The sequence below is a fragment of the Adiantum capillus-veneris genome, chromosome 1, assembly GCF_014529385.1.
Source record: "Adiantum capillus-veneris isolate H3 chromosome 1, ASM1452938v2, whole genome shotgun sequence".
In the NCBI taxonomy this organism is placed as follows: Eukaryota; Viridiplantae; Streptophyta; class Polypodiopsida; order Polypodiales; family Pteridaceae; genus Adiantum; species Adiantum capillus-veneris.
Window position 1 is genome coordinate 123,126,524 of NC_140931.1, and position 66,792 is coordinate 123,193,315.

At 42.3% G+C, this 66,792-nt stretch overlaps 1 protein-coding gene and 1 pseudogene across 3 annotated transcripts; one reads left to right on the plus strand and one right to left on the minus strand.

Annotated features, from left to right (window-relative positions):
* Positions 1 to 6,317: 6,317 nt before the first annotated feature.
* On the plus strand, positions 6,318 to 40,176 carry LOC147465476 (uncharacterized). Of its 3 annotated transcripts, none has more exons than XM_086511722.1 (7): positions 6,318 to 6,642; positions 6,931 to 7,041; positions 23,029 to 23,097; positions 23,722 to 23,810; positions 23,973 to 24,074; positions 39,545 to 39,616; positions 39,694 to 40,176. In XM_086511722.1, exons 1-7 carry the CDS (start codon positions 6,393 to 6,395, stop codon positions 39,793 to 39,795), a joined length of 795 nt encoding a protein of 264 aa, XP_086367848.1. In that variant the 5' UTR covers positions 6,318 to 6,392; the 3' UTR covers positions 39,796 to 40,176. The 3 variants fall into 3 exon arrangements, with proteins under 3 accessions (XP_086367848.1, XP_086367843.1, XP_086367853.1); XM_086511717.1 differs by having other exon boundaries at positions 39,698 to 40,176; XM_086511727.1 differs by lacking the exon at positions 23,029 to 23,097 and having other exon boundaries at positions 39,698 to 40,176.
* A 14,931-nt stretch (positions 40,177 to 55,107) lies between these two features.
* On the minus strand, positions 55,108 to 56,381 carry LOC147465477 (uncharacterized; annotated as a pseudogene).
* Positions 56,382 to 66,792: the final 10,411 nt, after the last annotated feature.

Here is a 66,792-nt window from a genome sequence, read left to right on the forward strand (position 1 = left end):
GAGGAGAAGAAAGGTTCAAGAAAAATAAAACCTTATCTTAAACGTTACAGTCAATGCACTCAAAGAAGGCTAAGCTATTGTCCATTGAATATAGTGCCTTCTGCTATGGGGACGCCGACCTCTAGATGCCCATTATCATGTGCAGTTAGGAAGCACGATATATGATGCGGGTTAGTTAACAAGGAGGCAAGAAGCAATAATTGTTGACGTAAACGGCTTACGAGAGAGAGAGAGATACCGATCAGAGGACATAGAACATAAAGTTACATTTGCGTGTTTTGTGTATGGCAGGGAGGATATATATTCACAACACTGCACGTTCCAATTGCACAAGCGCAACTGCAACTAGGCTCCAACTTGACAACACTGCAAGGTCCGTTATCTGCATCCAATTTCCCATGCGCATGCGTTTGCTTGGCGCAACACATAAAAGTTACGGGGGCAGGGCATAGCTTCCGTTTCTTATAATTTTTTGGAGAGGCTTCCGTTTCTCCACCATACTTTTGTATTGCACTATATACTTTGCACTTTCAGTCTGTGACGTTTCATTGGAAGACGATATGTTTAACTATTCACATTTCTTTTTTGTAGCTTGAATCAAATATCTGCCTGTAGATTGGACAATCAAAAAGCAATAGTATAACATTGTAGGTTAGTAAAGCACCTCATTTATTGTTACAATTAATTCATGCTTTATCTATTTGCTTGTTTTATAATTTTTCACATTACTTCCTTTGCTTCGATTTATTTGGATCTCGTTTTCAGAACTATACAATCGATGTAGATCAACATCTGCACATGTTAGTTACACACGCAACTCTTTACACACGGTTTCTAGCCAATGCATGTGATGTATTACAGTAGTGGATACACAAGTAGTGAATGCATGTGGTGTATTGCAATGGTGAATTGACCTTGTGCATCTTTACTTTAGCTCTAAATAAGTGATATCATACTACGTGTCTAAATAATTGATATCATACTATATATGTCCTCATTTCTCCCGTACTAAGTATCAGTATGAAGTTCTCAAGACCTATAAAATTACAGTCCAAGCATCAATAAGCTAGGGATCAAACTACAACAAACTTGAAACTAGCTTATCATCCATATACTAGGTCATAGTTTGAAATTACTACTTTGTATAAAGATTGGAGCATGCATGTGACATCTTTGCTCACAATCTAGAAATATGTCCCTCCTGCACAACGACATACCTCACATATATAGCGATAAACGAGGTCAACAAACAAATGAAATAGACACTCCTGCTGCTCTCACTTCTGTATTATCGTTGGGTGCTTTGCCATCGGAGCGGCAACAACAAGACTTAACAGCATTGCATCTACAATCCATTACTAGTTCAAGATACCAACCACGAATCAACAATATCCCCTCTCTATTCATGAGACCGATGAGTGATATTTGGACATAAAAGAGGCAGATATTATAATTATAGACAAGCTATCTATGTTTACTGGCCCAACGACTTTCAACGTTATCGTGAGACAAAATGTCAACGTAACAAGCAGTACATTGGCAGATCCCTTCAACAACAAATGTGCTCTCTTGCTCGGTGATCTTATCCAACTACCCCCAGTTTGTAGTCACGCATGGGAGCTTTGTAACACGTGCCATATCACAAGCTCGGTCCACTGGCTACTTGTGCAACTTTATACAAGATGTCATGCTTTGTAAGACAGGCAATGGACCGTGAATTTCTTCAATTCTTGACCATTATTTGTGAAAGAAAACTAACCGTAGATGAGATCAATTGTATTTTGGGTGCATGTATTATAGATGAATCAAACTGACATTACAAAAGTTGAATGAAGATGAACGTGGGTAGCATAAATGTCCTTCTGGCTCCTAGAACCTAAGTTCAATGAGCTGGATTCGATCGCAATTGGCATGCGTTGCATGATCACAGAAAACAGTGACTTGACAATTGGTGCGGCAAATTGTGCAACATGCATTATCGATGCCATAATACAAAACACAAAACGTGAATTTACATGTATCAATGTTCTCATTCATTATACCAGAAATAACTAGAAAAGAAGAAATGTAAAACACAAATAACTACAAAAGAAGAAAGGCAAAATACACTCGACATCTACCTTCAAAAATGCGAGCCGACATTTTGTGCTACCAAACCATTCGATGTTTTTTTTAAGAAATACTTTTCATTTTCAAGAATTTACATGCAACACATATACTAGAAAAAACATTCATTAGCAGACATAGTAGTACAACCTCGCTTGGATATAATCTCAACTATAACCATCCCTATAAACTTTAATAGTTGACACACTTAACTTTGTTTCCTCCCATAAACATTATAACATTTTTCAAATGTATATCCTTTTCATGCAGTGCTGCCCTTGCCAAATTAGTCATGGTCTTGTTCCCTTGGGTGCTAGATGCTAAATGTCAATTTGGATATGTCCTCTTATATTCTATAGATGTTATATAGCAAGGCCCACAAAGCAAAATTAGTTTAAAGAACCATCTACGTTACTCACTTTGTAGGAAAATTCGCTCTTTATTGGTATGCGAGATGCAAGTGATGGCGACGAGGTCGAGCTGAGAGTTATCGCGGGTTGAGAACTGCTAGCACAAAGGCGTTGAGACTCGAGAGAAGACTAATCTTATGCAGATTATCCATTAGGGTTTGCAGTCGACGACGTTTTGTACATCCAGAGCTCATTGTTGTGCATTGTGAACGCTCTGGGGACTCTAGTTCTCGGATCTCCCATCTACGGGGCAGTGCTTGAAAAAAACTTTTTTCTAAAAACTTGTCAAACCTGCATATGCGAAACAATAGAGGTAAATTGACAAAATTTGACACCAAATTACACTAATTTTTTCAAAATTTTGTAGGTTTTCTCACCTTCAAATATAAAATTTAGAGGAAAATTTCAAAATTTGTAAGTGAGATTACACTAAACCTAGGTTTTTTTCGAGCACTACTACGGGGTTCCTTGAAGCCACATATACGCCAGCTCGCTACTTGACACTAATCGTCCTTTTGGATTGCCAGATAATAATCGCCCAGATTGTAGGAAATTAATCACGCTCATAGTACGTAGTACATGCTACGATTTTTGTAAAAAATAGGACGAGGAGAACCAGGTGAGATTCTCCTCCTGAATCTCAGTTTTTTTTCTAGAACCTGCAGTGGGCAGTTGATCCGCTCTCTTTTTACACGAACCCGTAGAGCGCGTGCTTCCTCGTGCGAAGTTGCAGTCCCAGGTAGAGCATCAACCGGGGGAATGCCACATGGGGAGAGAGAGAGAGAGAGAGAGAGAGAGAGAGAGAGAGAGAGAGAGAGAGAGAGAGAGAGAGAGAGATTCTTTTGGCTCAACCTTGATGGTAGGCGGTCATTTGCATCCTGCGAGCATTGCGAAGGAGAAGGGTAAGATGCAACTATGCCTTGCAAGCCATAGTGGAGAGGAGAGAAATAGACTTGAAGTTGAGAGAGAGATAGTTTTCATTATCATCCTCGGAAGTCAAATATGACTTATGGGACCAAGAAAAAATACATGGCTCGACCTCTTAGTAGAGGAGTACATGGAGAATCACGATTAGTGTGGATACAACAAAATTGTGACATATGTCACTAAGGGGAGGGGCGGAGAAGAAGCAGGTGGCTTGGGAGTTTTTGAGCCCAAAATTCCTCAATGCTGGCCTTGCTACCTCAGTAGACTGCCCATTTGTCGGCTGCTCGTGCTTCTCAAACCTTTTGGAGTTCTTGTTTCTTAACTTTGAGTTGTAGGCGGGGGTCAAGGCTTCACTTATCCATATACTTTTGTGCCCTTGAGAAGTCGTGCTTGTTGTAGAAGTGTATGCGCGCCTCTTTAGTCTTGAAGACCAGGATGCCTTGGTTGGTGTGGTTGTTGTTGTAAACCTTCTCTATTGTGTTGGGATCGAACTCAGTTGGATGAATGGCTTGGTTGAGTTTGACTAGTGTCAAGGCATAGTTGTCGCTCTCTCCCAACCAAGTAGAGGGCAAGCCACCGATTCGGACAGAAAGTGCTAGTCCCTCCTGTCGACAACTTTCTTGCATGCACTCTTTTGCTTTGGAGGAGACGACGATGGTTGCTTCTTGAACTTCGGTGGCAAGGTTGGCCATGCTTGCGGTGAGGATATGCTCGACTTCCTTTGCTTTGGCAAGAAGGTGTTCGTTATCGGCTTGCTTTTGAGACTCCAAGGAGGAGAGGCATGTCTCAAGGACTGCAAGAAGAGCCTTAAGCTGAGCGTTTTCATCCTTGAGTTCTTGAATTTGAGAATGAAGGCGGTCCATCGGGTCAACTCGAGGGGTGGGCATGAAAAGACATGTCTGCTTGATCAGGGAGAGAGAGCATCGTAGCTTGGAGAATCTCGCTTCACAGGGAAGGGCCTCGAACGTCAAATGGGCTGATTCCGTTTAAGGAAGTTCCCCGTGGAAACCTACCCCTGTTAGGGTATGCTCACTCGAGACTGTCTTTCCTGTGGGAAGGGGTGCCCGTGTTTAGGGATGAAGGAGCATTTTACTGACTGTGGAAACGAGGTCTTTTTCACTTAGTGAAAGGGTTGAGCTAATGAGGAGCCAAGGCGGGCAGGGCCATCAAAAGTCGATGGGTTGCAGCAGCTGAGATGCAGAGTCGTTAGTTGGAGCAGAAGACGTACAATTGCTTAGCTGAGTATGACCTGGGAGAGGGGAAACGAGGGCGAAGCTAGGATGATGTAGGCTCTCTCGCAAGGCTGTCCCTTGCCCTAGGGAGGCCGGGGGGGAGAGAGAGAGAGAGAGAGAGAGAGAGAGAGAGAGGAGGCGGAGCTCTGCCTGCGTCTAGGCTAGGCCTCCTTCACTCTCGTCTTTGCAGTGTAGGCTCCATGTGCAAGAGATGGAGGCAAGCATGGAGGAGGCTACGGCACGCTGTCGATGTCTGTGTTTTGGTGGGGAGATTCAAGGAATGCCATCATCCTCTTCGGTCTCATACTCGAGCTGTAGGGGAGCTTTGCACCTTGACAACTTGTGCCTCGGGGTGGAGTGCAAGAAAGATTTCAACTTAGATTTCAGAACCAACAGGGGGTGGGGGCGATGAGCATGCAGGCGGGCAAGCTTGCCAATTGGATTTTCACTTTGTCTTTGGGGGTGGGGGAATATTCAACACAAACTATTGGGTTTATGAGATGTACATACAGTAGGGAGTAATTTGGAATAGTAGGCAAAATAGTCGCGCTCTCACTCACTGATGTAGTTATCGCGATTATTTACTCCAACCTTGCTTTAAGGGGGGGTTCCCACCGGCATGAACCTCGACAGTGCTACGTTTGATGGTTGTACAAGGAGGGTCTTGATCCTTTTGGTAGGGGTTCTCCATCCAGCACGAGTGCAGATTTTGTATTCGTAGGCAGAGGGCAAGAAAAGAGAAAATGAAACCTATGCAAATGCCTCCAATCCTAAAAAAGTTTTAAAACCATCTTCCTTTGGCGTTTGTACCCTGGTGGAGGAAATTTTTCACGGGGTGCTCATGTTCAACCAAAATAAAGTTGAGGATGGGTACGTGATGCACGTTGAGTTCAGTCCAGAGTTAACGATATAGAGCTTGGAGGCTTATTGTGCTCACTTGGTGGTGCTATGGAGCATCCCAGTCGGTTAAGGGTGGCCAACCCGTCATATGGACCATGGGAATAGCCCCTAAGGGCTTCATGTCACACGAGTTGCAACGCCTGCTACTACAAATGTCACATAGTGCGGAATCCCTCCCAGTATGTACCAACGATTTTGGAAAATAAAAAGAGATAGAGAATCAACACAGATTCTCTTGGAGTCTGCATGGGTCAAAGCGATCCCTTCACTAATACATTTGTGGCCTCTGGAGTCTGCATGGCTCAAACTGCTATCTCAAACGAGCTTTTCTTTTCTCTCTCTGCATAGAGCAGGTGGGCGGGGATATCGCCACTCAGGGTGTGTGTGTGTGTGTGTGTGTGTATGCACGCGCATGCGCAAGTCAAGAGCTAGCTTGGCCTACAGAGACCTCTCTCTCTCTCTCTCTCTCTCTCTCTCTCTCCCCGTCAGATTTGCAGGGCCAAGGGATGCGTCTGTGTTGGCCATGGACAGAGAGAGAGAAAGGAAGGAATTAGGGATTGGTGGAGGTCGGTACTAAGGATCGAGGAGACGGGCGTAGAGGAAGGTGGATGGGGGGGATTAGGGTGAGGGGACCATGGGAATGTGGAGGAAGATTCTATAGAATCTTCCAATAAATGAATTTCTTTTGGGACTTACCACATACTCACATTTTAAAATGAGACTTCAGCTTGCTGATGTCATTTCCACCCGGGATAAAAGACAGTGCCAGCGGCAGTTTTCGTTTCTCCCATCAGGCAAGCCCTGAAGCCCAAGGCCGATGACGAGCAGCAGTTTCTTCGTCAAAATCGCGAAGAGGTTCTCGAGTGCAAGAAAAGGAGACGCTACACCTGCGCAACACACTAGCACGAAGCAGGCCCACCATTCAGAGGAGGAGGTTGTTAGCATCTCTGATGGTACTCTCCGACTGGCTCGCTCTGTCCCTTCCGAGCTTGATTTCGAAACCATTCCCATCTCTGATGATGGGCCCTGCTTTCATTCTCATCTCTGTTCTGAAGGCTTAGAAGAAGGTAAAAGAGAGAGAGAGAGAGAGAGAGAGAGAGAGAGAGAGAGAGAGAGAGAGAGAGAGAGGTGTTTCTTCCTTTTTTTGTGTTCTACATGTGTACACATAGATGTTTGGTGCACGTTTGCACACATTGTGTCTTTTGAGGGTGGGATAGTCACGTCACAGAAGAAGCTTCCATGCATACAGAAATATATGCACAGGGATAGAATTTAGATATTGATTTTGCATGCATACGGAAATGTATGTGTAGGGATGGCTTTTAGCTATTGATTTTGCCATGTGTTTGGTGCAGGTTGGAAGTGCACTGCGGCTGAAAACAGCAGCAATTCCCTTCACAGTCGCTCCGCATCATTGAAAGACCTTGCTTGTATTTGTGGGCAAGATGCACAAGGGAGGCCAATCGGTATGCTCTCTTGCTTTTCTCAACGATTTTGCTGATAAATAGTGGCTGGACAGTCAAATAATAGGAAAGAAAATTCTTCAATTTTATGTTTATAATGAGAGATGCATGGGAGTGCCGCTTGATAACTTTGTGGATTGAATTAGAAGAATGTTATGTCAGACTGTCAAAACCGTGGTTGCCACGATTTGAGGACCTTCATGTGCATGTGCTTGTTGTAGCGTGCAATCTCTTCTCAATCCAAGATATACTCTTCTTTTAGATTAAGTGTTCGTAGAATATTCCGTCTTTAGTGCTCTAGTTTACCACCTGTTGACGCATGAGGAATAGCCTATTCTGACTTAATATTAAATCTCCTTTGCAATGTTCTAGTCAAAACAATTATAAAGATTCGTTTTTGATGGTCGAAAGGATATTGCCTTTGCAATGCTCTAATCATCCATCTAACGACGCATCTAAATTACTCATGCTGTATATTTTGTTTATGATACTCTGATCATTCAACGCATGACATATCCGAAGTATCTGTGCCAATCCCAATGATCCATGAAATTAATTGATAACTCTATGGATGCATCTAAATTACTCATAACGAATATTTTGTTTATGATACTCTAACCATTCAATGGATGACATATCCAAAGTACCTGTTCCAATCCAATGATCCATGAAATTAATTGATAACTTTAATTTGCAAGTTTGGTAATCTCCTGCTTTGAGAATCTACATCCGATAATCTTGCGCATCGGTGCTAGAAATATGAATGGGGTAGGGCATTGCAAACTTCTCCTTAAATCGGGCTGTGCCAGCAATCTTGTAGATCATTGATGTGGCTTGAGGCTGGTCGAATGCTCGCTTTCTCTTATAGATAAGGAGAAAGGTGGTGAAGCAGCAACAACAACAACAAGAAGACGGATGTTGAAAGACAAGCTTTGATAGGTGAGCGGCACTGCAACAATTGTGGATAAAAAGGCCATTATTGGTGGAAGTGTCCAAAGCGAGTTGGTGAGGCTTCTCCTTCTTCGGTTGTAGTACAGGCACAAGCCTTTGTCCATGTGGAGATGATACCTTCAACGACTTTGTTGGAGCAACTCTTGCGGCTTGAGTTGGATCCTTGATCGTGGTTCTTAACAACACATGCTTTGAAGAATCTGCCATACAAACTCTGGTGACATTGTGGTTTCATTTTCATTGGTGACAAATCGGTGTGTCTTGCTCGTAGTGTCACAAAGTGATGAAATTTAAGCGTTGAAGATGACATTTCTTGATTCTATCGAGTACTTGCAGTTCCTTCTCGATGAACTTGTGACATCCTCTCGAAGCATCCTCAATAGAATCTACCTATTCTAACCTTGGAGCGTTTCGAGAAACGACCTCCCAAAAAGGCGATGTCAAATTGCTCTATATATCAAGGGCTCGATGGGTGTCCTGATAGCCTTAAAAAACGTGTCAAACTTGACTACTTGACCCCATCCTTGAACTCCTTGGTCTTCTCTCTCTTTTTCACACTATTTGAATTGTCTGAAAGGAAGGGTGGCATCTTATATTTAAGGAAACGCAGAGACATGGTCGTCTACTCTGTTGTTGCATAGAGAAGCAACTAAGAAGTTGTCACAAGACAGGCACCACGTGCCAATAGAAAAGAACAGACTGAACAGACCTTTAGCACTTCAATAACAACTGAACTGAAAGAGAGAGAGACGACATGCGACACGGAGTGGCAAAATTCCACCCCAGAGAGTATTGGCTCCAAACCTTGGCGCCCCTTTCGGTATTTCTTTATATTGCATCAACACAATACAAGCCGGTACTCCACCTCTGCACCTTTGTACTGAAGCATGCCAGAGAATGAGCCCTAACCCCATATTTAAAGGCCCTAGGCCCCTAAAAGCAATTTACATGAAAAAAAGCCTTCAAAACTCAAAAGCTTATGGGTCAAAAGCAATGCCAAAAGCTGCCAGCGTAATTTACGGAAATCCGTACAGCCTGCCACGTCATCAGCCATCGTAATTTTCAAAACTTCCGTACAGCTGCCATGCCATCAACTTTGCGTGAGTGTATGTGAGTCCTGCTTTATTTTAATCCCTTTATGTCACCGGGGCCCCATCAGACGGGGTCCCCATAAGTTGGTAGGACTTCTTTTTCTTCTGCTACTAGTTCTTCTTAGGGTTTAGGTCCCTTGGCCGACATCTGCAAGTTGACTTCCTTGTTCAGGGCTTTGACACGTCAGCAGTTTGTGACATCTCCCCTTCTTGAAAGAGAGTAATCGTTACTCTCCGCGATTACAACATATCTGCAAAACAACTCAAGTTAGCTTTAAAATTTCCGAGGGTCATTCCGAGGAACAATCAGTTTGCTCTTTTTGTTAAGGATTTAGCTTCTCCTTTTGGCTCTTTTGATCAAGGAGTTGGCTTCTCCTTTCGTCCAGATTGGAACTCTTGATATTCCGGCGCAGTAAAACCAGCCATCACACCCAGACCGTACTGATCCTCCACGAATGTCTTGATGCACTAAAAACTTGAAACAATCTGGATCCTTCTCTTGCAAGTGATCTTAATGGCTTATGCCCTGTAAGACATGAGCGGTGAAGATGGGAGCGCACCCGATGCGCGATGAAGTAAGGGTGGGAGTGCCTAATAAGTCCGAATTAGAGGGCGAAGATACCTCAAATAAAATTCCATTAGCTCTCTCTCCTCTTTTGTAGGACCGGTATGCTTTCAGAAAAGCACACACGTGATGCTCTCATACCACTGTCACAAGATGGGCACCGCGTGCCAATAGAAAAGGACAGACTAAACAGACTTTTAGCACTTCAATAACAATTGAACTGAAAGAGAGACGACACGCGACACGGCGTGGCAGAATTCCACCCCAGAGAGTATTGGCCCCAAACCTTGGCGCCCCTTTCGGTATTTCTTTACATTGCATCAACACAGTACAAGCCGGTACTCCACCTCTGCACCTTTGTACTGAAGCATGCCAGAGAATGAGCCCTAACCCCATATTTAAAGGCCCTAGGCCCTTAAATCCAATTTACATGAAAAAAAGCCAAAAGCTTCTAGTCCAAAAGCAATGCCAAAAGCTGCCAGCGTAATTTACGGAAATCCGTACAGCCTGCCACGTCATTAGCCATCGTAATTTTTAAAACTTCCGTACAGTTGCCACGTCATCAGCTTTGTGTGAGTGTGTGTGAGTCTTGCTTTATTTTAATCCCTTTAGGTCACTGGGGCCCCATCGGACGGGGTCCCCATAAGTTGGTAGGACTTCTTCTGCTTCTGCTACTTGTTCTTCTTAGGGTTTAGGCCCCTCGGCCGACATCTGCAAGTTGACTTTCTTCTCTAGGGCTTTGACACGTCAGTAGTTTGTGACAGAAGTGGGTAAAGTTTTAAGAGAATTTTCACTTCCCATGGTTAAGGGAAGAATATGAAGAAGATGTCATCACTGCTCGGCATCATCGAAGAATGAATAAGGAAGACACTTTGGATGACTATTGCGAGAGGTTTGGGGATACCTTTCTGCCAATGTCCTCGTTTTGGAAGATCATTTTGAAGGACTAGATTTAGCGGTTTTGTCGTGGACTGCCAAAAGAGATTTGATAATATTGACTGCAGAAACAGTTGATTCCATTCAGAGACTTATGGGGCATGCCGAGGAAGGTTTTGCTATGCATGCGGGCTCATTGACCTTTCCTACGGACAAGCCAGTGTCCATCTCAATGGGGCAAGCGTCTTTGAATGAAAAGAAAGAACCAAGGAACCAACTTATATTTCATTAGAGAGTTTCGAAGAATTAAGGAAATTAACTGATAATTCATCAGTTGATTCAATCGATAGTTCATTAGAGAGTTTCCTATGAATTGATAATTCATCGGAGAGTTCCGATGTTAGGTGCAGCGGAATGATTGTTTGTGCTTTGCTCAAGATGAGTGCTCCGAACTGTGCTCAAGGTTCCTTTTAGTTCTTATGGAAGGGAGAGCCTTCCGTTCTTAATGGGAAGTGCTATGATCACAAACAAAGTGAATGGACACTGTGCGTGCAAGTGTATGAGATTGAGAGAAAGAGAGAAGAGAGATACGACACCGGAGACGTTGTAAAACCCTCCTCCGAAGGCCCCACTCTCGTCGGCAAGAGTGGTCTACTTTTGATTGCACAAAGTGGTACAATGTGGATGCAATGGACTGATGCAACTTGGGACTATGCCGATGACGACGACGGTGACGACGACGACGACTTTAGGGCTGAAATCTGTGGTCTTCTATCTTGCTGAATTTCGGGACTGTTTTAGTGGTTGAAAATGACTGTTTTGGCTGCGTTTTTATGGGCTGATAATGGGGTGTATCTGCAACCAAGTAAGGCTGAATTGTCTGCTTCTAATGTCTGCTGAAAATGCTGCACATCTGTTGTCGCTAAGGCTGAAAACCAAAAACGCTGAGGCTGATGTGTAGCGTTAGTAAAACGCTAGGCCAAATCTGGGACTGATGCTGAAATCCAAAAACGCTATGGCTGAGGTTAGGTTGGCGATCATGGGGGATCTGCAAACGCTAGGGAACTGAGAATGCTGATGGTGATGCTACAAAAACGCCAGGCTGAATGTAGGTGAGGATGGGGGAACCAAAAACGCCAAGGGGTTGCTGAGGTACTGCGGGTTCTGCTGAGAAGTTGCTTGTTGAGCGGGGAGCTCTTGCTGCCTCTTCTGCTAGAAAGTGCTAACTTGGGTTTGCTTATGTACAAACTTAGCAAAATTGCCCTACCTACTTTTGTTGGAAAGTCACTTAAAAATAATAAGTGAAAAATGTCAAAAATAGGGAAAATAGGCTAAATGCATTGGAAAAATCCCCTAACTGATTCTAATGGATTCTGATGGGAATTCTGATGATCATGCTGTGTGCAACCAGAGGATATGCATCTACACTAAGTGACTGGGCATGCACGGTCTACGAATAGACTCACAAAAGTGCCAAATCACTTCTAATCTAGACTGACTTTACTGACTGAACCCTGATCATGCTGTAGCTTGTCCACAGACACATAGGGTTGGATGGGTCACGTGACATCCAAAGAAGCAAGGGACCAACTGATAGTTCATTAGAGAGTTTCGAAGATTGATATCGAGGTGCTGTCACAAACTGTTGACGTGTCAAGCCACTGAAGATCCTAGCCCAACTTGCCGATCCCGACCGAGGGGCCTAAACCCTAGAAGTAGTAGAAGAAGCAGAAGTTCTCACCAACTAATAGATCCTCACGAAGTGGGGCAAATAAATTAAAGAGTTACCAACTCATAGGACCGTGTCCGATGAGATCTATAATAAAATAAAGCAGGATCCACACACACATATAAAGACCTTGTGTAATTGATGACGTGGTAGGATTATTAAAGTTATGGCATCTCAAGTAAACTGCCCAATGTGATCCTATTATTTATTTTGGCTTTTAGGTATTTCGTTCACTTATTTGTCAAAGTCTAGGTAGGGAAATTTACTGAGGTGGCTATATGAGTGCAGCTAGCCCCCATTGTATTATCATCAATCCATTGCCAAGGTTGGTTGGTTCAGTAGCTCTCTTGGGGTAGATTCCTACAACGTTAAAATTGTCTTCTTCTTCTTCTCTCTCTCTCTCTCTCTCTCTCTCTCTCTCTCTCTCTCTCCAGCGGCCGATGCAATACTTTCTCGAACAACGACCGATGATGGGTATCCTCGGGCATTGATGATGATGATGCTTTTAGTTTTTCACTTTGCTTCATTTTTACTTTGTACCCATACATTGTATTAGATCCATTAAGATTGTATCAGTTTGGTTCTCATAGGTCATTTTGGCCTTTTGAAGACGTTTTAATATAATCATTTCGTTTCATTTCTCTCTCTCTCTCTCTCTCTCTCTCTCTCTCTCTCGTGCATTCTCTCCTTGGTCTCTACGCTTCCGCATCGTCGACTTTGACATGGTATCAGAGCCCTGGTGGAGCATTTGTGGCGCTGAGAAGAACCGTGAAGTGAGCTTTCCCTTTCCCTTTAAGCGGCGGCACTATCCACTACTCTCTCTGCAGATGGCGTTGTAAAACGTTGCATCTTGGAGTTTCTTTGCCGCAAGCCCTGCATTTTGAAACCCCCTCCCCCCTGGTGTTCGTGGAGCTTGTGCTGCTATTTACCGTTGTAAAACGTTGACGATTGGTAGCACCTTCAACGGCACCTGCACCGCCTTGCGTTAGTACTGAAATGTCCTCTGCAGCAGACTCATGCGACGGTGACACTTTCCTTGCGATAGCATTTCGGAACGTTGCCTATTGCTTTGGCGACGTCCCCCCTTGCCGTCCGGCGTTCTGAAACACACCCAAAGGCGCCCTCTTCTCTCTCCGACCTCGCCTTGACAACAACCAGTTCCCCTTGCCGAATTGTCTCATCACAAGTTCAAAATGATCCATTTGCTAACTCTATATTATATAAGTGAGATGTCTTTTGAGTTGGCAAAGCCAAGCTGTTGAACAATTTGAGTTTTGATGAAATTATTAGAGCAACCGTTGTCCACCAAAACATTGATGGAGCGACCATCGAGAGTTCCAAGAAGGCTCAAAACTTGCTTTGAGAGGCTCCAAAACTAGAGAATCACATTGAGCATGCTTCATAAGGATACTCGTATACGTCGAGACACGAATTGTATTGACCACAGATTTTCCTTTGTCCTTAGTAGAAGCAGATTGTTCAGAATTCGATGATATTTTTGCGTTAGAATCTCTTCTCAAATTAAATGGATTTGGTCTATTGGGACACTCATATCATCTTGTACATAATCACCACAAATTGTATATAATCCATTCTTCTTTGATGTCAAAGAAGTTTTTGAAGAAGAGCCTTGCTCAATATTTTAAACGCCGATCTTCAGGAAAATCATGTCCTTTACCTTGATCAAGTGAAGCATTGGAGGGAGATTTGCTTTGAGATTGTTGACCTTAAGAGTAGAACCTTGAAGTTGAACAAGGCACCATTGCTTGCAAACCTGAACTAAGTGTTGCTGCTGACTTAGGCTATAACGTTCTTTTTGATTGTGTTGTGTCAGGTGCAACGGAATTGAAATGGTGAAGATTTACACTTCCACAAATCCTTCTACTTCTTTCCTTGCGTTAGTGATTCCTTTTAGCTTAGATGATGATTTGTCACAAGCTTGGTGTCATGTGACACATCCAACCCTATGTGTCCATGGACAAGCTACAACATGATCAGGGTTCAATTCAATCAAGTCAATCTAGAATAGGAAGTAATCTAGAATAGGAAGTGATCTGGCACTTTGGTGAGTCTGTTCGCAGACCGTGCATGTCAAGACACTTAGATTAGATGCATATCCTCCGGTTGCACACAGCATGATCATCAGCATTACCATTAGAATCCATCAGAATCCATCAGGGGCAGTGCATTAAACCTATTTTCCCTATTTTTGACATTTTTCACTTATTTATTAAGTGACTTTTGTTGGAAACTAGGTAGGGCAATTTTGCTAAGATAATATATAAGCAAACCAGAGTTAGCACTTTCTGGTAGAGGAGGCAACAGGAGCATTGCTCAACAGGCAGATTCTCAAGCAAGACAAGAACCCCTATAGCTTGGCGTTTTCAGGAAGAGGACACCAGCGTTTTTCAGCCATGCACTTGGCGTTTGGCAGCCCTGCCTCTATCGTTTTCAGCCAACCTGCTCAGCGTTTCTGCACCATCAAGATCAACGATTTCCCTGCAGTTTGACAACGTTTTTACTGCAGCTTGACAATGTTTTTTCAGCAGCATCATATCAGCATTTTGCATCAGCCATTGATGCTCTGAAGCTTGCAGATTCAGCCCTAAGAAGAAGGCGATTTGGTCCTTTTGCTGCAGATCTCTGCCGCATCGTTCCAATCGAGAAGAAGAACCTCAGAAAGCTCTAGTGTTTTGCATCATCTGCAATCAGCCAGCGTTTTCAGTATTCAGCCCATTAGCCTCGATGTACCGTCCTTTCCCGTAGCAGATCCAGTGATTCCAAGCAAGAAAGAACAGTCCGATAAGAACCAGTTCCAGCATTTAGTTTTCAGCCATAGTCTTGTCATCATCATTAGCACCGTCGGCCTCGACATAGTCCCATTAGATTTGCATTAGTCATTGTACCAGATTGTGCAATCAATAGTAGACCACTCTCGCCATCGAGAGTGGGGCCTTCGGAGGAGGGTTGACAACATTTTGGTGTCGTATTCTCTTCTCTCTCTATCTCTCAGTCTCATGCACTTCCATTCACAGTGTCCATTCACTTTGTTTGTGTCCATTGCACTCTCTCACTAAAGGAACGGAAGGCTCTTCCTTTCGTAAGTAAAAGGAACCCTTGAGCACAGTTTGGAGCACTCATCTTGAGCAAAGTTCAGCACTCATTTCCGCTGCACCTTACACTTGGACACCCCAAATCGGGAATTTGACATGACACACGAGAGAATCACTTGAAAATACTTAACACTTGAATCACAGTTCAATTTGAGTCGACACGGCTCGGCGTAGTTCCGTGCCCAAAGGTATTGGCACCAAAATCTGGCGCCCCTGTCGGTATTTCTTTTTATATTAATGCTTGAGCAAAGTACAACATCTGTGGGACCTCTCCTCTCAGACTCTACGTCCAGATGCCGTGCAGAGTGAGGCCCCAAGGGTCTATTTATTCTTACAAGGGATATCTGAAAAGCAGAGCCCAAAAAGCAGTTAAAACTTAAAAGCAAATTGTCCCAAAAGCAATTGGTCCCAAAACTGCTAAAAGAAGTCAACGTAATTTGCGGAAATCCGTACAGTCTACCATAGCATCAGTCAGTGCAAATTCCGGGATTCCGTACAGTTTGCCACGTTAGCACTGTTGCTAATTGGACTATTTTCTTATTTTTAATGATTAATTTCTTTTTCTAGGATATTTTATTGTGTATACTAAGAACTGTTAAAAGATTGTAGCTACAGGAAATGCCATCAAGAACGGACAACTCTGATGTGTCATTTGATGGGTGACGGTAAAACATCGCGAAGGAGTTTCCGTAAGTTCAGTGGAAAGGGCCGGGTTACGAGTGCCCCTGATGCGTCACATGATGGGTGACGGGTGCATCAAAAAAGGGGACATTCCGTAGGCTGAGGAGGAAATCCGAACTGAGTAAGAAAATACGCGTAAGAACGCAAGCACAAGAATAAAGATGGGTTCAAAGAAGCTTTTTACGAAAAGCAGGAACCCTGGCGGGAGGGCAGATGCTTTCCCGCGAGGAAGCTATGTCTGCATTGCATCTGTGCCGTGTTCTGCACCCGGGGACGCTTGGAATGTGCTTGTGTAGCATTAGTTTTTAACTCACGGAGTGGTTTTTAAAAGTTTAAACAGGTTCACACTTTATTTTAAAAGTGGCCGGCCACTTTTAAGTGAGCGGTCCCTTTTATTAATAAAATAAAGCAGCCTCAAATCCTTACGTAAAAAAAACCTACGCAAGCTGTACGGATGGGCTGAAAACAACGATCTCTCTCTCTCCTCTCTCTAGAAGCGCCAGAGCTTCTGCTTTTTTGCCCTATTTCCGCCAGGTGCAAGAGCCTATAAAAAGGCAGCAAGCGTTACAGTTTGGGGAGATCGCAAGGAGTAGCAGGAAGTGCCAGCGCTGAGGTCTTGGAGCAAAGTTTGGTGACGGGAATTTACGAGTGTTCGGGTGACGACGGAGTACGGACATCGCTTTTCTGAGCAAGAAGCGACATGTATAATTTATCGATACGCATTGCGAGTTGTTGCTTTGTGTGGCTTGTTTTGCAGGAATCTCCCTTTTACGGGAAGTCCCTCACGGGAAGTACGGCTTCGCGCCTAAGTCCCTTACAGGAAAGTACGGCCTCGTGCCTAAGTCCTTTGCGGGAAAGAACGACCCTCGGGTCTAAGATTACAGAACGGAGGGGTTTCCTCGGGTTCTTGTGCTTGTATACGACTCTCCCTTAATAAAGAATACCCCAGTACTGTGTCGATCTTCTCCTTTCTCTCACATTTGCAAAGTTATTTAATTTTCAGATTTTCAAGTGCTCGTGTACGCTCCCGTTTTGTGACAAGCACAAAGTCCGAGATTCCGTATAGCCTCAGCCACATCAGCATCCGTACTGTCTTTCCGTACGGTCCTGCCCGGGTGGTCATGCCACGTCATCTGTTTGTGACATGATTCCTTTTACTTTCCCCTGAAGAGGGGGGCTGGAGGGAGAGAGGAAGAGAGAGAAGAGAAGAGCGACACCCGACGGGCTGAAAGCTAAAAATGCTTGCCTGATTTGTTGGGTTCTCCTGGCGCAAGGGCTGAAAGCAGAAAACGCTGGCTGATCTGCTGCCTTCCCAAGATGCCAAGGGCTGAAAACTGAAAACGCTAGGGGCTGAGGGCTGATGGCAGAAAATGCTGACCCTTTTCCTGGCGCTTGCACAATCTGATGAGAATGCTAGCTCCTTGGTTCCCTTTACAGGTGAATATTGTTGGTTAAGAAGTTATTAGGCATCAGGTAGGGCAAGTGTCCACCAAGTTACCCAACAAATAAATCATAAATGATTTATTTAAAAATTGGTCCAAGGTCCAGATCTAGGTGAAACTGTCGCACATCCGCCCACCTGGGAATCCAATCGATGCGGGGAATGGCTTGTTGGATTCCTCTAACCTAGAACTACATGCACATCATGCTAGATGCCCACCATACATCTGTCAAAACGCGTGTACAAACCATTTATGCTAGAGGGTTTCAAAACTGGAAAACCTAATCTAATGTGACTCGTCTGGCCATGCAAGTCTTGCGAATAGGCTCACAAAATTGCCGGTACTAATCCTCTTAGGATTCTAGATATCCCTATCTAAGAAGGGGAAAAGTGGCTCTGGAAGTTGATGAAGCATGTCTACATGGCACACAAAGCCATGTGCACGTGACATCCCCTCCTGCTTAAGGTGAGGTACGGGTACCGATCTGCATGGCCTTGTATGAGGCTAGCAAATCGGGGTAATCGGTGAAGAACTCCTCACCCACCCATGCGGCTTTATGTGTCCCTCGGTCCTTGAACTTCAGGAAATATTGTCTTGCTTGCTTCTTTGTTCCGTGCTTAAATCGGTGCAAAGGGATCTATTTTGGCTCCATAACTTTGGCTTCATCCACTATCTCCGGTTGCTCCTCGTTTGGGACACTCCGTGGAGGTTCACCCTGAAACAATTGAAGCAAAGAAACATGGAAAACATGATGTATTGTGTATGAAGGTGGCAAACGTAATTGCATGAAAACATCATTTACCTTTTTGACGATCAAAAACGGACCATACATACAAAAAGAGAGTTTAGGACACCTCTTACCAACTTGCTTGAGACGTTGTTTCATGATCCTTAAAAACTCCCAGTCACCCTCCGTGAATGAGACATCTTGTCGATGCTTATTAGCATGCCTAGGATAGGACTCTTGAGCCTTGCTAAGCCAAAGCTTAACACTCTCGAGTACCTCCGCATAGGTTTGACTAACATGATTAGTATCATTAACTTTGGAATGGACCTAGTCAACAAAGATTGAAAGGTCGGCCAAATGCCGTCTCATAAGGGGTACGACTAATCGCACTAGAAAACGGATCATTGAGGACTGCTTGAACTAATGGCAAATATTACTCCCACTTAGATTGCTTATCATGCACATATGATTTGAGAACATCAAATGCCAATTGGTTGTAAATTTCAGCTTGTCCATTAGATTGTGGATGAAATGAAGACAAAAAGTACTTAGTGCCAAAATTTTCAAACAACGCACGCCAAAAATGGAAAGGGAACTTAGTATCACGATCCAACACAATAGACTTGGGTAGACCATACAATGGATATCAATGCTTGATGAACAACCGTGCAACATCTTGTGTAGTAACATTGGCTGCAAGGGATTAACATGCAAAATTTGCTAAACCTATCAACGATGGTTAGACATTGCGTGTTCCATACAAATGTGGAAGGAGGAAAATTAGTTACAAAATCCATACTCATGTCCTCAAATGGTCCGTCAGGGATATGCAGCGATATGGGTAGTCCTTGTTGCTTACCATGAGGGACTTTAATCTTTTGACACACAACACACTCAGTAACATAAATGTACGCATCCTTACGCATCTTTGGTCAATGGAAAAACCGTACTTTCTCTAATGTAGCATTAATATTCCTATGACCACCCGTCAACACATCATGTGCATCATGCAAAACTAGTGCTTTGTGAGAAGATAGCACACGCAAACGGTTCCGAAAGAAAAGCCAACCATCTTGAATGATATAATTGCACGGACCTTATGCATTTAATGCTGTAACCATTGCTTTTCAAATTCAGAACCCATGTAACTGTCTTTGAGATCATCAAAACGGGACATACTCAATCATTACACCAAAATGTTGAAAAACTTGAGACCATCGTGCTTGCCTATCATTCCAATGTGCACTAGGCATAGATTGAAGCCATTCAAGTGCTTGGTGATCTGTTGGAATGACAAACTCACGCCCATAAATGAAATGCTTCCAATGCTTTAATGCATGAATGACAGAGAGAAGTTCTTTATCATAGACAAAGTAATTTTTCTCAGTACTGTTTAGTTTACGAGAAAGAAATGCCACTGGATGGTTGTTTTGTTGTAACATTGCACCAAGGGCAATGTTACTAGCGTCAATCCACACCTCAAAAGATTCATCCCAAGAGGCAAGGCGCCCTGGTGATTGCTACTTTGAGCGCTTCAAAAGCACTCTTAGCGACATCAGTCATGTCCGCACTGACGGTGTCTTGACACCCTTTAACAAATCAGACAATGGTGCGATAATATGTGCAAAGTGCTTGATATGAGAACTGTATGCTTGACACAAACTCAAAAAAGAGCAAACATCATATGCTGTCTCAAGCATATGTCACTCTCTTACCTCACTTATCTTTGCGGGATCAAGTTGTCACAAGACGGGCACCACGTGCCAGTAGAAAAGAATAGACAGAACAGGCTTTTAGCACTTCAATAACAATGAACTGAAAGAGAGAGAAGACACGTAACACGGAGTGGTGGAATTCCACCCAAGAGAGTATTGGCCCCGAACCTTGGCGTCCCTTTCGGTATTTCTTTATATTGCATCAACACAGTTTAAGCTGGTACTCCAGACTCTGCACCTTCTCCAGGAAGCATGCCAGAGAATGAGCCCTAGCTTCATATTTAAAGGCCCTAGGCCCCAAAAGCAGTTTTACATGAAAAGCCTTCAAACTCAAAAGCTTCTAGTTCAAAAGCAATGCCAAAAAGATGCCTGCGTAAATCACAGAATTCCGTACAGCAGTGAGCGCAAAACGCGGAAATCTGTATAGTCTGCCACGTCATCATGTCAACGCAATTTTCGTACAGCTGCGGCGTCATCAGTTGCTCCGCCAGCCTTTTTTTGTGTGTGTGTGTGTGGGTCCTGCTTTATTTTAATCCTTTATGTCACTTGGGGCCCCATTGGACGAGGTCCCCATAAGTTGGTAGGACTTGTTCTTCTTAGGGTTTAGGCCCCTCGACTGGCATCTGTAAGTTGGCTCCATTCTTTAGGGCTTTGATACGTCAACAGAAGAATAGACTGAACAGACTTTTAGTACTTCAATAACAAGTGAATTGAAAAAGAGAGAGATGACACGCGACACGGAGTGGCGGAATTCCACCCCAGAGAGTATTGGCCCCAAACCTTGGCGCCCCTTTCGGTATTTCTTTATATTGCATCAACACAGTACAAGCCGGTACTCCAGACTCTGCACCTTCTCCAGGAAGCATGCCAGAGAATGAGTCCTAGCCTCATATTTAAAGGCCGTAGGCCTCAAAAGTAGTTTTACATGAAAAGCCTTCAAATTCAAAAGCTTCTGGTCCAAAAGCAATGCCAAAAAGTTGCTAGCGTAAATCACGGAATTCTGTACAACAGTCAGCGCAAAACTCGAAAAAGCCATATAGTCTGCCACGTCATCATGTCAATGCAATTTTCGGAATTTCCGTACAGCTGCCACGTCATCAGATGCTCAGCCAGCCTTTTTCTATGTGTGTGTGGGTCTTGCTTTATTTTAATCCTTTATGTCACTTGGGGCCCCATCGGACGGAGTCCCCATAAGTTGGTAGGACTTCTTCTTCTGTTACTTGGTTCTTCTTAGGGTTTAGGCCCCTCGGCCGGCATCTGTAAGTTGGCTCCATTCTTTAGGGCTTTGACATGTCAGCAGTTTGTGACACAAGTAGAATTCCCTCGGGAGAGATGATGTAGCCCAAATAGCACACAGTAGTCAGAAAAAAATTAGACTTCTTTGCTGCAATGTAAAGACTGTTAGCATCCAAACGGGCCAAAACTTTCTCCACATCAATAGCATGTTGCTCCCAAGAAGAGAAAATGAGACTGTTCTCAAGAAAAATGAACACGCACTTACTGACCAAGTCAATGAAGATATGCGTCATCATACGATTAAACGTACCCGGTGCACCCGTAGACCAAACGGCATAACAATGAACTCGTAGTGCCCGCGTTCGGTCCTAAAGGCGGTCTTGTAGATGTCTTGTTTTGCAATTCTTACCTGGTGGTGGCCACTCTTCAAATTGATTTTTGAAAACATAATCGCCCCATTGAGACGCTCCAAAATGTACTCGATGGGAGGCATAGGAAACTTGTTCTTGACTGTCATCTTGTTGAGGGCCTTGTAATTCACACACAACCGCGATGAGCCATCTTTCTTACAAACAAAAAGAATAGGAGCAACAAAAGGACTTACATTGGGACGTATAAAAAACTCTATCCAACAACTCACTTAGTTGGCGCTCTAACTCTCTTCGTAGCATTGTTCAAACGATTTGGAAACTTACTTACAGGTTGTGCTCCGTCCACGAGGTTGATGACATGATCCTCAGGTCTCTCGGGAGGAAGTTTAGGGCGAAGATCATCCTGGATAAACAAGTGCTCAAACATGTGATTGTCGCATTCCATTTTGCAATCATTTTCCGGGTGAGCCTTCTCAGTTCATTCATGCGGAAGCCCACCAAGTCGCATATATGGAGCAGGCTATTCAGATCTTGTCGTACTGGAAGCAGTCACAATTATTGGACATATGGTATGCCGCTGGATGTATAGACTTAAGGATTTCATGTCAAGAATGTATCGATTTCGATTGGGGTGGAGATCTAGATGGACGACATTCCAACTACATGTTGCACCTTTTCTTGTGGTGAGATTTGATTGAGCAGTAAGAAGCAGCCTGCAATGGCCTCATCTTCCACAAAGGTGGAGTATTGGGCTGTTTGCAATGCTACATGTGGGCAGAGTGGTTACGGAGGTTGCTTTTAGAGATTGGTTTTTTGTCTGCAGCAGCAGACAACCACGATTTATCGGAGAATCATAGTTGTATAGCCATTGCAAGAAACTTGGTGTTTCATGCCTGGACCAAGCATTTAATATCAGTCTCTTTGTGAGAAGACCTTTGGCGGCACTATTTGACTTCATACTCTTCTACGTTAGATGACCTTGTTGATACTTAACCAAACCTTTACCACAGGCGACATTATCCCTTCATGCCAGCTCCCTTAATTTGGTTCCCCATCCAGGTTTTTAGAGGGGGTATAAGAGTTTCATCTTCTATCCGGTGGTGGCTCCAATATCTCTAAGGACGGTCATGCCATGTCATGATCCTTACAGCCTTCTGTGTGTGTGTGCGCGCGCGTGCGCCGGTTGGTTGCCACGTAGTCACTTTGTGATAGTGTGTCTGTTTTCTTTTGGGTGGGGAGGGGGGGATAGGTAGTAGCAAGCAAATCATCTTTCCTCTTGGGAGCTTGTTCTGAGGAGTTTTGTTTCCATCAACTGATAATTGCAAGGGTAAAGTCGAACTGGTCGTATAACAATAAACTATATTGATTTAATGTTTCTTATGATGGTCAGTGCAATCAATAATATAATTTTTTGTCGTATTGAAATAATATTCAATAGTATACTTGAAGTGGTTGTGAAATAGTGAGCTACATTGGTTTGACTCCTATTGCAGTGGTGGTAGATGCAACCAAGATTCCAAAGTGCTCATGCCTCCGCTCTCAAGCTTTGCAGTACATCCTAAGTACAAGCTCTTGCTATTCCTCATTGAAGAGAGTCTTACTATTTTTGCATCACTCAATCTTGGGTGTTCCATGCATGGAAATATCCATTTATAGTGTTAGTATTTACAAGCGCACATGTTTTGCCACACCAAATACCTCTGAAATTTGTGGAAATTCCCAAAATACCATTGTGCCAAGTTTGGATGGATTGCTCCAATTTTTGAACAGTCTATTCATTTTGACAATAGGTCTAGTGAAAAAATTCACCAATGAGCTCAGAACGAGAGGCGTTTGCGCCTACAAGTAGAGAACCATTTTATCTAAAGAGCCCGCAACACTATCTAAAATTCTAGTTCTATCATCTTATATTGAGGGATAACCAATCTTCCTTTGAAGAAATGTAAGAAAGACTGTCTTCGGAGATGTTAATCTCAATGTTTGTGAGATTAACAAGGGGTATTTTGGGAATTTTGGGAAAAAGGACATTTTAGGAATTTTTGGAAAAATATGAGGGGTATTTTGGGAATTTCACAAATTTCAGAGGCATTTTGCACTTATAGCGGCATAGGTATAGTGGTGTTATAATGGAAAGTATGTTTGAAGCTCAATACATAAAGTGAGCATGCTGTTTTCTTGTTTGACAGAAAAGTTGGACCCTATAGCAGCAGCAGGGGATTATGATCTTATCTTTGTTATGTCCCCTAACGTTGACAAAAGCGTAGAATCTAGGATGGCAAGTTAGTTTTCTTCCTTGTCCTCACAAGGATATTTCCAACATCCAAATGAGTCTTTTCTTATGCCATTAAGCAACAGTGTGTTTTGCTCAGTTACTGAGTGGCTGCTTCGAAGTTAGTTTTGAACACAGCTCTCACATGTGCTATCTGATTGGCAACAGATACCAGCATGGTGGTGCCTCCGAGTCTATAAGAAGCTGCCTTCATCATACAGAAAAAATTTGCGAAGACTTTTGTTTATCCATCCTACAGTACACATCAAGGTAGTACTCTCTCCTTTAAGATCTGCTTATGTTGTTGCTCCTGTATGAGTGCATATGCTTGCTTTTGTTGTTGGCACTATGGAAGCACTTTCTTCTTTCCAATCTGCGCATGTTGTTGCTTCTAAATGATTGCATATGTTTGCTGGGACTACATTTCACGAGAGTAGTAGTGACTATGCAGTGCTTTTTAGAGCCCATGTACTGCGGACACAAAAATAGCAAGACTTATCTCTTTCTATTTCTTAAGATGTGCTGTCTCTTTTTTTTCCCCCTGCAAGAAAAGAGGGCTTGATCCTTTCATATTACCAAGTGACACGCCTATCAGGGTTGACACCTACGGTCACGTACTATTGCTCAGAGTCTAGTCTCTAGAGAATAAACAAGAGGGAAAAGAGCTTATTGGGATAAAGGGTTAAAAAGGCTAGAGTCCAAACATGTGAAAAAGGCCAAAAATGCAGCCACCATGTTCAAAACTGGTCATTCTGTCAACGAAGACCCCAACATTGACCCAAAAACCATCGAACGAGGCCTTAACAAAACACACTAGTTCATGGTACAGAATAGCTCGTACAAGTTGTCACAAGCTGGTGATATGGCCAGACATTTAAAGGGGAATTAGGGTTTTAAATAACCCTAACCATGACCAACCCAAACCTTCATGGTTGCGGGACCTAAACCCTAGTAAAAGAAAACGTAAAAAGTGTTGATGTGGCTGGCTGGGCAAAAAAGCTCAAAACGCAGACAGCTTGCTGACGTGGCATAGGTACGGACAACATTGTGATTTGTGGGCAGCCTTTCTGGTGCAAGCTTTTGGCATCAGTTGCTTAAATAACCCTAACCTTGACCAACTTGAACCATCCCAGCCGAGGGGCCTAAACCCAAGTAAAAGAAAACGTAAGAAGTGTTGACGTGGCTCGCTGTGCAGAAAAGTGCAAAATTTGGATAGCTTGTTGACATGGCTTATGTACGGACAACATTGCGATTTGTGGGTAGTCTTTTTGGGGCAAGCTTTTGGCATCATGATTATATGTTGACACTCAGAGTTGTTATTGAGGAAAGCAGATCACAAGGTAGGAGGATTTACTGTACCTTTGTGGATTTTCGCAAAGCATTTGATACGGTTCCCAGAGCTCGACTGATGTAGAGACTACAGGAGATGGGATCACCCACAGAGCTGATTTGGGGAATCATTGGTTTATATGAGACAATCGTGGGGTAGATTCGTACCCTTGAGGGGTTGTCTGAGCAATATTCACTCCACTATTGGAGTGAAAGAGGGTTGCCCACTCTTCCCTATGTCGATGAGGTTCTAGATTACACTGAGAGGGGAGGCGACGGAGGAGCACAGCTAGCAAGGACCTGGATCCCATTACTACTGTATGCAGATGATATTGTGTTCATCTCAGATTCGCCAGAGGGGATGCAATGACACTTGGATGTATTGCACACTTTTGCTAATGATAGCGGCTTGTCGATGAACCTGGGCAAGACCAAAGTTATGGTGTTCAACATCACAGCACAATGGATCAGGCAATCTGCACCGGCCTTCACATATGGTCAACAAACGGTTGAATATACAAATGCATACACTCACCTGGGAGTGGTCTTCAATGGACCAAATTCTCCTTCAAGAGAGCAACAGAGACTAGACTGACAAGAGCATGTGGAGCTTTGGGGAGCATGGAGAGGGTGTGCTCGCAGATTTACTTTCAGGAACCTCGAACAAAGCTTTGGCTTTTCGACACTTCGGTTGCCTCAGCTATGCTTTATGGGGTGCAGATATGGGGACTATCAGTAGACCATCATAGCGGAGCTGGCAGCACTGATGGATGGAGATGTATGGAGAAGCCCCTGGTCTCTATGATTTCCCGGATAATTAGGGCCAAGGCCTCTGTACGGCACGCGATTATTCGTGCAGAGCTTGCTGCTCCCCCCTTGTTCATAGAGGCACTTACCAAATCCGTCTCTTTTATTAACAATATCTGGGATCTCCCCCAAGATAGATATGCTCGCCTAGCCTTGGAGCCTTCTCGACAACTGGCCTCACAGGGAGACACATCTTGTTGGTATGCTCAAATGACATCATGGTTTCAGCTACATGGTTTTAGTATGGACGGACTACCCCCTTTCTAGTACTCAATGGATGCACCCTCCTTGTCCCTCACACGAACCGAGATTACCACCTCATCAGACATGATTTGATTCAGCTAGACACGAGGAGGACATGGATAGAGCCGATGCGAGAGCTTGACACGAACATGGCTTTCTATAGAGAGCATCTTCTCTAGCTCAGAGGATGGATATGTGATCAGACGTGCCTATATGGACACTCATTTATCCCATGGGATATGATGTGCTATTGGTCAAATGCGCACCTCATCGCATCGGTTGGAGATTGAGACTGGCAGATTTAGGATAGTACCAGCAGAGGCCAGGATTTGTCAGTTGTGTCATATAGAGCCAAGGACAAAGTTATATCACATATGTCATTGTCGAGTATACTATGAGATACGAGGGCCCTTTCACTATCTATTCAGAGAGGGCTTTGGACCACTGGCAAGAGTCATGAGATATGAGGATTAGAGATGCTTTGGGTTGTTTTTGCTAGAGCTGCTCAGAAATAGGGTGAGTCTCTTGAGGAGATCAGATTCACAGAGGGAGATCATTGACTTCTTTAGAGCAAAGACTCGGCAGTCAGATGAGCAAACTTCACAGCAGACCTCAGAGTCCACCTATACCAGAGGTATATCAATTGACAGAGCCATTGAGCTTGGGAGAGCTAGATGCCCACGTCTATGAGGGCCACCACGACATGGATGGGGGCTCCATCAGAGGATCAAGACTATTCTAACACGACATGGGAGATGTCCAGTACGACTATTTAGAGAGGCGGACATTAACGAAGCTCTTCTGTGACTGATGCAATACATTCTCGCACAACGCCCGATGCCGGGCATCCTTGGACATTGATGATGATGATCATTTTAATTTTTATTTTACTTCATTTTATTTTGGACCCAGACATTGTATTAGATCCACCAAGATTGTATCAATTTGGGCTCATGGGTCATTTTGGCTTTTTGAAGACGTTTAGTATAACATTTCATTTTATTTCTTCTCTCTCTAGTCTTTTGCACATCTCTCTCATGAAGTAAAAGGAACCTTGAGTACGCACTGGGTACTCATCCTGAGTTATCACCAAAAATCACTTCCATTGCACCTTACAACAATAGACAAGCATGGACGTTTCTAGTAGTTGAAGGAGATGATTGGGTGGTACTCTGGTTTAAGAAAGCATGCCTACGAAAGAAGAAGGTTAAAGAGAGGCTTAGTATGTGATACTTTGGGCCTTTACAACAACAGACAAGCATGGATGTGACTAGCAGTCGAAGGAGAACAATTGGGTGCTACTCCGGTTTGAGAAAGCATGCCTACGAATAAAGAGAGGCTTACTATGCGATAATATGGCCCTTCGAGATACAACAAAAGATAAACGATGTATCCTTTCGACTAAGTTTCCAAATACTTAGAAGATTCACAATGCATTCCATGTGAGTCTATTGAGACCTTTCATAGGTGAAGTGAGAGCGGATAGGGAGCCAAACGAGCTACCAGAAGTGTAAGAGACAGAAGAGATTCTTATTTGAGAACAAGTCCTAGCACACAAGGAAAGGAAAGTGAAAGGTAAGCTGGTCCACTGATATTTGGTTAAGTTCAGGAACTATCCGGGCCTTGATGCCAAGTGGATAGAGGAGGACGATGTCACCAGCGTGTGACTACTATCTATCCTTTTTGTTGATTTCTTTCTTATTATCTATTTACTTTCACTTTTTGGAAACACCCCTCGGGAAATCTAACTGCCCTGCATTGCATAGCTAGTGTGGAACTGTCCAGAGGGAGTCCAGGCCTGAGGGCAAGAGAGCACTAAGGTTGGACAAGGACTATGGTTAGCCAAGTAGGGTCATTGACTAGCCAAAGTGGAATCCTTTGCTACAGAGGCTACATTTTAGTTTTGGGTGTGGCTGCAGTGTACAAAGGGGGTCGGATGACCTAGAAAGATACAATGGCAGCATCTCCTAAAATTTAGGGAACTTCTATTTTGGGACCTGAAAATGTGTTAACGTCATTAGCTCCGGAATGACAAGGGGAACATTTACTTACTCTGCCGTGAAGTCAACTGGGCAACCGGTTGGGAGATTTTTAGGCGGCAACCCCGAAACGTGAAAATGCTTGTAAATGTGCCAAGTGGCACCTTCTGGTGCACTTTCCTCATGCAACAAGAAGTGGCGCTGAATTTGAAGGAGGGAGAGCCTCATTTTCAGATTTTGTCACAGGTTAAGAGCTATGGAGTGCTTGCTTTCCCTCTTATGCACAGTGCGGTGCCAGGAGTGATGCCCTGCACGCTACGCACTGCCCTCTCTCTCCTCTATGGCAGTATGTTATGCCCCTCTAGTGGGATTTTCATTTGACCAATGTACAGTTGTGTGGGTTCATGCGCGATTGCCGAGGCAAGAGCCTCTTGCACAGGTACTAGATTAGCTAGCGGCTAATCCCCCGCAGGTACAGGTGATTCGGAGAGGTTTCACGCCCGAAACCTCGTCCGATTCAAAGGGCAAGTAGCCCTACAGGTGCGGGAGCTCGAGGACTTGCTACGGACGCGACCGGCACGCGAAACGGAGCCCGAAACATTAAATTACAGCCTGCTTTGTATTTTTGCAGGTTTAGGGTTTTGGCCCTAAACGGACCCTAATACCCCCAGGAGGTTCGGGGACGCAAGGGGACCGCTGTACAGGTGATCTGGCGCATTTTCGGGGCTGAAAACAGAGAATTCAGCGTGCTGCAGATTCTCGCCAGGTTTTGCAAAGTGCCCGTATGCGTCGGGAAAGTTAGTCAATGCGTGGGAATATTGACTGTGAAGGGTCGTAGTACAGTTATACTGCCGAAATCGGGCTGGAACAGTTGAAATTCAGCCAAGTGTGTGCGGGGCAGCTTGTAGGGATCCACAACGTTTATTCCCTCTTTTGAACAATAAAGAAATACCGAAAGGGGCGCCTAAGTTAGGGGCCAATCTGGTGTCGGTCTACTCATACAGGTGCGATCTAGCAACCTGTATCCCTCTCCCCTTTGTTGTGTCTTGAAAGTACAGGTAAAGTGGACGACAAATTAAATGGGTGAAAGCTAAATCAAGGTTTAAAGTAAAGTCTACCGCCCTTTTTGGATTGAACAGGCTGGTTTCATGGTTCCATCGACGGGATTAAATCACTTTTTCCCATAGAAGTGAGCCTTGGTCAGTTTGGGCTTGAAGACACAGGGGATCATAGACCAGACACAAGGAATTACAATTATGGCTGACAGACCAGATGATGTGATTGAAGAGGTTTCCTCTTCACAGGGTCAACAGACACATGAAGTGGGTGAGTCTTCAAGACCACCACAGACAGATGATGATATATTTAGGACCCAGTTGGCTACTGCTGTGGCTATGTTCACACAAGTAATGCAGAATCCGAGGTTTTTAGCCTTTCTGCAACCTCTTGTTCCATCTCAGCAAGTTGGGTCACTGGATCATATTCAAAAGCCTGTTAAGGCTCAAGCACAGGTGATTCATACTGTACAGTCAATGGAAACACCTGTACACTTGACGGAGAACATGCAGTCTCCACAACCTGTGCCTAAGGTGCAAAAACAGGTGGCTGAGATGCCAGTATTTCAAGTTGTACCAGTTCAGCCAGCCACCTTTCAGCAGCCTATAGCTGGTTCTAATGGGCAGGGAAGCAACCTACAGGCTATGCAACAGGTCTTCCCACCACCTTCAGTACATCCTGGCTATTTTGGAGGTGGATCGGTATTCCAGAGCATGGCTGGTCATGCACGTGGAAATCAGTTTTACACGCCAGGAACAGTGTTTGGGGGTGCTCAAACGATGATGCCTAACCCCATGTACAATGTCATGGGTATGCAACCAAGGTTTCAGAGCACTTAGGGCCAATTTGGGATGCCACAGACAAATTTTGGTATGGCTGGAATTACAAATCAGCAGCCAAATATGGCATTTTAGGTCAAGTTAATAGCGGCCAAGGAACACAGATGAACCCTAATAGTGTTCCCATGTTTCAGTCACTTCCATATGACAATTTAACGCCGCTGGAGAGGCCAACTCCGTACAAAGAAGGTGGCAAAGGTGTGTCTTTCACGACCTTTACACGGTTTGATGACAGGAAGAAGGCTCTCTCATTCCTCCAGCAGTTTGACAAGGCCTATGCAGGGGGAAACTTTCCAGAGGCTTCAAAGGTCCGCAAGGCAGCCACTTTCTTGACAGGGAATGCGGAACAATGGTGGACAACTTTATTGCTTCAAGGGCAAGCTCCGTCCACATGGATTTACTTCAAGCAGGTTTTTGCAGCAGCATGGTTATCTGATGACTTTGAAGTAGATGTCATGACAGAATGGCACCAGCTTAATGCTGCCACTTGTAGAAATTTGGATGATTACAATCGGAAGTTTTGGAAAGCTCTACTTCTAGTAACTTCCTATAGGTTTGTGCCATTGACAGAACAGATTGAAAAATACTGTTGTGGCCTACCTAAAGGATTGAGAAAGTACTGTACGAAGACAAAAGTCACTACTTTGACATAGCTCATCGAGGTAGCAAACACTGGCAATGGTTTGCTCAAGGGAGAAGATTGTGAATTCAATACTGGCGTCAAGGAAGGATCAGCCAAGAAAAATTCAGCGAAGAAGTATGTTTCCAAGGAGGTTCCTAAAGTGACTCAAGAGCCAGCCAACACAGGGAAAGGCAAAGCTTCGGCTGAATCAGAAAAGGGACCAACGAAGAAATGGAAAAGACGTTTTCCTCGCAAGTCTGAAGAACAAAAGAAGGTCCTGAGGTCAGAGAACAAATGCTTTATATGTGAGCAACCTGGCCACATTGCTTACAACTGTCCTACAAAGAAAAGGCCAGCTGATTCTGAAGACAAGGAGGACAGGAAAGGAAAGAAGCCCATGGCTGGTCTAGTGCCAAATATGGTGGGCGACAAGCCAAATTCAGATGCAAGTGAGCTTTGCAGAGCATGGGGAAAGGTCAGGGATCAAACAATGCTTATCTTCTTTGATCCAGGTGCCAAAGCCAACTTCATTTCCCCAGAATTGGCTTCAAAGTTGGGAATCAGACCTGAAGAGATGGGGTATATAGCAGAGGCAGGTTTGGCATGTCCTGGCCATACAGAGGCTGTGACACCCATCATTGGAAAATTGTGCCTACATATCCAGTCCTATGTAGATGCTGAAGAATTTTACATCATGCCACTGGACGGATGTGATGTGTTGATAGGTATTCCTTGGTTGTTTTGTGTACAGGGAATCATGGATGCCTACAACAAAAAGATCACTGTACAGAGCAGGGGAAAGACTCACATTCTGGATGTAAAGCTTAAAGGGGAGTCTATTTCCATTGTATCAGGTTCTGCTATTACTTTTGTAATGAAAAAGCATCTTTCTGCGTACTTGGTTTTTGCACGTGAAGTGTCAGATTGTGATGAATCAAATTTATCTGTGCTAGATAAAGAAAGGTCAATGTTTTTACAACACTATAGTGACTGTTTTTCCGATTCATTATCGTCTCAATTACCGCCAGAGAGACCCGAGGACCATGCGATAGATTTGGTGCCAGGCAGTAGCCCACCAAATAAGCCTCCGTACAGGGTTAGTGCGGCTCAGTAGAAAGAGATAATGGGCCAAGTACAGGAGCTGTTAGAAAAAGGGCTGATTCAGCCCAGTTCATCTGCGTTCTGCTCTCCAGTGTTGTTGGTGCAGAAAAAGGATGGCTCATGGCGTATGTGCATCGACTACCGTGCACTGAGCAAGAATACCATCAAGAATAGGTTCCCTATACCTAGAATTGATGATATTATGGACAAATTAGAAGGAGCAGCTATGTTTAGCAGGATAGATCTAAAGAGTGGGTACCATCGGATGTGCATTAGATCAGAGGATGTGCACAAGACTGCTTTTAGAACGACGTTTGGCCTTTACGAATTTTTAGTGATGCTCTTTGGTCTCACAAATGCTCCTGCTACGTTCAATAGGATGATGGACATAATTTTCCGTCCACACCAGCAGTTTGTTGGTACATTCTTTGATGACATGATAGTCTACTCAAAGAATGAAGAGGAGCATAGGCATCACTTGGCCATTGTGTTCAAAGAGTTACGTAGTCATAGGTTGCTCATCAATGCAAAGAAAAGTGAATTTTTTCTGGAAGAGATTCACTTTCTGGGACACATTGTCTCAAAGGATGGTGTCAGAATGGATCCTGCAAAAGTTGAAGCGATCAAGTCATGGCCAGATTTGAAGACGGTGCATGATGTCCGAAGCTTTTTGGGACTATGCTCCTATTACAGAAGGTTTATGCGAAATTTCGCTGAGATTGCTTCACCTTTACATGCTCTTCAAAAGAAGGCAGTCACCTTTAGATGGACACAGAACGAGATTTCAGCTTTTAATCTCTTAAAGGAAAAGATGACTTCAGATCCAGTCATTGTGTTGCCAGATCTTAGGAAGTCATTTGTGGTCCAGTGTGACGCCTGCGGTAGTAGCATTGGTGCAGTGCTAATGCAAGATGGCAGGGTAGTAGCCTATGAGAGCACAATTTTGCAAGGGCCAGAGATGACCATGCACGTCTATGAGAAAGAGTTACTGGCTGTGATTCATGCGCTCTTAAGTTGGAAACACTACCTGCTAGGTGCAGATTTCGTTGTCCAAACGGACCATCAGACCTTGCGATACTTCTTGACACAAACAAAGTTATCTGAGAAGCATATGCGATGGGCAAATATCTTGTCCATGTTCCATTTTCAGATTGTGCATGTGGAAGGCAAGAAGAACGTTGTGGCTGATGCCTTGTCAAGGAAGCCACAAATTTCAGCTGTGTCAATTCCTTATCATCATGAACCTGATGATATGAGAGAACAGTATGCAAACGATGAAGATTTTGCAAGGGTCTTCGAGCAACTAATGGATGGACAACGTCATGAACACTATCTTCTTAAAGACGGGTTCATGATGATGCATGGCAGATTGTGTGTCACAAAGCCATTGCGACGCAAAGTTATGGAAGAGAGTCATGTCCCACCGTATGCAGGGCATCGTGGTATCGATGCTACAGTTAAAGCGGTTGAGACATTCTTCTATTGGCCTACATTGAGAAGAGATGTGGATGCCTTTGTGCGAGAATGCCTAATTTGCCAGAAGGTCAAGTTTGACAGGCAAAAGGCACCAGGATTATTGCAACCACTACCTATTCCAGATAAACCATGGGAAAGTATTGCTATCAATTTTATCTTTGATCTTTCGAGAACGCAGAGAGGAAACGATGGTATTTGGACCATTATTTGCAGATTCAGCAAACAGGCTCATTTTATTCCTGTCAGGAAGAAGACAAAGCCAGATCAGATGGCACGCTTGTTTATGAGCAATATTTTCAAGTATCATGGCATGCCACAATCGATTGTTAGCGACCGTGATCCACGCATGACAAGTTTGTTCTGGAGAGGCTTGTTTGAGAATATGGGCACAACGCTCAAATTCTCTTCGTCATTTCATCCTCAAACAGATGGGCAGTCAGAAGAGGCAAATTCTACTGTCCTAGATCTGCTGAAGTGTTATGTGTCAGAGCATAAAGGAAAGTGGGAGCAGTATTTGCCATTGGTGGAGTATGCATACAATAATACAGTGCATTCGTCAACTGGCAAGGCACCCTTTGAGATAGTTGAAGGTGGCAAGAAAGTTCCTCCCATACTGCATACAAAGGACAAGATATTTGAAGCAGATAAGTATGTTCAGGACATGGATGAAATGTACAAGAAGGTCAAAGTGGCCTTAGAAAAGACTCAGGCAAAGCAAAAGAAAGCAGCTGATCGTCATCGTCGTGAAGTGGTATTTTCACTTGGTGATTGGGTGCTTCTACTCTTTGAAAAGGCAAGGTTAAAGAAGATGAAGGGCAAGGAAAGACTGTTTCCAAAGCTCAGCATGCGTTACTATGGGCCTTTTCAAGTGTGCGACATAATCAGTGATGTTGCATATAGGCTGAAATTGCCTGACAGTTGGAAGATTCACAATGCGTTTCATGTGAGTCTTCTCAGACCCTATGTGGGTGATGTGCCAGAAGATATGCCAGCTGAAGATCAACCGGAAGTCGAGGAACTTGACGAGATCTTGGTCCCCGAATAGATTTTGGCACATAAGGAAAGAAAAGTTAAAGGCAAGGTTGCTAGGCGTTATTTGGTAAAGTTCAGAAACTATCCACCAATGGATGCTAAGTGGATGGAAGAAGGTGAACTTGCAGAGTCACCAATCGTGTTATCACTTTACCTTGAAGCCTTCGATTTGCAACCTACCTTGACCCCTTGAGTTTCAAAGCTACATGGATTGTCAGTGTGACAATGGCTTCTGAAACAAATGATGTACATGGTATTTAAAGTGAGCTCAAATGAAATACCTGTTACATGAATGTTAGAGATGTACAGATTGTCAGTTTGGCAATGATGTACATGGTATTTAAAGTGAGCTCAAATGAAATACCTGTTACATGAATGTTAGAGCTGCACAGATTGTTAGTTTGGCAATTGCTCTTATGGAATGTCCAAAAGTTTGGTTAGTGCTATAGAAGTGAGTATTTCTTGTCCGTTTGTCAAGGATACAGTAGTTGCTTCTATTAAAGAGTACATGTGTAACTGCATTCTTAAACTGTCCGTTTGGGTATGCTCGAAAGTGTTACGGGATCCAACGTGTACTATAAGACAGTGGCAAAATGTGCAGCTACCATTTTGTCATTGGAAAGTTAGTGACTCAAAGCAATGGCAGAGTGCGAAGCTACCACTATGTCATTGGGACAGGGTTCACACGCAGGCAATACATGAGTCGACAAGGTGTTGAATACACCAGGGTTGACAATGAGCATGTATGTGTCGTACATGTGTCGACAGGTGTTGAATACATCAGTGTTGGCTGTAAGCATGTACGACATAGATGCAAACGAGGACGTTTGAGATTTCAAGAGGGGGGTATGTCACCAGCGTGTGACTACTATCTATCCTTTTTGTTGATTTCTTTCTTATTATCTATTTACTTTCACTTTTTGGAAACACCCCTCGGGAAATCTAACTGCCGTGCATTGCATAGCTAGTGTGGAACTGTCCAGAGGGAGTCCAGGCCTGAGGGCAAGAGAGCACTAAGGTTGGACAAGGACTATGGTTAGCCAAGTGGGGTCATTGACTAGCCAAAGTGGAATCCTTTGCTACAGAGGCTACATTTCAGTTTTGGGTGTGGCTGCAGTGTACAAAGGGGGTCGGATGACCTAGAAAGATACAATGGCAGCATCTCCTAAAATTTAGGGAACTTCTATTTTGGGACCTGAAAATGTGTTAACGTCATTAGCTCCGGAATGACAAGGGGAACATTTACTTACTCTGCCGTGAAGTCAACTGGGCAACCGGTTGGGAGATTTTTAGGCGGCAACCCCGAAACGTGAAAATGCTTGTAAATGTGCCAAGTGGCACCTTCTGGTGCACTTTCCTCATGCAACAAGAAGTGGCGCTGAATTTGAAGGAGGGAGAGCCTCATTTTCAGATTTTGTCACAGGTTAAGAGCTATGGAGTGCTTTGCTTTCCCTCTTATGCACAGTGCGGTGCCAGGAGTGATGCCCTGCACGCTACGCACTACCCTCTCTCTCCTCTATGGCAGTATGTTATGCCCCTCTAGTGGGCTTTTCATTTGACCAATGTACAGTTGTGTGGGTTCATGCGCGATTGCCGAGGCAAGAGCCTCTTGCACAGGTACTGGATTAGCTAGCGGCTAATCCCCCGCAGGTACAGGTGATTCGGAGAGGTTTCACGCCCGAAACCTCGTCCGATTCAAAGGGCAAGTAGCCCTACAGTTGTGGGAGCTCGAGGACTTGCTACGGATGCGACCGGCACGCGAAACGGAGCCCGAAACAGTAAATTACAGCCTGCTGTGTATTTTTGCAGGTTTAGGGTTTTGGCCCTAAACGGACCCTAATACCCCCAGGAGGTTCGGGGACGCAAGGGGACCGTTGTACAGGTGATTTGGCGCATTTTCGGGGCCGAAAACAGAGAATTCAGCGTGCTGCAGATTCTCGCCAGGTTTTGCAAAGTGCCCGTATGCGTCGGGAAAGTCAATCAATGTGTGGGAATACTGACTGTGAAGGGTCCTAGTACAGTTATACTGCCGAAATCGGGCTGGAACAGTTGAAATTCAGCCAAGTGTGTGCGGGGCAGCTTGTAGGGATCCACAACGTTTATTCCCTCTTTTGAACAATAAAGAAATACCGAAAGGGGCGCCTAAGTTAGGGGCCAATCTGGTGTCTGTCTACTCATACAGGTGCAATCTAGCAGCCTGTATCCCTCTCCCCTTTGTTGTGTCTTGAAAGTACAGGTAAAGTGGACGACAAATTAAATGGGTGAAAGCTAAATCAAGGTTTAAAGTAAAGTCTACCGCCCTTTTTGGATTGAACAGGCCAGTTTCAGACGACTTGGCAGATTCTCCTCATATTCTAGAGCTTTACCTTGAGGCTTTTGGTTTAGCTTGGACTATTTTGAAAGTTACCGATGAATCAACAGGTTGAATTTGGTGCGGTGCGGGCTGCACAAGAGGGAAGCCACTCCACTCCTTTGTTGTAGATTACCCCGATGGAAATAGAGTCACTAATTTCTCTATGAGATCTTAGTGATACTGACAAGTGAGATTGTTCTGTTGAATGACTTTATGAAAAGATGTACATTGAAATGGGAATTCCTAAAATGAAGTCGTTACGTGTGCTCTCTCATGTGTGTATTGTTTAAGTGTTGGAAAGATGAAATGATTGCAGCATTTTATCTAGTCACCTGACAAGTGATGTGAATATGATAGTACCGAGATTTAGTAGATCATGATAGTACCGAGATCTAGTCACCTGACAAGTGATGTGAATATGATAGTACCGAGATTTAGTAGATCATGATATTGGCAAACAGATCAATGCGGTCTGGATGTGATTGCTAAACAAGTTACAATGATCATGATTCTTATCTGAGATCTTGATGGGGATAACGGTGTGAATGTTCAGTGGCTGTCATCTTTGTGCAAGTACTGGATGTGTGCAGTCTAGTGTGTCAATACTTGGAGTCGGTGTCTACCGAGCTACTTTTTATCCTTTGTTTGTTTTGCAGGCGTAATCAATAATTGAGCAATAATTGAGGGCAATTACTATTCGTTCAAAAGGGGGGTTTGTCATAAGTTTGTGATCTGGCATGCCCTAATTTAAAAGATTAGCTGAGGGGACTAGATGGTTATGTTTTTTAACCTAACCCCTAACTTATAAAGCATGGCCGAGGGACCCATCTCAAAAATAAAGCAAGTATGTAACAATTTCTGACGTGGCTGTAGTAAGACAGAGCCCGCAAAACGCAGAAACATTGCTGATGTATATGGAAATCCCGTAAGTCGCAAAAGCAACCTTTGGCGTTAGCTTTTGGTGCTGGGAGCTTTTGGGGAGGAGCATAGCTTTTCATGTGTTTTGTTTTGCAGGCGTAATCAATAATTGAGGGCGATTACTATTCGTTCAAAAGGGGGGTTTGTCATAAGTTTGTGATCTGGCATGCCTTAATTTAAAAGATTAGCTGAGGGGACTAGATGGTTATGTTTTTTAACCTAACCCCTAACTTATAAAGCATGGCTGAGGGACCCATCTAAAAAATAAAGCAAGTATGTAACAATTTCTGACGTGGCTGTAGTAAGACAGAGCCCACAAAACGCAGAAACATTGCTGATGTATATGGAAATCCCGTAAGTCGCAAAAGCAACCTTTGGCGTTAGCTTTTGGTGCTGGGAGGTTTTGGGGAGGAGCATAGCTTTTCATGTGTTTTGTTTTGCAGGCGTAATCAATAATTGAGGGCGATTACTATTCGTTCAAAAGGGGGGTTTGTCCCCCTTTTGAACAAGTTTGTGATCTGGCATGCCTTAATTTAAAAGATTAGCTGAGGGGACTAGATGGTTATGTTTTTTAACCTAACCCCTAACTTATAAAGCATGGCCGAGGGACCCATCTAAAAAATAAAGCAAGTATGTAACAATTTCTGATGTGGCTGTAGTAAGACAGAGCCCGCAAAACGCAGAAACATTGCTGATGTATATGGAAATCCTGTAAGTCGCAAAAGCAACCTCTGGCGTTAGCGTTTAGTGCTGGGAGCTTTTGGGGAGGAGCATAGCTTTTCATGTGTTTGCTTTTAGGCCAAGGGCCTTCATAAGGGTGCCAGGGCCTCACTTTGGTAAATCAGCTTGGGAGCACATGCAGAGAGAGGACCCCCGGACATTGTACTTTGTGTTGCATCAATAATATAGAAATACCGGAAGGGGTGCTAGTCTTTGTGTCCAGTGCATTTGGAAGCAGAACTCTGCTGCTTCTTGTCGACTCTCTCTCTCTCTCTCTCTCTCTCTCTCTCTCTCTCTCTTACTATCAACATGGCTATGAAGCTCTTCTACCTGTGGAGCAGAGCAAAAGACGAGACAAGGCTGACCAGTGAACAACAACCACCCCCCCCCCCCCCCCCCCCCCCCCCCCCCCCCCCCCACCCCAAAAAAAAAAAAAAAAAAAACCCCTCTCTCTCTCTCTCTCTCTCTCTCTCTCTCTAAAAGCATAGTTGGCATACTATTCTTGTGAGTGCTTTATCCAATTGGTAAGTACAGACTATTCTGATCTTATGAAGACATACTAATCCTTGATCCACAAGAGTGCCTAAAAATGGTGCCTATCGCAAGGGGAAGCAAAATTTGTTACATTAGCCGCCCACCAGAGGCAATTCCAAAGGTTAGTGGCCAAAAGCATAAAACACTTTGGAAATACGCCAAAGGAAAACCCCCTTTTAGTGAGGGTAAAAAATTGCAACTATTGAGTAGGAAAGAGGAGTGAGGGGGTATCCACCAAAGCTTCTACAAGACGGGCACCTCCAAGCTGCTGGGAAGAGGAACACCACACAGGAAGGTATGGGGCGTAACTAAAGGAGCCTTGTGATGCAGTGGTGGCCTCTCTCTCTCTCTCTCTCTCTCTCTGTGTGTGTGTGTGTGTGTGTGTGTGTGTGTGTGTGTGGAAAAGCATGGTCCCCCCTTGGAGGGGCGCTCCCAAAATGGGAAAACCAAAACTGCCACAAGTGGAAAGAAGAAAACACCAGTGAAGTGCTATGGAGGAAGTCGCCCCTCTCTCTCTCTCTCTCTCTCTCTCTCTCTCTCTCTCTCTCTCTCTCTGTGCAGTGCCATCGTCTGCCTGCTGCTCCAGACTCCTGGTTGTACATGTGGTGGATTACATAGACTTGTACATCAAAATAGGGTACATTCAGGTGACCCCTGGGTTGCTTGTGTGGTAGTTTTCTTTGCTATATATTCAGGTACAATTCGATGAGAAATTTCTTTCTCTTCTGCAGTTTGTATGTACTATGCTGCGCCCTTTCATCAGCAAGAAAGCACATTACAAGGTTCACAAGGTTAAGCATCTGGTAAGTAGTGGCATGTTGAAGGCATCCTTGCATAGGCATTCAGATTCATTGAATTTATTATCTTTTCTCTGTTTCAGGCAGACTTGGAGAAAGCAAGTGGTGGTGATATTAGTCTCGATGTGCTACACCTGGGGAACCATGTGTTCAAGTATGACCAGACCGTGGCAACAAGGGGGTAGAGGCTTGTTTTTTTTTTTTGTTGAATAGGTCTTTTGAGCTCGAAGATAAGGCACATTTTAGTTCAAGAAAGACTCCTCCCCCCCCCCCCCCTCCTCGTCAGGTAGATCTTTGAGGTCTCTTGGGATAGTTTCCGTGTACGTTAAAAATTCTCCTCTCCTTCTTCTTCATCTCCCTCATGTGGTCGATTGTTATCCCATTTCCTTGCTTGAACAGTAGGTCTCGAGTTCAAGACTAGTCTATTAGATCCTTAAGGTGTCTTCTTTATCTTCAACAACTTTCTTTTACTAGTAGTAACATAGTACAACTACATTGTAAAATGACAAATCAAGATCAAACCACTTAATAAGCCTTTAAATGTTAAAGCTATGTTGCCAATGTAACCGAATTTCATGAGTACATACGTATGTAATCTTAATGCAAAACTCTTGATGGAACTAAACCACAGCTTGTGTAAAACATGCATGGTATACATTTTTAAATGATAAGCAAGTAATTTTATGGTGTAATGCCTTAAATGATGTGTGGCATGGCCAGCCCAACCAGAAAACAAGAATTTATAGCTAAAATAAATATGCTATACATTGCTACTTACGTTTTGCAAACTAAACATCATTATGGAAGGCGTTGGAAGGCTCAAGACGCCCACTTTCCAAAGATTAACAAGAGTACATCTGATTCTCTCATTTTGATCTCTCTCTCTCTCTCTCTCTCTCTCTCTCTCTCTCTGTTTCTCTCGATTTCCAAATTTGTCCCCAAGATAGTACAAAGTTGTGAGGTAGCGGGTTTGTGGCAAGGGGCTTTCCCATAGTTAAGGTTGGTACTATGGCAAAAAACAACTAAAGAACTCAAAATGCTAGTGAAAAGCCGTCTTTTAAAGAAAGTAAAAAGGTGTTGTGGCTATCTTTGAAAAGTACAAGACCTCCGTTAGCTTGCAAAGGTTGCAAATGACTACTTTAGGGGAACACAACCCAGAAGGTCAATTGGTGTAATCCTAAAGGACAAGTTTGGAAAAATGCAATGGGCATTTGGAGACAATGATGAGAGTGAAGAAAACATAGTAAAGAAACTCGGAATTGCATAGAAGATAAGGCTAATCTAGTTGCTTGAGGTGGTTGGCAAAGAATTTCCAATGAAGTAGCTCAACTTGGATGTCGAAATATAAGTGGAGACAATCCTTCCCACCCCCAAAGGGAAATGAACATACATAAATCGTTAAAATTAAAAAGCAAAGGACAATAGCTAATTAAACGACGCATTCAAGAAGAGAAACAAAGCCACTCAGAGAAGAAAGATCAAGCATGCCCTAGTGCGTTGTTGCCCAATGGAAACAATCTTTGTGTTCCTTGACAAAACTCGTTGGTGTAATGAAGATGGAAGCTTCATACACCAAATTATGCTTGAAAAACACACCTAGTGTCCCTAGTCCCAGTCTCAAGACTTCACACACCTTAAAAAATGGTGAGAGCTAGCAAGAAATGAGGAAAGATTGAGAGGAAAAAGATGTATCTTATGAGAAAGAAGTATTCTCCTCACATAAGTACTCTAATAGCATAGCTTAGCTTAGTAATTAGCATGGTAGAGGAGATGAGCATGCCATTGAAGCTTGGCTCTTGGTTGGATTTGCATTCCATAGCCAAGAGTTGTTGGTGTAGGCCTCCACTTCTCAATGCTTGGAGAAGGAGATGGAGTTCTTGCAGAACACATAGGTTGTATGTGTGTGTAACAAAGTGAGTTAGATTAAAAATGCCAACTCTCTCTCCACTTGGTAGACCCCTCTTGCTTTTTTCTCTTGCTGGCTTTCCATTGGCTCCTGGAAAGCTTAGTCAATCACAAATTAGAAGCATAATTGATAGCCGTGTGACATGTGTCTCCCTTTCCCCTTTTGTGAGAGCTTTAGGTATTCAAATAATTCATTTAAACTCTCATTAGACCTTTTAGTTTTGTGGCCAATAAGAATCAAGAAAGCATTGGGCTGCTGGATGCTCATTGGACGCCTTGGTAAACTGTCCAATAGTCTTCTAGGGAGCTTAATTTCTATTGGTTCTTTTATCAAGCATTTTTAAATTGATTAGACTAATTTTACTCTGGCCTAATTTACATTGGTCCACCTCTATGGCCATCCAATAGGATTTGAGGGGAGATTGGGAGCAACTGGGCTAGGAGCCTGCCATGTGTCCATTCTTCCCTTTAGGGAGAGCTTGGGAGTGTGTGTGTGTGTGTGTGTGTGTTTGTCTCTCATCCCCTACTATTAGGGCTCGTCCCCTTCTTCCTAGGGATGTGGAAAGACTTTTTAGTCTTCCCATAACCATCCAATATTTTCCACCTTTGGCCATTGGACTTATTAGTTAATTTTTTGAAACCTTAACCTATGGAAGTCTTAATGGAGCTGAATCTTAGGTCTTTTAAGCCCCATTGAAGCACATTGCTCTTTTGCAGATTGTCTCACTTTGGATCCCTATTTTTCCCTCCTTTGGATCCCTGTTGAGACCGGTCTGGCAGCCTTACCAATATTCTAGCTTTTACTCCCCTGGTACTCCCCCATATTATTGATCAGTTTAACATGAGAAAATCATTTGGGAGAATTAGATATTAGTTTTTATGACATTACCTCTTAATAGTCTTTTTGATAGGTATGAAATGTGCTTGCTTGCTAAACCTGTCTACTATCGTCCATATTCCTGTATTCCCATGGATAGACTTGGGCAATCCAAAGATAAAATCCATGGATATGCTCTTCCATGGTGAATTAGAGATTGGCAAAGGTTGAAGCAATACAGGTTGCTTCCCTCTATCAAACTTCGTCTTTTGACATACCACACATTTTGAAACATACTCTTGTATGTTTGCTTTCATGGTAGGCCAATAGAAGTATGTTTCTATCCCTTTTAGGGTAGATTGAATCCCTCTATGCCCCGCATAAAGAGGAGCATGAGATTCATACATTACTTTCTCATGTAGTGAGTTAGTATCGCATAGCCTATTGCCATAGAGAAGATAACCATCTTGTAGGGTAAATGGTTCTTCCTTCTTCCCTAGTGCAAGGGTTGAAATCACATCTCTAAAATCGGGATTGATAGCGTACTCATCTGTCATAGAAGATAGATAATTGTGAGCTGCTATGGATACCGCATTCACTCTCGGTCGTCTTGAGAGTGTCTCCGCTACTTGAGCAATATGAAAATGGAATTGCGAAAGGAAATTTGCCCACCTCATTGCTTTGTTGGAGAGCTTGATCTGCGTCATGAAGTACTTAAGACTTTGGTGATCCGTTTCCAGAATGAAAGGAGTCCCCAATAAATAGTGCTTCCACGAGTCTAGAGCAGGTAGAACTGCTAAAGTTTCCTTCTCATAATCCCTAGAGCTTGCTCAGCAGGGTCAAGCCTCCGACTTTTGTAGGCTATGGCATGCCCTTCTTATAGCAAAACAACTCCAAGGCAATCACCACAAGCGTCGCATTGGACCTAAAATTTCTTTGAGAGATCCGACAGTGTAAGCACAGGTTGAGAGATAAGCTTCTCTTTAAGCTTTTCGAAAGCAATGTTCTCCTTGGTGGACCATATATACCTAATGTTTTTCTTTGTTAGGTCATGTAATGGTCCCGGCATTTGTGAGAACTTTTCTATGAAGCGTCCATAGTATGTACACATACCTATAAAGCTTTTTAGTTCATGCAGATTCCTTGGATTAGGCTATCCTTTTATTACCTCTAACTTTGATGGATCCATTTGGATGCCTTCTTGAGAGTTGTGACCTAAATACTGAATCTCTAGTAAGAAAAATTCAGTTTTCTTACAATTAATATAAAGTTTATTCTCTCGTAAAACTTGAAATATTACATGGAGGTCTTGCTTGTGTTCGTCTAATGAATTAGAGTAGATAATTATATCATCAAAGAACACTCCAGTACGATGAGGCCTGAATAGCTTCTCCACCACCGGACGGTTAAATGTGGTTGGTGCATTGGTCAAGCCAAAAGGCATGACAATGCACTCGTAAAGACCAAAAGTAGTGCGGAATGCAGTCTTACAATGTCCTAATCAACTATCCTTATTTGATGGTAGCCACTTTTTAGGTCAATCCTACTAAAGTAGGTCGACCCTAATAGCTTATTAAATAATTCTTCTACTCGTGGAACGGGAAACCTATTCTTGATAGTGATCCTGATAAGTGCTCTATAGTCGACACACATACGATATGTGCCATCTTTCTTTTGCACTAATAACACTAGTGAACAAAATGGAGATGAGCTAGGCCTAAACATGCCTTTCTCAACGAACTCATACACTTGCCGCATAATCTCCTCTTGTTGAGCTTGAGAAACTCGATAGGAGGTTTATTAAGTGGTGAGCTTCTTGGAAGAAGTTCAATTCCATGGTCGTCACCCCCTCGTTTGGGAGGTAGCTTACAAGGGATGTCGTCGATAAAAACATCTTGGAATCCCTTGAGGAACTGGGATAACTCTAGTTCCTTTTGATTATTGGTTATTTCTTCTTTTGCTAAAACATTAGGTTCATTTTGAGAATCTTTAACAAAAATCATGTACACGGAAATAGATCTCTTTATTGACTTATTGAAAGCTTGCTTATGTACAATGGGTATGGTACTACCCAACTCCTTAGCATCTATGTACATATCTTTTTCCCTGAATCTAAAGTAGATTTGTCTTTCAGGGAATTTAACATTGGTAGCCATACGATCAAACCATGGTGCCCCTAAGATTACATCCTCATGTTTGAGAGGAGAGATGAAGAAATCTTTCTTGTCCACATAGCTTTGGACATGAAGCCTCAATTTTCCAATTAAGGGAGTGACTGAGGCTTCTTGCCCCTTGAAAGCACGATCGATAGGTAGGACATCTCCCATCTCATAGGCTTGGATACCTAGCTTGGTGGCCAACTCTGTGGATATGAAATTGTGAGTAGAACCAAGGTGAAAGAGAATGAAAGCATCATGTCCTCTTACCTTTCCCCAAGCATGAAATAGAGGAGATCCTTTGTGATGAGCATCCTCTTCTTGAATTTCGACCAAGATAGCTCTAGGAGGCTCATTACATGTATTCTTGTGGGGGCAAGCATGATAGGCATGCCCTTGCTCCCCGCACTTGAAACAACGGTTATCTTTTCAAAAATGCTCTAGCTCTTCAGGAGAGATTATATTTTTGCCTTCATAAACTACCTTCTCCTTAGCTTTGTTGTTGTTGCCGTTGCCTTTGGGAGACTTTTGGACGTTATCCTTCCCCTTAGGCTCATTACGCTCCTTGTTTGCCATGGGCTTAAGATTTCTCTTAGCCCCTTGCTGGAAGGTGATTCTTGAAGCCACCATGGTATGGTGTATGACCGCAGATATGATGCGTGGCCTTTGGGAGTTAAGATACTCTGCCATATCCTTAGATAAACTCGCACAAAATTGTTATTTTTGCTCTCCAAAATCCATCTTTTTGTAGACAGTGGCTTTGAGATGTAAATTCCAAAACTTGTTTACATATTTGTGAATAGATTCGTAGGGAAAGAGCTTCAAGCTTCACCATTCGGTGAGTACTTTGTCTTTGGCATTGGTAGCCAAAACTCCTTCATGATGGAAGCTCTTAAAACTTTCTATATTCATGGAGCTTCACTGTTTGCTCATAGACTAGACCACCATTTCCTGGACTTTTGAAAATGCATAGCTACATGATGTAGCTTAGAGGACTCCCTGAAGCCCTCATCTCCAAATCCCGCATCGAATTGTAGGATAAAGGCCAAGACTTTGTTTGTAGCACCAAAGGTGCCATCGTAGGTAAGGAAAGAGATGTTCTTTCCTCCCTCTTTGAACTTTTAGCTTGGACGACCTTTTCCAGGCGGCATAGGATTTCCTATGGCCTCTTCTTTTGGGTGATTCGAGAGCTGCACCATCACTTTCTTAAGAAGAGGAAGAATATGAGGAGGATGGAGAAGAGGGTGACCTCTTTCTCGCCTTTTTCTTCCCTTGTTCCTCCTTGTCTACACCATCACTTTCTTCAGAAGAGGATGAAGAAGTCTGAGAAGAGGGTGACCTCTTTCTCTCTTTTTTCTTCTCTTGTTTTCTCTTCTTTGAATTATGGTGAAGAGGAGTATGTGATGGTCTTCTCCGTTTAGGGGGTTTTGGAGAGTGTTTTGCCCGCTGTCTTCGTGGAGCCATCTCCACCGAGGTGGTAGGAGACTCACTTCTTTCTCGTTCTTTCGGTGGGGGCTCTACCGTTGAAACTTGGGTTCTCCTTTGGGAGGGAGATGCATCATTGAGTAGTAAGTTTTTGAGCCCTTCGTACGGATCCTCCTCTTCTTCCCTTATCGGAGAGAGTCCTCTTTTGGAAGTCTCACCAAGAGCTTTCCTAGGTACTCTCTCTTCTTGGTAGGGAGTTTGGAGAATACCATGGGTGCGCAATTGATGTAGCACTTTACCTTGGAGGGATGGATTGCCCAGGGAATGTTGAAGCTTAGAAACAAGATAGTTTACAAGCATAGGGACATCATTAGTTTCTCTTTCATTAGCAAAATCAAAGCTATTAACATTCATTTCAATCTCTTTTTTCTTGTCAGCCATACTAGCAAATTTTAGGTGTAAATTTTTACTTGTACTTTGGCACTTCAAGCCCTAGTCGCTACTCATCTTTACCTTCAAAGATAAGCACTCAAGCATCTATACCCGTGGCTTGAATATTATTAATTGCAAGGAATAGAAGAGAGGATTTAACAAAGCCAAGACAACACCGGTTCCTATCAAGCTTCTAACAGCTCAATAATGGTTAAGCCATAGCAAGCTGCGTAGGACTCCATTATTAAGACCATAGATTTCGACGATATCCCCGTTAACTGCATAAGCAGGCATGGTTCAAGGATGAAAAATCCCTATTCTACTTACTCTTTTGCAATTAATAACACCAACCATTTGTAGAAAGATTGAGGACCTCTCATCTTGAGCAAGAAAACAGAAACCAATAGCTCTGATACCAATGTAACATTTAATGCACTAGTAACTTGTGTGTAGCCGAAAATGATAACATAGTGAGCATTTCATTAAGAACAAATTCCTAATGAGCATAGAGAGAGTACTTAGTTTGAGAAAGCAACATAGCAATTTACACCTAGCTAGTTTAGCATAGACAATACTTGAAAAGAGAGAGAAATACAAAAATTGACAACAGTTGAGGGCCGAATTTACATGGAGCCGGTCCCCCCTCCAAAAAGGATTTGTATTATAGCTTCTCCCATCAAAGGAGACTTTTGTACAGTACAATCTTTGTGTTCCTTGACAAAATTTGTTGGTGCAATGAAGATGGAATCTTCATGCACCAATTATTCTTGAAAAACACACCTAGTGTCCCTAGTCTCAGTCCTAAGACCTCACACACCTTCAAAAATGGTCAGAACTAGCAAGGAATGAGAAAAGATTGAGAGGAAGAAGATGTATCTTACAAGAAATAAGTATTCTCCTCACATAATTACTCTAATAACATAGCTTAGCTTAGTAATTAGCATGGTAGAGGAGTTGAGCATGCCATTGAAGCTTGGCCCTTGGTTGGATTTGCATTCCATAGCCAAGAGTTGTTGGTGTAGGCCTCCACTTCTCAATGCTTGGAGAAGGAGATGGAGTTCTTGCACAACACATAGTGTGTGTGTGTGTGTGTGTGTGTGTGTGTGTGTGTAGCAAAGTGAGTTAGACTAAAAATGCCAACTCTCTCTCTACTTGGTCGACCCCTCTTGCTTTTTTCTCTTGCTGGCTTCCCATTGGCTCCTGCAAAGCTTAGCCAATCACAAAGTAGAAGCATAATTGATAGCCTTGTGACATGTGTCTCTCTTTCCCCTTTTGTGAGAGATTTAGGTAATTAAATAATTTATTTAAACTCTCATTGGACCTTTTAGTCTTCTGGCCAATAGGAATCAAGCAAGCGATTGGGATGTTGGATGCTCATTGGACCCCTTGGTAGACTATTCAATAGTCTTCTAGGGAACTTAATTTCTATTGGTTCTTTTATCAAGCATTTTTAAATTGATTAGACTAATTTTACTCTAGCCTAATTCTCATTGGTCCACCTCTATGGCCATCCAATAGGATTTGAGGAGAGATTGGGGGCAACTGGGCTAGGAGCCTGCCATGTGTCTATTCTTCCCTTTGGGGAGAGCTTGGGAGTGTGTGTGTGTGTGTTTCTCTCTAATCCCCTACCATTAGGGCTCGCCCCCTCCTTCCTAGGGATGATGTGGGAATACTTTTTAGTCTTCCCATAACCATCCAATATTTTCCACCTTTGGCCATTGGACTTATTAGTTAACTTTTGGAACCTTAGCCTATGGAAGTCTTAATGGAGCTAAACCTTAGGCCTTTTAAGCCCCATTGAAGCACATTACTCTTTTGAAAACTGTATCACTTTGGATCCCTTTTTTTCCTCCTTTGGATTCTTGCTGAGACCAGTTTGGCAGCCTTACCAATATTCTAGCTTTTACTCGCTTGATACTTCCCCATATTAAATGATCAGTTTAACATGAGAAAATCCTTTGGGAGAATTAGATATTAGTTTTTATGACAATCGGATTAGAGAGAGAGGTGCTCATGGGTACTACCACACATAGACAGTCACAGATTATCTTTCGCCGCCTAGTGCGACGAAAGAAGAGGGCTCACCTATCTGTGATCTGTATCAACTATTTATGAGTCAGGACTCTAATGAGGCATGGAGGATTTTCCATGAGCACTCTCCACTGCCAATCATCACTTCCACAGAGACATGGGGAAAATATGCTACATCTCTCTATACAACATCGGTGCAACCACCTTTGCCTGACCCTCCAGAGGCATGCCCAGAGACATGTGCTTTCTTTACTGCTAAGAGGGTAAGGAAAGCCATTGATAGGATGAAAACAAGAAGAGCACATGATCATGATGGTCTGATAGCAGAGCACTTCATTTATTATAGAGGTATGCTTGCAGAGCCTCTTGCTATGATGTTTAATAGAGCCATGTACGAGGGTTTTCCTGAAACTTGGATTATGTCCACGACTATGCCTATCTTCAAGTCGAGAGATCCTATGCTTCCCGGGAATCACCATACCATCATGGTTGGTCACACTCTGGCTAGGCTATATGCATCAATTCTTGAGCATGATTTGAGTAGATGGGCAGAGAGAGAGGGCATACGGGCAACAAGACAAGCAGGGTTCAAGAGAGGTTTCTCCACTCTTGATCACATTTTGACGCTCGGAGCCATTATTGAGGAGGGTAGACACCATGACCGGAGGATTTATTGTAGCGTTGTGGAGTTCCGCAAAGACTTTGATACAGTGCTCGAGCCAGACTCATACGTATATTGCAAGACATGGGGGTGCCCATAGAGGTGATTTGGGGGATTTTAGCTTTGTACAGGACAGTGGTAGGGTAGGTACGCACTACTTAGTGCATGTTAGACATGGTTCACTCCACAATTGGGGTGAAGTAGGTCTGTCTCCTATCTTTGGGATATATGTAGACGAGTTTTAAGATAATGTACAGACAGAGGGTGATAGAGGTGCCCGATTGGCAGGGACGTGGATCCCATTGCTATTATATGTTGATGATATTGTGGTGATCTCAAATTCTTTAGAAGGGATGCAATGTCATTTGGATGCATAGCATGTATTTGCACAGGACAATGGATTGTCTGTGAACCTTAGTAAGACTAAGGTAATGGTTTTTAACACTACGATGCAGTGGGTAAGGAGATCCGCCCCCACCTTTACATATGATCGAGAGACTGTGGAGTATACAGATGCATAAACTTATCTTGGGGAAATTTTCAGTGGTCCAATATTTTCCCTGAGGCGTGCAGCAGATACGAGATTGACCAGAGCCTATGCGGCATTGGGGAGACTTGAGAGGATATGTTCGCACGTTCAGTTCCAGGAACCTTGGACAAAGCTTTGGCTCTTTGACACTTTGGTCACTTCGGTCATGCTGTATGGGCTGGAGATATGGGGCCCCTCAATTGATCATCATAGCAGAGCTCACAATACTGGTGGATGGAGATATATGGACAGTCCCTTGGTGTCTATGATTTCTCGGATGATTAGGGCCAAGGCCTCAATACCACATGACATTGTTAGGGTGGAGCTCATTGCTCCTCCATCGGTAGTGGAGGCACTCACTTTTCATTTATGCATATCACCTGGGCTCTCCCTAGAGACAGATATGCTTGATTAGCACTAGAGTCTTTGCGACAACTCGCATTGTAGGGATATAGATCATGTTGGTATGCAAAGATGGCATCTTGGTTTCAATTACATGGCTTTAGTATGGATCAACTACCCTATTTTAGTAGTCTCTAGATGCACCCTCCATCTCCCTCACTAGGGTAGAGATCACCAGGCTCATTATACAAGACTTGATTCAGCTGGATACGAAGAGGACATGGATACATCCTACAAATGAGTTGGGTACGAAGATGGATTTCTATAGAGAGAATCTTCTCTAGCTTACGGAGGATAGTTTTGTGACCAGACCAGGATACATGGATACTCTCCCATGGGATACGATGTGCTATCGATCAGATACTCACATCCTCACATCAGCTAGAGATCAAGACAGGCAGATTTAGAGGAGTACCCGCTGAGTCCAGGATTTGTCAAGTGTGCCAGATAGAGCTTGAGATAGAGATACATTACATATATCACTGCCCAATATACTATGAGATACGAAGCCACTTTCACTATCTATTCAGTGAGGGTTTTCGACCACTCTCTAGAGTCATGAGATACCGGGATTAAAAATGCCTCAAATTATACTTACTGGAGATTTGCAGACACAAAGAGGACCTCTTGAAGAGGGGCACAATGAGAGAGAACCAACAACAACGGCATATTATAGATTTTTTCTAGTCATAGACATAGGAGTTCGAGCAGCCCCCACAACATAGCAGCACCAGAGGCATACTGCTTGATCAGGCAATAGAGTTGGGGTGGTTTTGTCGCCCACAGATGAGGGAGCCCTCTCGACATGGACACAAATTGCGATAGAGGATCCATACCATACTGGCACGACATAGGAGCCGTCCCGACAAGAGTGCTTACCATGGAGGACATTGAACCTCTACACCTTTTGGATATTGATGTCTCTATTGTCAAAGAGCTCCACTGTATCAACCCTCCCTCCCCTTTTTGTATCCCCCTTTGTATCAGCTTTCACCCCACCCCTACCAACTATTTTCTTTTCAATTCTTTGTACTTTTTATACCCAGACCTGTTATTAGATTCACCACATGTAACATTTTGCTATCATAGGTCATTTTGGCCTTTTGAAGACGTTAATATTACATTTCATTTCATTTCATTTCTCTCTCTCTCAGGAGATGAGAGATGAGAGAGAGAGAGAGAGCTCATCTCCATGCTCTCCTGAGCTCTCTCTCTCTCTCTCTCTCAGTAGATGAGAGATGAAAGAAAGAGAGAGACCTCATCTCCATGCTCTCCTGAGATCTCTCTCTCTCTCTTTACTAGCTCTAGTAGTGACCAACAGAAGCGGACTGTACACCTAACCCACTTCTCTGGAGAGGTTGTAGGTGGTAAACCTGCCTAGATGGATCAAAGAGCGGTAATTATCGGGAAGAAAGGAGTATGTGGATGTTTTTATCTTACCAATATGACTCTTTCCGGATTTTTCTATTAGTCTGTATATCTAGAGAGAGAGAGAGAGAGAGAGAGAGAGAGAGAGAGAGAGAGAGAGAGAGAGAGAGAGAGAGAGAGAGAGAGAGAGAGAGAGAGAGAGAGAGAGAGAGAGAGATTGGTCCTTTGTTATGCACAAGTGGGGAGACAAGTGTCCCAAGCCCCTCCTGAAATGGATCCTCTACTCTGGCCTAAATGGGGCCAGCGTGACTAGTCAGACGGGTGCTATCTCAGTGAGCATTAAGGAGGCACACCAGACGTCCCCGTTGACTGACCTCATTGGATTTCAGAGGAAGGTATTGGGGCACTTAATACTATGAGAATTTGCCCTTTTTCACGATATGGTGGGCTCCAAGAACCTGATATATCTTCCCTCCCAGCCAAAGGTGTACTACGGAAGGCCAAAAGAGGAGTCTCTATCGGGAAACCCACACAACGTATACAACAACGGGTTGCTTACCTCTCGTATACTCGCCTCCCATGAAGTTGTTCTTATAATGCATATCGTTTTTACTTGGAAGATTCTTGCTTGGGGATCCCAGTGAGCCTAGAGTGTCACAAAGTGATGATGTGGCTACCCGATTGCTAGGGTTTGGATGACATGAATGCCCGTTTGCAAAAACCCTAAAAACCTACAAACCCTAAAGCCTGCAAACCCTAATTTCTACCAAAAACCCTAACCCTAACCCTAAAGGCATCAGGGAAAGATTTTGGAAAATGCGCAAACATGATGACGTGGCACCTACGGCAAGTCCTGGAAATCACGGCGGAAATTGTGGAGCTTGTACAACAGATTTTTGGATTTTGCGCTGGGAAAAAAAAGCTGCTTTTATTCTATGCAATTTTAGAGAGAGAAAGAGAGAGAACTCCTTTGCTTTAATTTGATAAGCTCAAGAGAGCTTGTGAGAGAAAGAGCCTTTGCTTTTATTTTTAGGCTTTTGATTTTAAGCTTTTGGGGCTCTGCTTTGGCATCCCTTGTAAATAAATAAGTGGATTGGGTTCCCACTCTGCAGAGCATCTGGACGTAGAATCTGAGAGTGAGACCCAACCACTCTTGTAATTTGAACTCAGATGAATACAAAAAGAAATACCGAAAGGGGCGCCAGTCTTTGGGGCCAATATCTCTCGGCACAAAACTCCGCCAGGCCAGTGTAACTCTATTGTGAACTGTGAACTGTTTTGAAGTGGTTATTTGGTGTTGTCGCGATTGATTCTTGACTTGGAGTGTCCAAGTCTGTTACATAGAGAACGATAGGTTGGTCCACCTTACTTGACGTTCCAGTTGTCCCTCCGCCTTTCATTCACTGGATGTTTTGCTCAGATAAACCACCAGTGCTTTTTAGGGCTCTAAATTCCATTGGAACAGGAAGCCCGACTCACCCCCCTTCCTCCCTCCCCAAAATGCTATTAAAATTCTTAAAGCTATCGACACTATCGACACGATCAACACTATAAAACCCCCCTCTTTTTAACAATCTTATATTTACCTTTTGTATGGGCTTAAAAGTAACAGGCACGATCCCACATTCTTTCCTTGTTGTTGTCTTTCTCTTCTATTTGTACCTCATCCAGAACAGCCCACGTCGAGCGCCACCAACAATCACATGGATTCATCGTCCCCAATCCTATCTCGGTCATCTTGTTCAATCTATTAATGGAGGGATCTCTCATATGGGTTTGTTCTTTTCCAACTCTTTGGGTTACTCGGCATCTTTAAATATATTATGGACCATGCCACTCTCAATGATGTTCATTAAATGCTTGCAGTCCTAAACGAGGCCAATAAGAGTAAGAAGGGCGGGCCCGCCTCCCTTACGGATGTAGACCACCAGAAGCTCATTACACTGACGTGGGTCACCAGGTGTGGGACCGGGTTGTGGGTCACCTGGATGTCAGACGTGTTGAATGGTGGGCCGGACAAGCTATCTCAGAGGGCCTTATCAGGCTCGGTAAATTTATTTCCACTCCGTTTGTCTGGTCCTATATGAGGGTCTTGGGTAAAGAGAAGGCCCAAGCATTTGCCACATGGGAAAGGACCCGCCAACTTGCCGTTCAGGGTATGTGGAGCTCCTTCTTCTCGCATGCCTTGCTATCATATCCGTGCATCTCTTAATCTGGGAGGTCGAGTTTGTTAAGATTGCTAGTGATGACGACTATTATTCCGACGCGCCTGACCACCCAGGGCGTATTGTGAAACATATCATGTTTGGTGGGAGTAAACTGAGCTTTTCCATACCTTATAACCCCCTAATTCTAATCGTTGCTCAATTTCTTGTAGGTGTCTCGGTCTTCCAATTGGTCAACTTCCTTCTCCTCCTATTGTCTTATCAACCCTTGATGGGGCCCTCACCCTAATAGATATAGCCTCCTCTTGACTCATGTTACTCTTTAATATATACTAGCTATGTACACTTATGATCTATTACCATACCAGTCCAGGTCCTCTTGGTCCTTTGTTATGGACAAGTGGGAGACGAGTGCCCCAAGCCTCTTCTGAAATGGATCCTCTACTCTAGCCTAAATGGGGCCAACTTGACTAGTTAGACGGGTGCTATCTCATTGAGCATTAAAGAGGCACACTAGACGTCCTCATCGACTGACCTCATTGGATTTCAGAGGAAGGTATTGGGGCACCCAATACTATGAGAACATTCTCTCTCTCTCTCTCTCTCTCTCTCTCTCTCTCTCTCTCTCTCTCTCTCTCTCTCTCTCTCTCTCACTCTAATGTCCCAATCACTATGATTCAATGAATGACAAGACAAGCGTAATGGTCCCATAACCTTTTCTTTTAGGGGTCATGCTCACTTTGAAGTCATCCCCACCTCATTTGAATCTCTTTAATAGAACACAAAATATAGTGGATAGGATTCCTGTATAAGGTAGTGGTCACATGGGGCATAGTTATCAGTTACTTTTCAAATATATATGCCTTAGTAATATGCATGCACCCTACTTTGCTACTTTGCCTTTGTAACCGGCTCAAAAAATAATGAAGTGGAATCTTAAACTTCGACCCATTCCACTTAAAATGGAAAAAATCCCAATTATTTTGGGAAAATGAGTGTTCAATATGTGTTCCAATCACTTGTAGAATGCTTTTTAATTTAGAAAAGAGCCCACATCTCATAGGGTATGTGGTGTTAATAAACACCTTGATCACCACAAACATCATAACAACAGTCTTAATCTCATATGGTACACACACCTTGTTAAAAATAAATTGAAAAGGGATTAGACCATTACATAAGCTGGAATAAATTGAAAGGAAGGTTTGACAAGTGAGCACTTTTCAATGGCTAAGCCAAATTCATCATAATTGTCTTATCCTTCTTTGAGGATGTTCGAGCCTTTTCAATAACATGCTTTGGGATCTTCACCCTATTCGAATTATTTGGTTGCCCCCTTCTCACCCATGAGAAGACAATTGCATCAAAATCGTCCCATTCTTATGGATCTCTTACATTAGGTCCCCATTCCTTATCCTAACAATTTTCATAAACCTCATCATCACTCACACCCTTCTTCTTGCACAGTGGTGCCCAATAGTGACCGAGGACCTTCCTAAAATTAGTTGAATTAGAACCAACATCAATGTTTGATTGAACAACACCTAGCCACATTGAGCATACTACATCAGAACGGCATACCAATATGAAGTCCCCTTTTTTGACATTAATCAATGGAACAAATGAGTCCTCGAGTCTCTAGTTTTGTGGACCACAATAACGGTCATTGTACTCCTCATAGCCCTCAAACTCATAATCCTCTTCCATCTCTAAAGTGTCCATGCTCAAAATCATGGAAAGCAGTGTTCAGGGTGCTTACAAATGTATGCCAGAATGTCAAAGCATGTGTGAAGACCCAGTACGGACAAAAGAATTCATGACGTGTATGACTTATGAAGCTATGTCGACCAAAGTAGATATTTGATGCTATAAAGAAGGCTCTCCATGTGAAAAGCCTTAGGCCATGCAAGGCAAGTTTGGAAGTGAAGACCATGTGGTTACTGATAAAAAAGAAAGTGGGTGAGTGACTTAACTTTCCTGTGCGAAGAGGGCCAAAAAGTCCTATTCTGTAATTTTTGCAAAACTCATTTTTTTTCACAAACAAATTGCTGGGTTGAAGGAAAATGTTGTTTTGGACGTTTTTGCGTCTCACACATGTAAGCTAATTTGGCACCGTTTGGAAGATATATCAGTTGTCGTAACCTAATGCTTTTCAAGGTTGTGGGCAGGACAAAGAAGGAGACAGAGCTCTGAGAGAGCCTTTTTGTGTATGCTCCACCATAGCCAATCACTTGGGAAAGAATCAAGCTTTGATTGTGTCGTCTCCCACATCCCTTCTTCTTTGCTCTTCTCTTGTGCAAAGGCGTCGGCGTGTGTAGGCTATGTATGAGCCCCCTGAGCCAATTGGCGTGTGTGCAAAGAGAGAGGGAGCGAGAAGTGTTATGCATGTAGTTGAAAATTGAGAAGCGATGACGAAGATTGGAATGCAATAAGTTGTGCTTTTCAGTGTGATTGTGTGCTTGGGTGTGCCTGTAGACGAGTGATTGCTATGAATTTTGGTTGTTCAATGTGGTTTTTTGAGAGGATTGGGTGTTGTGATTCCACTTGAGCTATAGAGAGGTGTGTGTGTGTGTGTGTGTTGTCAAGTCATTGACTTTGAAGTTGATTTTCCCCTTCCACCGTAATGAGTTCCTTCTGATAGCATCCAAATCTTTCATACACGCGTGCATTTGGTAGAGAGTGTTTTCGTAATTCAATGACCATTTTCTTCCAATACTCAATCACAAGACAAATAGTTTTTTCATAACTTGACCCAAAATCCTTGATGCCCACCCATTTCTCCCAATATATTATGTGGTCATTTATCCCTCGAATCACTTGGATATTGTCCTTGATTGAATCTTCTAATTATAAGAACATTGGTGACCCTTGAGGAAGCATGACCTTTCTTGTATCATCCCTCTTCCATAGCTCTATCCCTCCCTCTGTTGACTTCCAATCAAGCATCTTTGGGTGCACCTTGTATTGCATGACACGTACATCATCTTGCATAAAAAAGTCTAGATTGCAGTGCTTTTGAGTGCTCCACTAGAGCATCTAGACCATCACACAGATATCCTTCCACAAAGCTCTTGACGTCGGGCACTTGCCTGAGCAAAAATGGGGACGGTGATGACTTCTCACATCGATTAAAAAATCTCTATCAAATGAGGGAACACGAAGGCATCATTATTTCTCAAGCTTTTTAACTCAAGCTTTTTAAGAACTTGCTAAACATGACATCTATGTCTTTGTGTGTATGTCCCACCATTAAGAAACCCAATTGCATAGTCTTGAAGACACCACAAGCTACAAGTAAAGAGAGATATGCAAACATACATTGGTTCTTATTTTCAATTGCAAAATTATCTAACTACAATAGCAAGATCCCAAGTAGTGTTTTGAAAGCTCTCTAGGTTTGTATGTGACTTTCACGTTTGATTCTTGTTGGTTGTATACCTTGATCAGGGTTGTTTGACATCGATGTCCTCATTGACTAAATCTCTCAAAGCACTACGAGAATTCCTTTGAAGCAAATCATTAAACAAGCTATTGCCACGAGCTTGTCTAGAGTATTGTTCTCCCCAAGTCATGTTTACCTCTCCCCTTTAGGTTGTGCAAGCAAATACAAAGAGATTCAATTGTTGTATTTGGATTAGAGGGCCTCAAATCTGTCAATGCAAAGTGACCATATTTAACATGACCATGCACATGAGTTATCATGCCAGTCAAGAAAACTTTTAGCTACCATGAGTTGTTCACAACCGTTGGCTTAGTCTTCAATTGAGGAATTGATGGTTTTAAAAATCCATTTTTTCACATAAATGATGCATACATACTAATTGGGAGGAATCTTTGAGTACTTGCACCACCTATAGTACAACTCTATTTCCTCTTATCTTTCCATGACTCTTTGCTAGACATGCTATCTTGCATAGATGCTAATTGATCTGGATCACTTTCATGTTCAACATCAACAATGGGACTAGTGGGGTTGCTAATTGGCTCAAACTCCATGTCAATGACATGTACTAACTTATGACTCCACTTCACTACACTGTCAATTGCATCACCTATGGTAGATTCATCCATGGTTGTAAAGGGCAATGAAATTTCATGACAAACACAATCCTCTATAGCAACGGCGATATCTCCAAGACCAATGGTAACTCCATGGCACAATCCGTACGGGTCAAACAAAAATACAAACCCACATCTAACCACTTTTTTTAAAACAATGAGGTCCATGCTTGCATGTATATAAAGGGCCATTTCTTTACCATGCAATACAAGAGAGAGCATGTCAGAGATAACAATACAATTTCATCAATATAAATTAAAGAGACCTTGTACAAAATACTTTACTACCTAATGATAACTCTCATCTTGTTTGAGTGTGTCAAGGCACCAAAGCTGTTAAATAGCGACAAGTCCATTGGGTTTAATAAGCTAAATGTATAATATCTCCCTTGAACACCAAGATTGTTGAGATTTGGATGGCTAGTCAAATCTTGTGTAATCAATTTTTGATTAAAAAATCACACTATAACAGATTTAAAAAAGAATTTGTATATATTTGAGTCCACATTTGAAGTAATAAACATTATGAAACAATAATATGTGTACTTATCATGAATGTAACCTAGTTATCATGAACATTGAGACATGTTGAGATTTGGACAGCCAACCAAATCTCATTAGACAATTCTTACAAAGAAGAACTGCAATCTGCGAACTTTTTTAATGGAGTTGATAATAACTTCTATGCAATGGGAGCTTGGTGCTAGTGTCTTGGACATTTGAGGGCAACCTTAACTAGCTATTAAGCTCCATGAGATTTGGTCAATTGTCTAGATTTCATGCATATATCCAACTAATAGACGTTTTCAAGCAATATGTGTACATGAGGATTTAACATGATATATTCAGTATTTACAATATACCACACCTAGAAATTAAGTCTTATGAGACTTGGGTAACCATCCAATTCTCATACCCTAAACAATGAGTTCACATTAATTCTAGTGCACACACTTCTAGTATGTTGAGAAGACACATGATAGCATCTTGAACCTTTGCAAACAAACGTATCTATCACTCAATCTCCATGAGATTTGGCCAGTCACCCAAATCTTGCATATTCATTATCAAGGGCTATCAACCTTCATCGTTTCTCAAGGGTGTCAAGGTATTAAGACCAATATGCATAATTGTGCTCAAGATACCAAGCTTTCTTTGAGCATCCAGACAATTGAGTTTTGGCCGCCCGTCCTCAATTCTTGAAAAACTATTTTTTGATAGAATTAAGCTCCTTAATGAGGTAATCCATCATAATCAACATGACCTACATGTAATGGGAGATTGGCACTATCATACCCAGTCTTTATACAAACTCAACCAACCATCAAGTTTTATGATATTTGTCTGACCGTCTAAATTTCATGTATGATTATCACTCCGTGTAATCAATCCTCATGCCTTGCAGGATGTAAATTCATGCAAACTACTAGACGTTGGCCAGGGATTATGTAAATTTAGCTTGAACTTACCAAAGTTTCCATGAGCATATTAAGAGTTTCAACAAATGAGATTACAATGGTTCTAGTGCACATATTTTTAACGTGTCTCGAACCCATATGGTAGCATCATGAACCATTGCAAGTCATCCTAAATTATCAATCCTAGGATCGGCAACCCGGCTAGGGCATGGAAGCAAGAGCAGCATCGGATGCATCAAATGAGAGGATTCAAGAGAATGCTCTTCCAATGCAATAGAGATTATCCATGAATCACTAATTCTAATCACATCATCAATCAAGCATCATCTACACACATTAAGCCCACCAAAGTCGGACTTGCCATAGACTAGAATCCCCAAGCACACACTAATTGCATTGGTGTTGGCCTCTCCAATCAACTGCATGCCAATCAAGGCACTTCATCAAAAGCTACACACACACAAGGTGAATGGTGCTAGAGTTTCATTAAACCCATCCACACACAAGCAAACAATAGGGCACATACACTAATCACAAGATTAAGAACCAACTTAATCAACCTAATTAGCGATGTTAAATATCACAAATCGAGTGCTCATAGAAGGATAGGAGTGGTCAATAAGCAAGAAGTCATCACACATACTCAAATCTAGAATAATGAGAAGGTGAAATTACTTTGTGACATAATGAAATATATAAGAATTAAGACTAATGGAGAAAGTAGAGATTATATTAAGAAATGCTTCTCTAATTACAATGGATTAGCACTAGCCTCTTAAGCATGGGTATTAAGCAAAAGGCTAGTCCATCCATAAAGTGAACACTCAAGAGAGAGAGAGAGAGAGCTCTCAAGAATGGCTCCTCAAGAATGATTACTCAAGAATGAAGCCTCCTTGCATAAAGGCTTCCTTATAAAGGCTTGCACCACAATCCCTTCTACTATGGGTTTAAGTTGAAACCTCTAGCTAGCATATACAACTTGGAACTCCCAATGAGCCCAAAACCTTATACAATGTGGATAGAAAATATTGTGCACATAGATAGCAAATCTTCAACTTGGTGCAGAATCGGTGTAGCATGTGTTACCCGCTGCTAACATTTCCCCCTTCCTAATTTGACGCACGTTCTCTTGTGCCGGTGAAGCAAAACACGGTGACATGGTAGAAAGCAAGTCCATGGAAGAAATGTTGAGTTGCAAAACATAAAACAAGTAATGAGCATCAAAGGCTGACAAGGATGAAAAAAACATAAAGTGCAATGAACAATCATGCAAAATGAATTTTTTGCTTCTAAAAGATGGGTCAATCATAGTCAAAAACTAAACAACACAAAGCAAAAAAGCACTTAAGCTATCATGAAGATTAAACCACTTGAAATTTCAGTTTAATGCATGAAACACAAGCAATCAATTATGACCTTAGGCTAATGAAAGTTCATAAACCTACTAGCCTAAAAACTATATGACTAATTTTAATAAAGCATCCAAGTCTATCATGTCTACGGGCTATAAAAAAGCTCATAATCTATTAGTACATTGTCACAGCTTTTTGAAGCTCATGGAAGTTTTGTTTTTGTCATTTCATAGAAAAAAGTAAAACACATCACAAGGCTACCACCCCAAGACAACTCTAGCTACAACTCTCTGCTTCTTGAACCCTCAAGAAGGTGTTCCAAGAATCTACTAGCCTACCAAGGCAATGGCTAACCCCTATCAGCGCAGGGCATTGGTTTAGGGCCTTGACCAAGCGATCCAAGGTGATTCCCCTTGCCTGCCAAGTGCCAATAAGGTGCTAGGCCTCACATAGACACAACATAACATATAAATTTTCTTTTCATGTGTCTAGAGCATTTTTGCTACTTTTTCTTGACACTTTTTTACTTCATTGTTTTATTTTTTAACACTTTTTTATTGCTTGCAACATGAGATGTTTATGGCAAATGGACTAAGGGACTAAAACTTGTTCATAGCCCTAGGTCATGTTAAAAAATGAATGGAGTATTAAGACTATCACTAAGAGTCTAGGACTAATGAGCAATGATCCTACATCAAACGAAGGTCAAGGCCAATTACCTATGATTAGCAGACATAAAACCAAATTTTATATACATTTAATATTCACAAAGAAAAAGTGTTGAAACTTTAGTATTGCTAGCTTTTGAAAATGGAAGAACCATAGTTTAGAAGCAAAACCACTTAATCCAAGCATAGAGAATGGAGAAATGAACAAAAGAGCAATATCGTGGAAGGATTTCACATATTCATGCCCTTTTGAGCATCCTTGAGCAAGCATCCACTTTGTGTAGAGAAGTCTCTTCATTCCTTTTATTTGTAGGCAAAGCTTCTTGAGCATAGTGTAAACACAAGCTCCAATGGCCTTTTATTGAAAGCCAAAAACACACAAAAAACATTAATGAAATCCTAATGTTAGGGTCTTCAATACCCAAATATACCAAAGGGAAAAAATCCTAGGGGGAAAAAGTGCCTTTGGTTATGCACATGGTGCTCTTTAGTAGCAAATTTATGCATACATATCACCAATGAGAGAGAAAATTGCTTCTAAATAAGCACATATTGCAATGTAAAGTCCTCTTATGCACGATTCAAAGTTGATTAATTTCTAGCTCAAATGAAATATAGAATTTAAAACAAGCCAAGAGCTAGAAATAATACAACTTTGATAAAATGAAGTGGCTCTTGAAAGCCAAATTTTACATTTCTAAAGGTCTCCAAAAAAATTGACTAACAACTAGCTCACATGAAATTTTACAATTTAAGAGCAATCTATGAGCTAGAGATGACTGCAACTTGATGGAATGAAAGTTAGTGGTTCTCAATAGCCAAATTTTTCAATTTAGAGCTCCAAAAAAAAAGTTGAGTAAACACTAGCTCAAATGAAAACATTTTCACTTTAGACCAAGCTATGAGCTAGCATGTATACAACTTTTTATCCAAAGAATTGGAATGGCTCTAAATAGCCAATTTTTGCAATATTTGTAATGATGACCCCTTCTTGGATCAATGAAGGTTCTTGTTGCCCATAACCCTTCAAAAACAACTCAATGATTAGTGCTTTCTCTTTGGCCATCGAACAAGCTCCATTTAAGTGCTATGCATGGTTTTTTTTTGCATTTGAATCAAGCACTAAAAATGTACAATCAATGCCAAGCCCAAGTACAAAGACTCGATCAATCCTTAATGCAATCTCAATGGTACTTTCAAAAAGGGAAGTTCTCATGCATGCCAAACAAATTTTCCATGTAGTGCAGTGAGACTTCAATCATGTCAAGCACATAAGAAAATGTTTAGTGCAATAAGGTCATTTTCTCAATCAAGGTACACACTTGATGCTCACATCCAGCTAGCTTTCATACGGCATGCATAGCAAAGAAAAAAGAGAGCATAAGATGAAGTGAAATGTAAAATCCCTTGAAGCATCAAAACCTTGTTTTGTATTATTGGCCACCATCCCTTTAAAAAAAATCATTGATTAGTGCTTGAAGGAAGTTTTTATTCAACCAAGATCCAAAATCTATCTCATTCCACCACAGACTTGGCAATTTTTATGTAACTCCATGAGCAATTGCTGACCCATCGCACAATAAATCAATGTATTTGCTTTTCATGATCTCATGTAGCATATTTTGACTTACAAAGCAAACAAAAAATGTTTGAATCATCTCGAGGAATTGCATAAAATGCTCATGCCCCTCATGCACATCACAAAGAAAAATGATCGATTGAATTTTAACGTGAGCACTCCCACTATTTTTCGAGGGAAGGGGTGAGAACAAACCCCAAAGTCCTTGTATTTTTATTTTATTTTTTAAATGATGTTCTCATGAGTTAATGGATTTATTGTTTATGGCGGCGCACTGCAGCCAGCAAGGACAGAGGGTGAGTGTGGGAGGGAGGGGTGTGATAGTGGGGTTTGGGATATTCAGGAGGGACTGGTCAGGTGTAGGAGGGATGAGGTCACCATGAGGGTTGCATCACCTGCAAGCAGCGGATATGGTCAATTGCAAGTAAAGCGGGACAAGCTACAGGGCCAATGTGTGTGTGCGGGGTTCAAGGACCAAGGTGGGACTAGCGAGCCTTAATTTCCTGTTAATTTGAGGTTTCTTCAAAATCCGTTGATACTTGGGTTGACTTGCAATGGGTTTTGATTGTTGTTTTGGTTGCCACTCCCAAGTATAATTGCATCAAGGTTGTTGAGAAATTGTTGGAGGTTGTTTCCGCTTTGCTTTGGCTGGCATTTGTGGAATGGTTTCTTTACGTATCCATATCTGCTTGGGCTTGTTGCCCATGATTGGCTTCTTCAACCATACTTGCCTTCTGGTTTGATTGTTGAAGTGTTGTACATGTGTAGGCTTCATCATTGGCTGCAATTTTGTAACAGCGGGTTGGACTTTCCACATGTGATCACTTTTGTATCAATGAAGTGACATAAGAGGTGCTGCTAAGTTTGAACTTTAAAGTATCCTCTTGTCAATCTGGAATTGTCTTTGATAGTAGTGATGTTTACCTGCTTGAGATTCACACATACTTGCAGTTTTTTGTCTTTTTTGGACACCACCACAATTGGTAAAACCCAGTATGTATGCTTGATCTTGTACATAACCTCTACTTCCTTAAGCTTATGTATCTTCTCCTTGATCTTTTTGGCAGAGGTTTCATTATGAGTATAGAGACATTATTTGTGAGGTTTTGCATCACTCTAAAGGGGTACGGTGTGTTGATAGATGTTTGGATCTACACCTTTAAGGTCCTTGTATGACCGTACAAACACATCTCTATAGTCTTTGAGTATAGCTATCAATAGTTTCTCTTCATCCTCCGTGAGATTAGTGACAATGTATGCCGGCTTTGGTCCATCTCCTAGTTCAGCTGAGTCTATGTGCTTGGCTTTCTTAGGTCCACCATAAGATGTCCTTGGTTCTTTAAGTTCCCACATTGGTTGATGAGCTATGATCTTTTGATCTTGGATTATGCATCTTTTATAGTGAGAAGGTGCATCGAATCGATCCATGTCCGAGTCCTCTTCACTCTCCACCTCAATCGTCCAAACTTCTTTCAAAGTTTACTTCAGCTTTTGATATTCTCAATTTTGCTCAAATTTTTTTCATCTTAGATGATGTTTCAATTATGTATTTGGTTTTTTCATCGCTTCTCTTCTTTGGATTTGACTTTGTAGAAGTAGGTTTTATATATCCCCATGCGATCTTGTTTTTGACACGATCTATTGCTCCTCTTCTAACACTTGGTCATCAAAAATTACACCTAAATCGCGAAAAATACACCTCACCTTGACTTTGGCCAAAAGTTCTAAAAAAACTAAAAAAACATCAATTTTTGGAGCAACTTATAAAAATAATAGTGAACATTGTCAAAAAGACTTCAATTTTTTGAGCTAAAGTCAATATAGAAAGTTTTTTAAGACAAAAAATTGCAAATATTCCTAAAAAAATTACACAGCATTCCACTAAAAAAAACAATTACATCCTTGAAAGCTTACAATTGAAGACTCAAGGATTTCAATTACAATCCTTGAAAATTTTCCATCAAAATTTGTATGGTTTGTTGATGAAGATGATCAAACTTCTTCAAAGCGAGACCATAAACAAGAATTTTCATATCCTTCAAGTTTAAATTATTGATACGTCGCTCACTATTTTTTGTTTTCTTCTTTTTAGTCACCTTAATCACCTCAAGTAGTACTTACTTGCATTTGCATCTTCTCAAACTGCTTTGTATCAATGAACATCAATTGAATACAACTTTGCAATACACTTGTATCGTAGAATACACGAGTATGAAGATTTTTGTTCAATTGTTGTGTATAAGTATTTTACGATTCAAGTTTTTTAAATTCTAGAAGACAAGAGTACTTCAATCTTGTATTTCGGAATACAAGTTTTAGTACTTCCTATTTTAGAATACAAGATTGTAACAATTTTGTATTTTAGACTACAAAATTACAACACAAGTATATTCTAGAATACAAGTTTGTAATCCATGTTTATTCTGGAATACATTTATAGTACAAGTGTATTTTGGAATACAAGTTTGTAGCACAAGTGTATTCTAGATTACAGGTCTGTAGCATAGGTGTATTTTAGAATACAACTTTGTTGCAATCTTGTATTCCAAAACACAACGAGAAGGTTTTGCTCTCTCCAGAGGTCGTATCTAAGTATGTCTTTTTCATCCTTATCACCATATTCATGTTCTCCATCTCCTTGTTCTCTATTTGAGTTTGCTTTATCTTCATGTGTGTACTTTGCATTGTTGTGTGTAAATCATTTTTGTGTTTTCGCGCGCGCGTAAAGTTTAAAGGAAAAATTGGGGTCCAGAACTTGGACAAACATATTCAACATTCTGAGAAATTTTCTAGCAGGTGTCCTGAGATGACGTGAAGTTTTACCCCCCTTTTGGAGCTGTTTATGCCCTCAAAATTTTGTTTTGAGCATCACAACAAAAGATAGTTTTCAGCCATAAAAAAAATCTTTGTGTGTGTATCTTACAGAAAACATGTATTGGTGTGGAGGTTAAAATTACACATGCATAATGGATTGTAGATACAAAGAGAGCCGTGTTTTGGCGATCTTGTGCAGAGGAAGTTGCCATTGGTTGTTTGATACATTGGTTGTGTAGATCTTTGTACACATGGTGCGGATTTATTTTTATATGCATAAGGACACAAAAAGAAAGCAAGTGTGATTCTTCTATTCTTGATATACTTTTCAATGAGTATAGGTTGGATGGTATAAACTACTCTCTTTGGTTCTCCTTGGTCAACTTGGTGTAAGAAATTTGTGAGATTATGTGGTTGGCTTGGAGATTCAACCGTTGAGTGTTGCTCTAGCCAAAGAGATAGTGTGAGTACTATTGTAGCACCTATTGTTCTTGAGACACTAGAGCAAGGAAGATGGAACTAGCATGATACACTTGTTTTTGGTATCATTTTGTTAACATATAAAAGATCTATTGTGCCATCAATAAAAACATACTTTGAATTTTTGGTTTAAATACGCATAAATTCTTAATTTTTTGCTTAAGAAAGCCTTGAAATATGAGGGATTTTTTAACCTTCTTCATTTGATTTTTTTGGAAATTTTATATCCTTCTTGTTGTTTTATAAGTATATATTTTGGATTTGGTATGCTTGCTAGCAAGAATTTATTGTTCTTTTGTCGATGTTTGCAGCTTCTTGTTTGTAAAGGCTTCTCCTTCTGGCGATTCTCATGTTTTTAAGAAGCAAAGAAGAGGTCAAAAATCTAATCTCTCTAATCAATCTTCATTTGCTCTAATTGGTTTAGGTCGTACACGTTCACTCACTTCCTCACGTAGTAAACTTGCTCCCATCAGTCCTCAATTTCAAGCACTTAGGATACGTGTGTCAATAGATGGAGCAGATTTTAGAAGACGGCTTCTTCCACCTCCTTTCTCTTTTGAATGTGGTGCTCCTTGACGACATTTGTTAGCTGCTCATCAATTTCTAGAACAAGCTCAAGGAAGTTGATGATACTTGACTAATGGTGCCTTTACAACGAGTCATTGCTCCCCCTAGAGGTATGCTTGCTACCTCTCATTAAAAAAAAAAGCATCAACTCATGATGTTTAAATCGTTTGGGAGCATGCACGACACAAGAAGCTTAAAGGTCATGCTTGGTCAATTCAAGTAGGTGTTTCTGGCCACAATCAAACAATTATTGAACCTCTTATTTCTTTATGCCGCAGATGATAAAGGTCGCAACAATGAGGAAAGCATTTTCAAAGTGGTAGGTTATCTTGTTTATGTCGGAGAAAATGCCAT

Coding starts and splice junctions, on each gene's coding strand:
- LOC147465476 (XM_086511717.1), top strand. CDS start 6,393: ATGACGAGCAGCAGTTTCTTCGTCAAAATCGCGAAGAGGTTCTCGAGT. Junction 6,643..6,930: donor TTCTGAAGGCTTAGAAGAAG/GTAAAAGAGAGA, acceptor TGTTTGGTGCAG/GTTGGAAGTGCACTGCGGCT. Junction 24,075..39,544: donor ATCCTACAGTACACATCAAG/GTAGTACTCTCT, acceptor TCTCTTCTGCAG/TTTGTATGTACTATGCTGCG.